Here is a 68,341-nt window from a genome sequence, read left to right on the forward strand (position 1 = left end):
AGGAGTTGACCCATATTAGAAACAGAGCCCGCACACTGAATACTGAGAGCCAAAGAGTCTTGAACAATCAACTCATCAGACCGGTTTGAAAGGATTCTGTTATCCTTGGGAGTGAGAAGATTCCTAGGTACCATTGTAGCGGTTAGGTCATTCTTCATCACAGAGTCCCCAACCGTAAGAGGACCATTAGAAGATAAGAAGGACGGGCGCCATATATTATCCTGACGCGGCTCGTCTATACCACTCTTAAGACTCAAATCTAAGCAAATGTTAGATAGGCAATCCATTTTTCAAAAATGATAAAGGAAAAAGGAGGTCAGATAAAATCTCAAAAGTGCAAGAAAGGGAAAATTCTACATGCAGTAGTTTTTCAAGCATACATTTTGAGCACAATTGATGCCTCTATGAAAGAATGAACAACATGGCCACTTGTTCAAAAATTGAAGAGACACCGCTCTCCGAATTTCAAAAGCCAAATTTTCAGGATAAAGTTCGAGAACATTTCTTAGACGCAATCTCAGCTTTTAGATATCACGTACAATTTTGTGAAAGATCTCTGATAAAGTTGAAAACATGTGAATCTTACTATTCTAATTACACCACAGTTGCTAACAAGAATAAAAGCACATCACCCCTACCTATTATTGGGAAATCCCTATATATGTTGACCTCTATCTTCCATAACAAGACAAACCTACAAAAATATCTAACTCTTATTCCTCTCCGAGAATGCATCTTCAACAAAGCATCTCGAAATACTCAGTTTTCTTCCTCTTCAAGAATACCTATTCAAATAAGTCACACCAGAGCAAGAATATCTCATATCATCAGGGACGAGAGCAAAAGTATCTCATATCATGCAATTTTCCTGTCTTTTTCTTTGTCCTTATTCTCTCCTGGATGACTAAGGAGAAAGAAAGCAATCAATCGGAACTTGAAATCAAATTTCCAATAAGGAACCGACTACCTGGAAACTTTCCTGATTGCTTACCTAGCATTGCTCTCGAGTACTTATTTTCAAACTGCTGATATGATGATTGGAGCTGCCAAGCATGATGAGTCACTGAGAAATGATGTTCTGAAGGACCTTTCAAATGCAAGGTTTGCATTCTACTCCTACATCAGAGGACAAATACTGCAAGAGAAGATGCCAAATCTGCATATGGAAAATATCACTTCTGCAAGGGGAACAAATAAGGCAAGTGAAAATGATACATTGAAGCATGTGAAGACAAGCACAACAAAACATGAACTGATTCATCCCTGACGGAGCCAAAGATCACTTGTCATATGGAGTTGCTAGTGGTTCCATTTCATTCAAGGACTAGTCCCAAGGATCTTGAAGAAATCACAAGTCCGATTCAAGATCAAGTGTCCACCACCCTTAAATCAAAGTCCGCTCTAGATAAAATGAGTAAATTCAAACCTTTGGTGCAAGTCTAGCAGAAAGTCCTATAGCCCAATTCAAGAAAAAGCCTGTGGAAAGTTAACAACAAGTAAAGCACCTCTTTTTGCAACTCTCCCTGCTAAGAGACTAAAGCAGAAGGATCAATGATCAGCCTAAAGAATTTGAAATCAGGGGGAGCATCCAAAACAAATCAAGATTTTAACTAGTCAATTGAAGGCTTGTGGCCATCCAAGAGGGAGTGTTGTAATCTTATAAGTCATTCAATGTGTGGATGGCCAACCCACTACAATTCTACAAGTTTGTCCACTAATCCACTTGTTGTCTCATCCGTCCATATAAAATCACACACAAAAACACAAAAGCCTTACGGCTGAAAAGAGAGAAAAGAAAGAAGGAAGAAGAGAGAAGCCACAAGGCTCACGACAGAGAGAAGAAAAAGAGAGGAGAGAATACAGAGAATTATATTTGTAATCTTATTACTTCAGATTATAAATGAAAGCATCACTGCTGCTCCGAGGACGTACTTTAGTCACACTGATTGTAAAGGAACCTCGTAAATTTTGTGTCTTGTTTATTTATTCCACTGCACACACTGTTGATTTTACAACAAAAAGATCATTTTTGCCACTGCCTTTTGGCTGTCGAAAAGACGAAATGGAATCCTCTCCGAATCTTCTTTGAGAGAATCTTAGAAATTCTTAAATCGTACCCATTTATCGTACTATCAATCTTCGTCGAATGCTGTCCAATTATTCACTTTCTCCGAATTTTAGTTCACTCCCCAAAAGTCAATAGGTTCTTCTTGTCCACAAAAAATCACATTCAAATCATTTCATCAAAACACAAAAAATAAAGAAAGAAAACTACAAGAGGAAGAAGACCAAGACCCAGTTGGATCCACCAACCCATTTTCTCTCAACAACCTTCATTTCTGATTCTCCAATTCTCTCTCTACTTCTTCAAAGAGGAGAGAGAGAGAAAGAGAGAAGAGAGGGAGGGAGGTAGTGAAAGTAAAGCGCCGCAAAACAACCAACAATGGCTACAGTCACCACCATCTCCAACTTCTACACTTCTCACTCTCAATTTCCCCCTTCACCAAACACCCCCCGCCATTTCTCTCTCTCTCCAAAAAGCTTCACTTTCACCAACATCTCGCGCACTAACATCACCGCAACTCCCTCCCTCCAACTCACCACCTCCCGCCTCCACCGATCCCCGCTCGCCGCCGCCGCATACGGCGGTGAGCCCCCATCAGGCGGAGGTGGACACGGCGGAAGTGGAGGTAATAACAATGACGGTGATGGAAGTGGTGAGGACCGAGATCGAAACAAGGCGGAGGCCCTGGCGGCAATGGCCGAGGCTGGGAGGTCGTCGGAGAGTCTGCCGAAGGACTTGGCGGCGGCTATAGAGGCGGGGCGGGTGCCGGGGTTGTTTGTGAAGAGGTTCTTTGAGCTGGAGAAGTCGGCGGTGTTCAGGTGGTTGCTTGGGTTTGATGGGTTCAAGGAGCGGTTGCTTGCGGACGACTTGTTCTTGACTAAAGTTGGCATCGAGTGCGGCGTTGGGATATTCACCAAGGTCCACGCTTTTCATTTACTCTCTTCCTTTTACGAGACAAAATAGTGATTTTCGCCCCCCCATTTTCTCGCCTCCCCATGTTATGTCACTTGATTTAGTATGATTTATTAAGAGTAAAATTCTTCTTAATAGAATTTGATGATCAAATTTGCATTTGGTTATTGTTGTTGATGCCAAAAATATAACAAAGTCATAATTCTTAGAATTTTGAGAGGAAGAGGCATCAACCATTCTTATTTGGGACAATTTACATGTAAGGGGTTTACTGCCATGTGGCGTCTTTTATCCAATAATGCATTGCCATGTGCTGCCAAGGACGGCACGTGACGGTGAACCCGTTCCGTGTAAGTCCTTCTCTCTCCACATAGATGGTGTCCCTATAATGCATTGAATATCCTTGACTTTTGAACATGAAGTACAATTTGGAGTATCTCTTAGTATGGATGTAAGCTCTTTCCATGTTGCTCATTTTTCAGACTGCTGCAGAATTGGAGCGGCGCCGAGAAAATTTTACCAAAGAACTGGATTTTGTTTTTGCGGATGTGGTATGTCTCTTGTATAAATAAGAGCTTTGATTTCATTGTGCTATATAACGGAAAATTATCATCGCAAATCAAAGTAGTTTCCATCTGCTTCGTAGATGAGCAGTTTATACAAGTGGTGTTTGTAAATTTAGCGCAACAATCCTCTGAAACGCTTTGGCAGAATCTGAGATATGCCATATGATATAAAGTTAGAAATAAATAAGTTAAACTAGGAAATTCTGCCTTTCAGCGAAGCATGTTCTTTATTTTGGGTCATGGATTGGAATGGATGCAGAAAACTATCTTTGTTCGTATTGAGCTCAATGCAAACTATTGTTAGCAACCTTATGTGCAATTTGTGCACTTCCAATTACGGAATCATTGAATCATATTCATGTATTTGGTCATTTTTACTCTTCTTTTTTATTTACTTCATGCCCTTTTGTTTTTTCAATCAGTAGATTTAGTTTTCCGTTTGTTGTCATAAGCTTTAATATATGTCAAGCTATGAGTTGCTTTGAGTGCAAAATTCTGCAGTGATCCTTCAACTTTCTAGCAGAAGTCTTTTGGTCCAATTCATGCTATATGTTCTTGCCTTCCTTTTCTGGTAGTGTTTCTGTTTTTGGTTTGTTCCACCTTTTTTCCATTTGACCCAAACGGATATTTTTTCTTTTCTTTTTAAAACTTAGGTGATGGCCATCATAGCTGATTTTATGCTTGTCTGGCTTCCCGCTCCTACTGTTTCACTTCGACCACCTCTTGCTGTCAGCGCAGGCCGTATTGCTAAGTTCTTCTATGGGTGTCCGGATAATGCTTTCCAGGTTATTTCTTTTGTCATTATTTTTGGCTTTACAAGTTACCACTTTATCATATAGTATAACTATAACATCATGTGAGTCATCAATATTGCCTGCAGGTAGCTTTGTCTGGAACATCTTACTCACTCTTACAGAGAATAGGCGCAATAGTGGTATGTGATTTTGTGTTATGTCATCTAAAATTATTTGACGTTATGGCGCATTGGAGTTTATAGTATTTTGATCGTTTTATTCAGAGAAATGGAGCTAAACTATTTGCAGTCGGGACTGGTGCATCTCTGGTAAGTGAAACACCTTACATGTTTCGAAATGCCTTAGCTTTAGCATTTCTTAGAATATTCTGTAACATATACGCAAGTAAAACATTGTGGCTGTCCTCTTTATTTTACCTGTTATCAAGAACTTTTCATGTGACATTAGAACACTGAAGATGGCCAAAGCTTCCCGTACGATACTTGATATTTGTTCTATCTTGGTTGGAAACAATGGAATTTTCAGCAATCATCAAATACTTTCCATACTTTTTAAGTTATGCAGAGAAACTATATCAGCTTTTGTTTGGCATATAAACTAAATCCACTAGCATTTGTACTAAACATGCCAGATACTTATGCAGTATATGTCTATCAAAATTTTCTTTCTTTACTCAAAATTAAAATCCATTATTGATTCTAATTTAATGATCACACCACTGGTTGTTTGAGCTTTGCTTGTCTAAAATTAAATCTAATCAGGACTCGATTTTGGCAAACTTAAATTAAGCCATTGGTAGAACTCCATTAGTTTTAATGCTGTATCAACATTCAAGTACGGTAAAGTTGCAAATTTCCTTTTCTCCAACTAATATACAAAGGCACCAACTTCTCGAACCACTCTGAGAATTTATTCACCATTTTGAGGCTCTGGTGTGCTTTATAGTCATTGAAAGTAATGTAATTCTCAATTACTGTCTGCAATATTATACATTCAGAGAAAGAAATGGGAGTTTTGGTACATTACTAGATTGTTTTTGTCTCGTGTTATCGTTGCAGAATGTACATATGAAGTGTTCTTCCAATTTTGATTCTCTTCTCGTATTCGACTTTGTTATATTGTTGACATGGTTAGTTGCCGTTTGGTGTCATATGATGGATTACAATTTTGATTAAAAATCATTTCAGGTTGGTACGGGTGTAACCAATGCATTGATTAATGCACGAAAAGCTATCGATAAATCTTTTGCTGGTGAAGCAGAGGATGTTCCCATATTGTCAACTAGTGTGGCCTATGGAGTTTATATGGCGGTTTCTAGCAATCTAAGGTACAAGGGCTTTTCCAGATTTAAGTATTCTACTTATTCTTTACTCTAACCTTCACGAACCGTTAGTTTAGGCCATTAACAAACATTTCTGTACTGACTGATGCATAAAGAATTTCAAGGCTTTAAATACTGTCATAATCATGGAGAATCGTATCTTTTCAAAAAAACCATTTGTGGCATTTCTAGATAGAACTGGGGCCTTTCTGGTTATCATGAAGCTTTGGGTCGTAAGCATATGACTAAAGAGAAACAAGCTCTTCTAACTATTTGAATCCATATATTGTCTCCAAGAACGTGGTAACGGAAGAAACCGTTCACAAAATTCTTGCAACAGCAATGTATGTGAAAGGATATCTTAAAATACAATCCGAGTATCTTTAACTCCTCAACTTGTATCGTGAAGATGCACATTCTTGTTTACGTGTCTGAACTATAGTCAGTGATGTGTTTGAAGAATCTGGAAATTCATCATAGCTTAATTAGTCCAACCGTGCATGATGAAATCTCTTTTCATTCAAAGGTACCAAGTTCTTGCCGGAGTAATTGAACAACGCCTTCTAGAACCCTTGCTGCACCAACACAAGCTTATACTGAGTGCAGTGTGCTTTGCTGTTCGAACTGGCAACACGTTCTTGGGTTCCTTGATGTATGATCTGAGTTCTCCTTGAATGCCATTTTATTTGTTTCTTGTGCTCTGAGTCTTCATATTCTCATAAGGTTCTTTGTATTGTGGAACAGGTGGGTCGATTATGCACGTTGGATTGGAATTCAAAAGATCCGAGAGTAGAGCGCACGGCAGATAACCAGTCACATGATTGTTGTAAGTAAATTGGTGTTGGATATTGATTTCATTTTACGGAATTACAGATTGTAAATCAATGGAATTATACGGGTGCTTTTGGTTTGGTTCATCCTACGCAGTGCAAAAGAAAGAAAATGAAATTTTCCTTCATACTTTAGATGTCAGAGTCAACTGCCGGAGAAAACCCTAATTGCAGTAACAGACACCACAGTGGCAGTGTACTCGTCCAATGGAAGTCCTCAAACAAGATAGCTTGTGAGAGTGAAGTAGGATAAGTGCCAACTCAACTCAACACAAACATATATCCTCTTAGAGAACAGAAGTTAAAAATCGCGCACGAATCTAAGCCCCAAAACAATCTGATGACACTCCCAACACCGGAAGAATGCACTAATAATTCATGATTATTCAATCAACAAGCATATAAATTCAGTATTGACTATCGATATATCGTTGATATTATTTGATTCTACCGATGTTTCAAAAGCAACCAACCGTGTCTTGAAAGAGGGACGCTACACGGGGCTTTTCTAACCAACTAGTGTCTTTCCTTCTATCTATTAGGCCAATAATCCACTAGGCAAGTGATACCAAACCAAGTCTCATCTAAAATCACAAATCAGTATAAATTCAACATCGTCGGAACCACTCAAAGGGCACTCAGATCACGCGCAGGTGCTTCGACCACCGCAGCAAGTACAAGGAATCATTTCTCTAACATGTCTGCCAGCATAGCGCATTATATTTCTTCATAAAATATCAGAAATCTGCAATCCAACCAACCATATATCAAACGAGTGCCCATCTATGTGAGACAGTGAGAGAAACAGAAAGGAACAAGGTGGCTAAACAAAATGTGGGAAACGTAAGCATTGACAAACACACATGTATGGGCATCTCAGATATGACCAGGTTGCTACTTTCTTCAAGACTTTTGAGAGTTACGACCTCACCCCCCACGACCATGTTGATTACAATCCCATCTGCATGTATTTATACAAAGTTGTCGCAAGAGAGCAAAACCCCATTAATATGCAACTAACAAAGTAGTACAACTTTGTAGGACAAACCTCCAGCCAAACAAGTTGTCATACGCCTCGTATATGTTTCCTGCACAGAGGATTGTAAGGAAGGAAGCTATATACATGAGAAAATAGAAGGGACGTGGCATGGAATGCATAAAGTAGCAAAACCACATGCGGTCCCAAGTTAACAACTGTTATAACACAGAATTCGGTCATTAACGACCTTGAACATGGCACAACAAGAGTAACTGTCAGCATAAACGGATGCATGAAATTGTGGTACATCTAAGTCCAATTCGCAAAGGAAGAATGACAACTGTACCTTCTTTGTCGGTAACTCGTAATTTATAAGAACACGAGCTGCTATAGGTGACTCCCCAGAAGCAAGCAGCGGAAGGCATGCATCTGTTGCAACTATCATATGAGATTTTTGTTCATCTTTCACAGACTCACTATCAACTGCTGGTTGAGCACTGACTTCTGGGTTCCACCTCATTGTTGCTTGCCGAAATTCTCTAATATTAAAGAACGGTCTGCTTCAGCAAGGTCAGTGTACTGGGATACAAGATATGATGCACGGGCTATATTAGATACACTAACGGTAATTGGAAATTCAAGTTCAACATCTCGAAACATGGGTAATGAAGTTTTAACCATTAAGCATAATAATCAAAGCACACTGCAAAGTTGAGCCAGGTCCGATTACAGCTCCTTTCTGGCAACTACCATACTAGAAGGCAACTCAATTCCAAACTCTTACAGGAGCTTACGTTAAGGGTGGGACACCTTGGTTATAACTGGAATGAAGAAACCTGCTCATAATCGAATCATGCATTCCTAATAAAACTAGAACTCCTCGATTATAAGTGAACATTCCAACTAGCAAAGGTCGATAGAAAACAAGAAGAAACTCTAATGCAGTTCTTCCTCCTCGCAATCTAACTTAACCATTGAATACTCTTTGGTCGAGCACCAAGCCCACACCAAAGCTTCTTCCAATGACCAATCTCTTCCCATTTTTTTTATCAGAATGAAGGGGGACATGGTCCTAATACTTTATTCATTGCACATTGTCAAATTCATACCCTTTTGCCTATCAATCAACATGATTCATAAGTTATGGAACACAACTGAGTTCACAAAAGTCACAAAAAACCCGGGGTTATTCACCTTGGGTCGAAGCATATTGAGGCTTTTCGACACCATTAGCTGCTCATGTACATAAATTTTAAGAACTGAATCAAAAAATAACACTGTATGAGGGAATGGCTAATGAGTGTGGGTGGAAGAAGAAAAGTTGAAAATTTACCAGAGAAGTCAAAGAGATAAAGGGGACATTGGCGACGGCGGAGCAGACGGCGTCGAGCTCGTCTCGGGAGCTGCAGCAGACCACCATGGGCAACCCCGGACGCCTACCCGCCAGGCCCAATAGGTCCATCAACGTCTCCTGCACAATTAAATTTCACAACTCTTAACTCCCAGTGGTCAAAAATCTCAATTGTTACGCAGATGGGCGCGGAGAAATTACCATCTTGAAATGGTGTCTGTCGACGGCGAGGTAGAAGTGGTGCTGCGGGCTGAAGGAGAGTGAAACGGAGGAGACAGGGTTTCAATAGCTGCATCCACCGCCATGGACGAGGATTTTTCGGAGGTGATACAGGGCGGGAGGGTGCCGGGGTTGATTGTGAAGAGGTTCTTTGAGCTGGAAAAATCCGTGGTGTTCAGGTGGTTGTTTGCATTTGATACCGAGTGCGGTGTTGGAATATTCACTAATTTTCTTTTTTGAATAACTTCACTAATATTTATGGAAAATGTTATTGGCACTTCTCATTCTACACTCCTGATAGTATTTTTCTTTCTTAATATAGAAAATTTAGAGTGTAGAATGAGATTTTTACAATGCCAATAACAATTCCCATTTATATATACATATATATCCCAAGAATGGAAGGAGATCCTCTCCGGATCTCTTCCACCAAAGCTATCGGATTAGGTGATATAGATCTTCGAAATTTTATCCAACGGTCGAAAATTATTATAATAGTATTTAAGGGACCAAAACAAAAGGTCGTTGGATGAAATTTCAAAAGTCCGGATCACTTGATCCAGTAAACTTGGTGAAAGATCCAGAGAAGGTGAGATAGGGGGTTCGTTTACTTCTTATGAATAATTGATTTAAATTTCATTTCAGTTTCTATCTTTTAGATCATCTTTGCTAATTTCATCTTCTTGAAAAGAAAAAAAACAGTTAATTTTGAGTGTGTGAAGTATTGGAACCTTTGTGGCTTTGACTAAATTGCTTTTGGAATATGTGAATACAACATCTCTTCCTATGCAATTCACATAGTACAGTTGCCAAATTTTATAAAGTATTGAGAAGCTTAGTTCTGCCAAAGGTTTTATGCTGTGAATGTAGATGCTGTTAGTTTTTTGCCTAAATTGTTTTTGGGATATGTGAATACAGCATCTCTTCCTGTGCAATTCACATATTACAATTGCCAAGTTTTATAAAGTATTGGGAATTGTTAAGCTTGATTGTGCCAAAGGTTTTATGTTGTGAATGTAGACGATGCACGTCTATATTCTCTATCTAGGATTTTATTTAATAACATGATATATGCAATTCTTCTATATGAAATAACATGATATCTGCTTCCCGGGAGTGCTTATTATTCTCAAACATCAATCTATGATGAATTCTTAGAGTGCAAGTATATACAAGTTATTAAAACAATATTCTGTGTTTGTTTTCTTCCTCATTGGTCAGTTTTATTAATGCGTTGATGTGTAAACATCATGTAAATTTATGCTAACCTTTTAGTAGTCGAATAAGGATGCGTCGACACTGAGTCCTGCCACCAAGGTGTTGGTGGTGTTGAGAAATCGAAGCATGGCTTGTTGCCTGTGAGCAAACAAGCACTGATGAATGCGGATTTTTGGTCTATGCTCCTCAAACCATAGAATGTAATGTCAGTATTTTAGTTCTAAACAGTTTGCACAACACAAAGTGTCTAACTTACGAATTGAACAGTTTGAAGAGAGTTTTGTTCTGCCAGTTGAAGATTGCATCATCCTAGAATAATGGAGTTGAAGAATTTGAACTTGTCCTCGTATAGTTGTGACTATAAGGATGTCAAATGGGTGCAAGTGAGTTCGGGACTACAATTGAGGCTTAGATTATTTCACGAGTCTTAAGAGATATTAGTATTTGTGATCAGTCTAGTGTGCTTAGTTAGTTAGCATTGTATTCATGTTAATCAAGTAATGAAATACAGTTTTGTCAACTCAAAACCTTCTCTATTTCAAAAGTATTATAATACAAGTACTGGATTGCTAGCTAGCTTACATTGATTAGAGGTTTATTGTATGGCTAATCGTGCTCCAATGCAACACCGTGCTCCATAATAAAATCGAAAGCATCGTATACATAGCCGCCCTCCTTCTCAAACGAAAGCTCCACTTTGGGCTTCGGCCTCCACAATTTTCTTGGAGCCTTGTCAACGACATGTTGGACAGATAGCTCAATTCGGACTCTCTTTTCTTTAAAGTAAAGTGCTTCAACTCATTTCACAACCGTTGTTTCCCAACAGTCAGCTGCAAGTGAACATTAAAGAAAAGGGAGTCCGAATTGAGCTTTCGTTGAAGCACTCTACTTTAAAGAAAAGGGAGTCCGAGTTGAGCTATCTGTCCAACACGTCGTCGACAGGGCTCCAAGAAAACTGTGGAGGCCAAAGCCCCAAGTGGAGCTTTCATTTGAGAAGGAAGGCGGCTACATATAAGATGCTTTCGATTTTATCATGGACCACGGTGTTGCACTAGAGCGCGATTGACCATACAATAAACCTCAAATCAATGTAAGCTAGCTAGCAATCCAATACTTGTATTATAATACTTTTGAAAACAAAGAAGATTTTGAGTTGAAAAAGTTGTATTTCATTACTTAATTAACATGAATACAATGCTAACTAACTCAGCACACTAGACTGATCACAAATACTAATATCTCTTAAGACTCATGAAATAATCTAAGCTAGTACTGAACTCACTTGCACCCGTTGACATCCTTATAGTCACAACTGTACGAGGACAAGTTCAAATTTTCTTCAACTCCACTATTCTAGGATGATGCAATCTTCAACTAGCAGAACAAAACTCTCTGCAAACTGTTCAGTTTGTAAATTAGACCCTTTGTGTTGTGCAAACTGTTCAGAACTAAAATACTGACATTATGTTCTATGATTTGAGGAGCACAAACCAAAAATTTGCATTCATCACTACTTGTTTGCTCACAGGCGGCAAGCCATGCTCCAATTTCTCAACACCACCAACACCCCGTTGATGGCAGGACTCAGTGTCGACGCATCCTTATTCGACTACGAAAAGGTTAGCATAAACTCATAAATATACACAATGTTTACACATCAATGCTTAACAAAACTGACCAATGAGGAAGAACACAAACACATAATATTGTTTTAATGACTTGTATATACTTGCACTCTGAGAATTCATCATAGATTGATGTTTGAGAATAATAAGCACTCCTAAGAACCATATATCTTCAGATAGAAGAATTGCATATATCATGTTATTAAATAAAACCCTAGCATACTAAAAATCTAATCCTAGATAGAGAAAGACTAACAGAAACATATAGCCGTGCACCGTCTACATTCACAATAAAACCTTTGTCAGAACCAAGCTTATCCATAAAATTAATTCCAAATACTTTATAAAACTTGTCAACTGTAATATGTGAATTGCACAAGAAGAGATGCTGTATTCACATATACCAAAAGCAATTTACGCAAAAAACTAACCGCATCTACATTCACAGCATGAAACATTTGGCAGAACTAAGCTTATCAATAAAAGCAATTCCCAATACTTTGTAAAATTTTATAACTGTAATATGTGAATCGCACAGGAAGAGATGTATTCACATATCCAAAAGCAATTTAAGCAATGCCACAAAGGTTCTAGTACTTCACAGACTCAAAATACCTTTTTTTCTTCAAGACAGTAAAACATATATCTGCATATGAAGCACCAAATCTAATAAGACAGTAAAACAGTAAAACAGCGTCTGTTCATCCTCCGTCATGCTAATCATGAAAATAAACAAAGAAAAAGTAACGATTTTGAATCAAACCCAATAAACAAAACGCAGAAGTGATCAAAACACAGAAGTCCAAATACCAGTAACTATCAAACGCAGAAGTGCTTCCATTCTCAAAAGTGCTTTTTCAAGAGTGTAGGATTTCAAGGTACGAATTGGGATTTTCTAGGGTTCTAGGGAGGAAGTTTTCAGATCGGATTCCATTTGATGATACGGGTAAATTGTCTCCCAAAAGCTCTAAAGCAATATCACCCGATCCGAAGGAAAAGATTGGGGCTTTAAGAATTGGGATTTTCTAGGGTTGTAGGGGGAGGAGGAAGTTTTCAGATCGGATTCCATTCGATGAAACAAGGGTAAATTGTCTCCCAAAAGCTCTAAAGCAATATCACCCGATTCGAAGGAAAAGATTGGGGCTTTAAGAATTGGGATTTTCTAGGGTTCTTCTGGAGAGAGAAAGGAAGAAAAAGATTGTGGCTTTCTATTTCCTTGCTAGATAAATTGGGATTTTTCAGGGTTGTGGGGCAGAGAAGATTGGGGCTGTTTATCTTCTTGCGATCCGGGATAGGTTGAAGAACTCGGATTGAACAGAGAGAGATAGGGAAGAGAGAGAGGAGGAGCAGGAGAGAGAATTGTACACGGAGTCCGACCAGAACACCAAACTGAACTGACTATTGGGCATTAGGTTGTAGTTATTGTGCTCTTTTTTCATCTACAGCCGTTGAAAACGTATACAAGGCACCAGATTGTGCCACGTAATAAAAAGAAAATGCCTACTGGGCTTCCGTACTAAACTTTAAGTCCTAGCTAGGGCTTGTCGTCCTAAAAGAATAGAAGGGTTTTTTTTTTTTTTTTTTTTTTAAAGGTTTGGTTCTGTGCGAAATCTGTTTTGCTTGCTGCTCCTAGCCGCCGCCTCCGCCTCCGCCTCCGCCCCCACGTAAATTATATTTAAGGTAAATCAATTCTTTGTGATTGCCTTATTGGGATCCCGAATGATTGATTTCTGATCGTTCTATTTGAATTTCAATTTCTGATAAATTAGAATTATGTTGTTGTTCTTGTTGGGACGACTGATTCGGCTACGATAATTCAGTTGTTTTGCTGTAAAAAAACTCCTAAGAGATTTTTGGTGTTGCTTTAACAAAGCTATTTTGTCTAGACTTGTGTAGATTTTTGCTCACAAACCAATTAAACTTAACATTTAGCGGTCTTACTAGCAGTGTCAGTGTCTGAGTAGACTAGTTCTCGGAAAACATGGCATTGGCATTGGCTCTCCGCTTTCGCTCTGTGGTCGGAAAGTTGGGGGCGTGCACTGGTGCTCCTGCTGCCACTAGTACTAGTGCTAGGCCATCTCCAGCGTCGGCAATACTCAACAACTTGTCCCACTACAACATTAATCAACTCCAGCAGCTGGACGACCTGTTTTCACGTCCGTCTACTTATATTCCTAAGACTAAGAAACAGAAAAAACAATACCACGAAATAAGTGACTGGCGCTCATCATCATGTCCCATTGTTGACAGAGGTAGATCGCATACTAAGCGCCGTCTTAAAACTCCGCCTGCTCTTTTCGCTGTGAAAGAGTTCAACAAGCAAAAGATTTGAACTAACTCGATCATGCTCTTTTATTTTCAGTAGCTCACGCTCACCCTCTATAAGAAAATAACTTTTGTACATTGTTCTCTCTGTGTCTCTCTTAGGGTGCCCGACTGCAATTTGCAAGGGGGATAAGGGAAAGTGTGCAGTTTCTTGCCGGCTGTCTCAACCATTTTATAATATTGGAGGCCGTTGATGCTGGTACGCCCAAGGTTTATCAAGCAATCGTTGCGGAGGCAGGCACAATGGAGCTTAGATTCTTTGGTCTTCTTCTTGCTGATGGGAGGTTTTTAAAACTAATTGATAACAGACATACAATCCCAAAGAACCCACGTACAAGAACTCCAATTGATACCAGAGGTACCGACTTAAACAACAGCATGTTACGTTGATGATCATTTCAAGTATAATTTCTTAATCTCCACTGATGCTTGTCATCTCTAATGTCGTAGCTAGTAGGTACACCTGGGCAAAAGTTCCGCTAAAGACAAGCAGATGCTTGTTGGAGGATGAAATGTTGAACACCTTGCGCGCGTTGCCTCTCCAAAAGTATTAAGTTCCGGAATTTGTTATTTTGTTGCCTTCGTATTTATTCTTTTCTTGAAAACAATAAAAGTCAAAACTTGTTTGGATTTAATATGTCTTCCTCCTTGATGTATACTGCTTACCAAACCAAGTCTCATCTAAAATCACAAATCAGTACATATTAAACATCGTCGGAACCACTCAAAGGGCACTCAGATCATGCACAATTGCTTCGACCACCACAGCAAAGTACAAGGAATGATTTCTCTGACATGTCAGCATAGCACATTATATTTCTTCATAAGATCTCAGAAATCTGCAATCCAATCAACCATATATCAAACGAGTGCCCATCTACGCGAGAGAAACAGAAAGGAACAGGGTGGCTAAATGAAATGTGGGAAACGTAATCATTGACAAACTCACATGTATGGGCATCTCAGCTATGACCAGGTTGCTACTTTCTTCAAGACTTTTGAGAGTTACTACCTCACCCCCGACGACCATGTTGATTACAATCCCATCTGCACGTATTTGTACAAAGTTATCGCAAGAGAGCATACCCCATTAATATGCAACTAACAAAGTAGTACAACTTGGTAGGACGAACCTGCAGCCAAACAAGTTGTCATACGCCTTATATATGTTTCCTGCACAGAGGATTGTAAGGAAGGAAGCATATACATGAGAAAACAGAATGTAATGCATAAGGTAGCGAAACCACATGCAGCCCCATGTTAACAACTGTTATAACACAGAATTCAATCATTAACGACCTTGAAATGGCACAACAAGAGTAACTGTCAGCATAAATGGATGCATGAAATTGCGGTACATCTAAGTCCCAATTCCCAAAGGAAGAATGAGAACTGTACCTTCTTTGTCGGTAACTCATAATTTATAAGAACACGGGCAGCTATAGGTGACTCCCCAGAAGCAAGCAGCGGAAGGCATGCATCTGTTGCAACTATCATATGAGATTTTTGTTCATCTTTCACAGACTCATTATCAACTGCTGATTGAGCACTCAATTCTGGGTTCCACCTCATTGTTGCTTGCCGAAAATGCTCTAATATTAAAGAACGGTCTGCTTCAGCAAGGTCAGTGTACTGCGATACAAGATATGATGCACGGGCTACATTAGAAACACTAACAGTAATTGGAGATCCAAGTTGTGACGTCTCTAAACATGGTTAATTGTGTTTGGCACGTTTACAACATAACCATAATAACTAACTCAAATGCAACCAAATATCACCTATTTCGATTGTTATCATTTGACCATCACTAAAAGCTTCAAATTCGATAACAGCAAATAATTATCAGTAATGGCTTGAAGTTTGACTATGAAGCACAATAATCAAAGCACACTGCAAAGTCGAGCCAGGCACGATTATCTGTCCCTTTCTGGCATTTTCTGGCAACTACCATCCTAGAAGGCAACTAAATTTCGAACTCCTACAGGACGTTATGTTAAGGGTGAGACCCCTTGGTTAAAACTGGAACGAAGATACCTGCTCATAATCCAATCACGCATTCCCAATAAAACAAGAACTCCTCTACAATAAGTGCATTCCTACTACCAAAGGTCGACAGAAAACAGGAAGAAACTCTAATGCGGTTCTTCCTCCCCACAATATAACTTAACCATTGAAGACTCTTTTGGCCGAACACCAAGCCCACACGAAAGCTTCTTCCAGTGATCAATCTTCCATTTTTTTATCTGCATTAACGGGGACACGGTCCTAATAACTTATTCATCACACATTGTCAAAATTATATACCCTTTTGCATACTAATCAACATGCTTCATAAGTTGTGGAACACAACTGAGTTCATAAAAGTTACGAAAAACCTGGGTTTATTAGCCTTGGGTCGATGCATATTGAGGCTTTTAAACACCATTAGCATTTCATGCACATAGATTTTATGTAGTGAATCAATCAAACAATAACACCGTATGAGGGAATGGCTAATGAGTGTGGGTGGAAGAAGAAAAATTGAAAATTTACCAGAGAAGCCAAAGAGATATAGGGGACGTTGCCGACGGCGGAGCTAACGGCGTCGAGCTCGTCACGTGAGCTGCAGCAGACCACCATGGGCAACCCAGGACGCCGACCCGCCACGCCCAATAAGTCCATCAACGTCTCCTGCCCGATTAAATTTCACAACTTTTGACTTCAATTAGTAAAAAAAACTCAACTTTTACGCAGATGGGTGCGGAGAAATTACCATCTTGAACTGGTGTCTGTCGACGGCGAGGTAGAAGTGGCGCTGCGGGCTGAAATGGGAAGAAGGGGAGTAAAACGGAGGAGACGGGGTTTCAAAAGCTGCATCCACCGCCATGGCCGAGGCGTCGGAGAGTCTGCCGAAGGACTTGGCGGCGGTGATATCGGCCGAGCGGGTGCCGGGGTTGATGTTGAAGAGGTTCTTCGAGCAGGAAGAGTTGGTGGTGTTGAGGTGGTTGCTTGAGTTTGATATGGACTCGATGACCCTTGTTTGGACTGAAAATGTCGCAGGCCTAGATCAAAGGCCCAAATGTTATTGCCGGCAGCCCCAATACGAAACCCGACCTCACTTCCCCATTCTCTCTCTCTCTCTCGTACTTTCATTTCCTTTCGCCGACTGTTCACCAACTGAAGTCTAGTCAAATCCACAGAAATCATCAGAGCAGCAGCAGGAAAAGGAGATGTTGAGGGACGAGTCGAGCTGCAACACCTACAACTATAGCGACGCCCTCTACTGGGACGCCCGCTACGTCCAAGAAGGTGGCTCCTTCGACTGGTACCAGCGCTACTCTTCCCTCCGCCCTTTCGTCCGCCACTTCATCCCCATCTCCTCTTCTGTTCTCATGGTCGGCTGCGGCAATGCCGGTACTCTTTCTCCACCCACCCATTTCCCGTATTCTCTTTTTCTTCCTTTCCCCTTTTGTTTTCTATATACATATATATATATATATATATATATATATATACTGACTCTCTGCTTTAACTGCTCTGTTTGGTTGCTGAGAAACTCAGAGGAAAGTACAGAAAGAAATTTGTTTGACGTGGGAATTTGACTCATTGATTGATCGTTGTGCTTGTATTCATTTATTGGGACTTTTGTTAAGAGTATTGGTTCCCGAAATCCAGTTGTTCTGATCATTCCCGTTGCACTTCAGATAATTTTTTGGTAATTTTGAGCTGGGTTTTTTTACTTATTGAGAAGTTATGGTAAAAATCAGAGAAATTGGGGTTTAGGGTTACTGCTAGTGGTTGGTTGAACATTGTCTACTCAAATTTGACCCCTTTTATTTTGGGGATTTCGGCATGAGTATGAATTCCCCAAATTAAAGTTCTGTTGTGTGTTTTCCCTCTGTTTTGTCTGATAGATATATGATTTCCATGCATTCTGTGTAGGTCATAGAATGAAAAAAGTTGCAAAGAATCATTTTCTTTCCCACTATTTAGCAAATTTGATGTTGAAAGTAATGGTGCACCGGATGCAGTTAGGGTCCCTATGCGTGGCATTGTCCCTGCCATCCGTAGGAGAAAGATTTTGATGCAACAGATATGCGGTGTCTAGCCAGAAGGCACCCTGACATCTGTAATTTCGTCATATTAAGATACTTCCTATGGTTTTGTGTACTTGTTGACTAAGGTAATGATGGAAAAATGTTCTCTTTCCCAGTTATGTCCGAGGACATGGTCAAGGATGGATATGAAGACATAATGAACATTGACGTTTCATCAGTGGCTATCAACATGATGAGAAGCAAATATGAGCACATACCTCAGCTGAAATGTATCCTTTTGGAAATCTACTTCATCAAAATCTCTAGAACTACTTTTAATTGCTTTTTTATTAGTAACTATTGGAGACTCTAGGTATGTTTCCTATATGGATTGTATAGACATGCAAATGGATGTTAGAGATATGAGTTTCTTCCCAGATGATTCGTTTGACGGTGTAATTGATAAAGGTATGAATCTATTTCTTTGTGTACTCATTTTAGAAATATACAATGTTGTGTACTAATTTTCTTTTTAACATCTTGGTAAACCTTTGTTGCTGCCATCACCTGTTGCACCTGTGGTTTGTGGTCTGTCAAAGGAACTCTTGATTCACTGATGGTATGAATCGTATGATGCATGTTGTGATGTTCTTATGACTCCTCATAGTCATTACTGGGCACACTCTGATTCTCTCGTTTGTGCTTATGTTTCTAGTGTGGCAACAATGCTCCAATTAGTGCTGTTCAAATGTTAGGGGAAGTGAGCAGGTTGTGGACTTTAAGACTCAATATACAGATGCAATTTCTTATATTACTTGACCATTTCCCAATTTCTTTTTCCATTTAAACTTTGCTAATTATAGTTTGCTTTTATATTCCTTCACCAATCCTAGTTGTTATTTTTTTCTTGTAGGCTTCTTAAACCTGGAGGGATCTATATGTTGGTAACTGTGCACCCTTAAATGAAGCTTTATATTTCTCAATGTTCTTTCTTTTATTGAAAGCTAAAAATATATGATCTGTTCTTAAACTTCTACATAGCAGATAACGTACGGTGATCCTAAAGTAAGAATGCCTCATTTGAGACGGCCAGTGTACAACTGGAAAATTTGTTTGTACATTATACGTAAGTTTATTTTCCTTTCATAATAGTCGCCTTTTTCTTGCTGTTCAAATATCTACAGTTCCCCTCATTCAGTTAGTTCTCCAAAAGTGATCTTGCTTCCACGTTATTTGAATATGTTTGATAATTGCTTGTGATTTTTAGTTAAATTTTGTTTTACGTCTCTTTCAATGACAAATGGTCATATTTTGTTAGTGAGTTTGAGGCAATTATAACACATGGTGAACATCCGTTCAAGTATAATGGTACAAGATTTTTCTTGTCCCACATCTATCTACAAATATAATGGTACAAGATTTTGGTTTATTCAGTTAGGAATTTCAGTCCAGATTGTCAGAGCTTCATATATATGTTGCTTGTGCATAGCATACATGCAAGCTGAGTATTTTTCGAGTAGTAAACTAGGATGTACCCACCTTTTCCTGGGATCTTTCTTGGATAGTCAACAAACAGTCAAACAGAGATGATAATTCTATGAATTTGCTTGTTACTTCAGTGTTTACGATTCCTTATAGAGGTGCCTTATCTAGTTTTTGTGTCCTTGTGACTATTATTTCACAGCCAGACCAGGATTCCAAACGCCTGAAGGCTGTGGTTTGTCATCAAAATCAGATCTGGAACCCGTTCCTATCACCGAGAAGGGCTTACTTCCAGCAGATTTTGTTTTGGAAGATCCAGATTGTCACTTCATATATGTGTGTAAAAAGGACGATGCGGAGCTAGTAATCCACCAACATCAGTTGACAGTTGATGACTTATAGTATCCACTTGCAGCGAAGATGGCTCGTGCCCTGTATACTAGCATTCAAGCGCGTATCATAGTCATTTGTATGGTAAGTATTGTTGTACCACCTGCTAATCGTGTTCGTCCTTGGGGTGTCTGTAAGCGAGGATTTTGTTCAGTGCATCTGCCTAGATCTTAGGCATGAAATTCTAAAACAAATGACTCAATAAAATAAAAGCCCCCATGGAAACATTGTCCTCATCTTTTGGTTTCATGTATTGTATCAGTTAGCACTAAGTGGCTACCGAGAACACTTGCAAAATAAAATTGTGATATTAGTTTTTTTTTTAAACATTTTTACTCGGTTTTTCTCAATTATGTGATGGTTGTTTATGAGGGCGAGCATTGGCGCAATGGAAATGTTGTTTCCTTGTGACCGAAAGGTCATAGGTTCGAGTCAAGGAAACCCTGTTGACTTGGAGTCGTCCTTTTACGTGATGATTATTTATCACGTATTGCATATTTTTATTTATTACAACGATACATGTACATCGAGCAGCAAGGAATGTATTTTTATTGATGTATTTTATTTTGAGTTAAGTGGAATTGGTTGGAAGTGAAGTTACGTAAAGAGGAAGGTGCAATTGGCAATTCTTGTTTATGGGTAAATGCTCTTAATAACTGTAACTCTAAACTTTTACTTAGTTAATTTGATTACTTTTAAAGGAAAACTAATAAAAAGAGTTTGAAAACTTTAAGTTTTAACGATAAGGGAAAAATAAAGGGTAAATTGAATGGTACCATGTTTGATTTTTAGTGTAAAATTATGGTTTTTCGTTAAAGTGAACAGTATCGCGGGATTTTCATTAAAACTCCCTTCCTTTTAATTTTCAGATCTATTACAAAAAAATAGTAGGTGATGAGCGTATGATTAATGTTTTTATTCTATGAAAGGATGATTAATGTTAGTTTGATGATGATTGACAACAAATGTTCACATAAACTACTTAATAAAAGTTAAACTAAATAGAACATAAAGGGGAATTTATTGGGTAGATTTACGACTAAATTAAGCTTGTTGTAAAATAAATTCTGATTATTAGGAATAGTTATTACTTATCAGTAGCAAGGATGCCCAAATGAAACTGCGGCTGTATAAATATAAAATACGTAAAAAGTTCTATATATATATAGACGCAGGCACATATATACACACACGTGTGTGTGGAAATTTATATACATGGAAATCTATAAATGTGAAAATCTAATAGGTGTTCAAAGGTGGAGTTCTGCACTGTCAAAATACTTTTCGTAGAACTAAAATTTTTCTTCTCACATGGAGGTGTTTTCTTTCGTCTGTTACAGATTGAAAAAATGAAGGTTGGTAATGTAAATAAATGACAGTTCTAGCGAAAATGAGTGAGCAAAATATAAATGTAGTTTGAACTTTAGATGATAACAATGCAGATAAGTTGAAGAGTGTTAAGACATCTTTGTCTTCTACCACAACAAAAAATTTAAAAATAGTAACGTAATTTCATAAAACAAAATTTTGCTCTTTCTTGTTTAAGCCTTGATTTTATTATCCCTAATTTTATTTTAAAAAAATCCTCTCCCTCTCTCCCCACTCTCACATGTTCTCTCTCACTTTCTTTCTCTATCCTTCAATTTTAAAAACAAAAGTAAAAAATTTCACAAACACAAAGTGTGTGGGTTTATATTAGTAACACTAATTAAAAGTGGTGAGCCACTAACTTAAGTACAATGACAAAGTAATGAACAACAACAACAATCAAATCTTATTTCACTAAGTCGGATCACCTGTATGAACTCTAAAGTAACGAAACTTTAACAAAAGAAATCGTATATGTTGTGAAGAGGCTGATAAAACTTCAAATAGTCAATCGATGACAATAACTATTGCAATTCCTTGAAAGTTAATTCCTCATGACAAATTTAACCTGTTTCGTCATCTAAAAGATTTACTGCTAAATACATAGTTTACTATATAATAGGCACTTGGACAAATTTTTTTTTAAAAAAAAAAAAAAAAAAAAAAAAAAGTAAAGAAAAGGCACTTGGACAAATTTAAAAGAAAATTCCAAGAAGAAGAATGGTTAAAACCTAAAAATTTGCATGTATGCATGATATATTTATACACATTTATTTATGAATGTTATACACTTATAAGTTATAACCCTTCTCTACCCCAAAACTATATGCAGCAAAAAAATCACTTAACCCAGAGAAGATCATCTGCAAGCCAAAAGAGTTATGAGACCTTTCCCACTTTAACCATTACTTCAAAGAAAAGAAGTGCTTTAAAAAAAAAGGGCGAAAGTGCTTCTACAAACAAACTAGGCAATGACCAATTCTCGAAAATTAGAAGTAATGCAAAAGTGCTTTTCCAAACCAACTAGCCAATTCTTATCTAGTCTAAAATTGGAAATGGCTTTACTAAATGAAACACTTAAATAGTTGAATGTAACAAAAAACTTCTAAATGTGGCAAATAGGGAAAACAAAGATAAAAATTGAGATGCCGAAAGTGGGCTCCACAACATAGGCCCAAACATAAATGTGGCAAAGGCATTAGTTATGCACTCTCTCCCTCCCAAAATAGAAAAACCACACAAAATTTCCCTCTCAAATTTTGGCAGTGGATTTACTATACCTAGGCCTAGCACCTTTTTTTTTCCTTCTAAAAGCAATATTATTTATGTTAAGAGACGGGATCGGCTAGTTATAGTAATGTGATTTAAATTTAATTATAGCGAGAATTAAATTTAAAATTTCTCATTTACAAGTAAAAAAAATATTTTCTAAATTGTAGTACCAAGTGACGTCTAGCACCAAATATAAAATTATCATAGATTATATCGAAGACGTACGAAGGTGAAGAAGAAAAAGACCACATGCAATTCACGATTTAAGTTTTGAAACGTCCAAGTGGGACCCACAAGCAAGACCGACTAAGCAGAGTTTCCATCTCAAAATAATAACGCAATAATAATAAATAAATAAATGGTAAAGAAATAAAAGTGGGACCCGTAATGCCAAATGTGGGAAAACAGAGTCATGCAACCACTCTCTAAATAGTAAACAGAGCCATGCAAACTTGCCGTTTCCAAGCTTTCGCCATTTGGGGTAAAATCGCTTTCTCTCTCCTTCTCTCTCTCTCTCTCACACCAACACCAACACACATACACGCACGCCCCTTTATCTTCTCCCCAATCTAATTTTGGCAACCCCCCTCTTTCCCAAGGAGCCAAACCCTCCGAACAACGCCTCCTAGATAGATAGAGAGAGAGAGAGAGAAAGAGAGAGAGAGAGAGAGAGAGAGAGATGGTGGGGAGAGAGAAACAGCACACACCTCTTTTGGACTTTTAGTTTTAGAGAGATAGAAAGAGAAAACCCAGAAAGATTTTGAATTGGTATTCAAGTTTTTCTGCTAAAGTTGGCTCCTTTTCTGGGTTTTTGAGCTTTTTTTTTTTTTTTTTAATTTATTTATTGTTGGAGGGGTTATTGAGAACTTGAGAGAAATAATGGGAAGGGGGAAGATTGAGATCAGAAGGATTGAGAATGCAAATAGCAGACAAGTCACATTCTCAAAGAGACGTTCTGGGCTGCTCAAAAAAGCTCAGGAATTGGCTATTCTCTGTGATGCTGAGGTTGCTGTTATTATCTTCTCCAATACTGGAAGGCTTTTTGAATTTTCCAGTGCTGGGTACGTTTCTGAATTTTTACTTTTTACTTTTTAAATTGTGGGTAAAAATTTTCCTCTTTTTTTCTTCTTCTGAATTTTTTAGGTTCATGCATGTGTTTCTGATCATGTTTCTCTGATCATTCTACTCTTTTTTTGGGAAGAGCTTTTGTCTTTGAATATGAATTTATCTGGGGGTTTTGGTTTTTCCATTTTTTACTGTTGATTTTTTTCTTTGTCTTCAGTATTTATTGTTTTTATTTTATTTTAGGGACTAGTGGATGCTACTGTTCCCCTTTTCCCTTTTTCTTATTTGGGTTTGTGTGAATGTCTAGGATGGTCATTTTATTTGTGAACTTGGGTTTTCTTTTCTTATAAATTCTTCCCTACCCTGCTGCCTATAATCTTATAATTGTTGATTTGGGGGCGATTTCTCCCATGATGTGATCTTCTTATGAACAAATTTTGAAGTGGTAGTGCAAATATTTGAGTGTATTGGTTAACATTGTCATGTTTGCAAGGTTTTTTCTGAGACTTTGAGTGGATTCTGTTCCACTTTTATGATGTTTGATCAATTGAATCAGCAATGGACCTTGGTAAGCTTACTAGTATTGTTGATGTTTCTCAACTATCAGAAAGGCCAATTTCAGCTGATAGCTCTGGTGAATTTAGTGCTTAATCTGATAGCAGAATTGAAAGAACTTCCACTTTTTCTTGAACTCCTTCAAAGTAGAAACTCCGTTGCTGTTTCGTTGTTGCTCCTTTGCGCATCTTATAAAGTGGGCAGTGGTTGATTGTAGGGATCGGAATGTCCAGATGTGTTTTTTTCTTGTCCAAGTCGAGCTACATTGTATTAAAATGGGGTATTAAATTTGAATTTAAATTTTATTGTCCTTGTTGAAATACCTGATGCAATGCTGCTGTGAGAAAGCCTTTAATTTTCCTCTAAAGATGCACTACACTCTATGTTGAGGGTGCTTCCTTCCTCGATCAGATCGATCCATCTGAAACGCTTCACTGGCAATAAGCCAGCATTTAGTAGCTCTTTAGATTAAATATGAATGAAGCAATGTTTTGGCTGATTAGCTTGTAATATGGATATTGGTTCGGATTTCCATGGAACCATGTTTGTCTTTCTGCTATATTTTAGTTTTCTGGAAATTTACCTTGTGAAGCAACTTAGAAATGTTGGGGCAAATGAAACGATGAAGTTGAAATTAACTGGCCCTGCATGTATAAAAAGAACACTAGTGTTGATGTTTATTTGTTCTTTTTGTAGTATGAAACAAACTCTTTCAAGATACAACAAGTGTTTAGATTCTTCAGAAGATGCACCAGAAGAAGGCAAGGCAGAGGTATCCATCTTAACAAGTTTATGTACTTGACACTAGTTGATCTTTTATACTGTAGCACTTAAAAATTTTAGATGCACAAATTTTTTGAATTGTTGTCTTATTTTGGTTTTTCCTGCTTTATTTTGCTTGTCCTCCTGTTGCATGTCAGTCATTTTTATGGAACTTTGACAAAGTGCAACAGATGATTGTGCAAATGTTTCATATGTTCAAAATTGTTCTTTTGTCCTAGGTAAATTATGCTAATCTCCCTTGGAGCAAGGAACTCCTACAACATTTCCAAAAATTATTCTGATCTTTGTGGATAGAGTTGGTAACACGATGAACTTTAGTAGAGTTTTGGGTTTAAGATTATGAAAGGCTCCAAGTATTGTTCTGCTTCTGGCAACAATGTTAAATTTTGCAGTAGGTTTAAAACAAAATAGTGAATATATAAAGAGTGAAGCCACATAGCTACTGTAATTTCATAAAAGGACAGAAGGCCATAGTAAACAGTACCCTGTTTTTGCACAAGTTGTTTCAACAATGCACTACATACGAAAAAGAGTACTGAAACACGATGTTCTTTTTATAAAGCTTTGGCCTGCATGGGATGATTGTTGTTGAGACATATATCCGAGCAGTACCTTCCTTGAGAATTTTGTTTGTTCGTCGTATTATATGTTTTTTCTTCCAACAACTTTGTTTTTCTCCTATTTGTAGATTCAGAAGCAAGACTCCAAGGAGCTGGATAATCTAAAGGATGAATATGCAAATCTACAAAAGAAACAGTTGTATGTATTTACTCAATTATTAGATCTAATATTTTTCGAGTTTTGGAGTCATGCATATAAGATTATTATTTTCTGATTGTGTAGAAGGCTATTGGGTAAGGAATTGACTGGTTTGAGCCTAAAAGAATTGCAGCAACTAGAACAGCAATTGAATGAAGGATTACTTGCAGTGAAGGAGAGGAAGGTACAAATTATAATTTCCACTTTTTCGTTATTTTCTTTTAAGTTATTCAGTAGGGATGTCAGATTGTATTGCAGATTAACATCTAATCATTTCTGTAATCTGTAAGGCCTAAGTAGATGTTCTAATATTTCAGGAGCAATTACTGATGGAGCAACTAGAGCAATCAAGAATACAGGTATGTGGAAGTACCAAAGCAGCACCGAGTCTTAGTTGAATCTTGAGATGTAAGTAGTGGCATTGAGCAGCAAGTTGAAGTATCAGTGTTCTAAAAAACTAATGAATAATATTCAATCCCGCAAAACATATGAGACATAGAATTTCAGTTTCGGTTTACTTAATATATTACTGTTCTAAATGAGCTACTTTTTCTTTGAATTTGAACTAAGGATACAAACAGTGATTTAAAGCAAAAGACGGATAGAAAGAGGGATAAAAATGAATAAAAACACAACATTCTGCAAATTGAAAAGGTGAAAAGAGAAGGAAGAAAGTAACTAATCTAGACCGGGAAGTTTAACATTTATAATTACTTCTGTTGTGGTTTAAAAGGTTTGGCTTCATGGTAAAAGTTGCCCCATGACCTTGCATCTTTGGCAGTGGTGTCATAAAAAGGGACAATTCAGGTTTTAATTTGTCATCTGTTTTGTTTCCCCCAGGAACAGCGTGCGGTACTTGAGAATGAAACGTTGCGCAGACAGGCAAATAACATTCTTCTTGCTATATGCAAATTTTATCAGTTTCACTTTACCTGGCCTTCGAGTGATTTTCTCTTACGCAATGTCTACTCTGGCATATTCTTACCATGTAGGTTGAGGAGCTTCGGTGTTTGTTTCCACAAACTGACCGAGCAGTCCGATCTTTTATTGAATATTATCCAGTGGAGAAAAGGAAATGCCTTGTAAACCGTGGCGTCACAAGTAGTCCTGATTTGGTCAGCAATTTTGCATTTGAGAATGGCGATTCTGACACCACCTTACAGCTGGGGTACCATTCTTTCCTTAATAACAAACTTAATTTTTCATTCTAATATCGAACTCATCCGTAATAAGTAGTCGTATGCTCAAGTGTACCATTTTTATTGCAAGGCGATGAGTAAACCGAAATATGCCCTGGTCCTGTTAAGAAAACTTCAACTTTAATTCCTTATACAATTTTTCGATTTACAAATGATTTGAAAGAAGTTTCTCAAGTGAAAATGAACTTTGCTCTCTTACTCTGTCTGTTTTACATTTACTTTATCGTTTTGCTAGGCTGCCAAGTGATGCTTATGGGAAGAGGAAAGCTCCAGAAAGAGAAGCACAATCCAACGACTCAGGGAGCCAATTAGGTCTGTAATTGTTTATGAGGTTCTCTTTTCTGTAGAATCAACAGATGCTACAGATGAAGGTGATACAATCGAGAGTGTAGTTTGTTGAAAGGTCAGTACCTTGTAAAAGAGAGTGTAGAATCGTTAGACGATGCCAAAATCATCGATGTGGTGACATAGAAGTTCCTTTCCTGGGAAGGTTTGGCGGATGAAGAGGAAAATGTCCTAGTTAGTTTTTACTATTTGGTTTGTATTTTCCTTCAGGTCAGAGAAAAGAAACAAAGGAAAATGCTTATCTGTTTTCAAAATTGCAATTTTTAGTTCCCCTTTTGTAGTTGGATCAAGATCTTTTGAGCAGCTAGAGTACTTTCTGAAGTTTCTTAATCTCAGCCATTATTTGAAATTGAAAGGTTCAAATTATGCACCAATGTTATAGAGAATACCAAACCCTTTATGGTTGCATAAAATGGCCTGCGTTTATGTGAAGTCTAAACCAACTGACGTTGAAGAATTCGCGGATGAGTTGTGCATGGTTAAGGGTGAAATGCCGCTCGAACTCAGAGCGAGCTGGTTCTCCCCGAAATGTACCAAAAACAAAGTGTCCTGTAGTTTTATTGTCTATCCGGCTTCTACATTTTCGAAAGCAAAATAAACATTGGTTCGATCATTTGAAATGCGAGTTTTAACTTTATTTTTGCAATATACAAACTCTAATTTACAAACTAAAATCAATCAAAATACAACAATGTTCTGTACACAGTAAATTATACAATTGATCTCTATTTCTTCTGCTGTTGAAGGCCATTGAGCAATTGATTTCTCCCAGCCAAAGCCTTGTCGAAGACGGAATCCACCTCCTTTCCCAAACCATCCACGAACTTCTCAAACACCTCTAATCTTCTTCTCAATTCCTCAGCTTCTGCTCCACTGTTTTTTCCAGTTCTGATTGCCGCAGCAAGACCCGCCACTGCATCATTAAGCTCCTTCACCTCCTTCAATCCACCATTTCTCTCCATTACTTCATCCGGTCTCGAATTTAACCCCGAAAGCAACGGGTCAACAATCCTTCTACTTGAATTCCTCACCTCCAAGTAAGGTTTGGGATTCCCAGCTAATCCAGACATCAAAATCCCGCCCACCCAAAATACCATTCCCTGCATAATATCCAAAGCTTGATGAATCACTGTTTCCTTGCTAGTCAAGCAACTTCCTTTCCCAACCTCTTCACTTTCTTGGAATCTGATTCCCTTGCTCAAACCCTTTGGTTGGAATTGGATTGCCTTCAGATGCTCCAAAGCCGAAGAAGGCGACGAATTCTCCACCAGGCTCAAGCCATGAGCTAGGGAAACCCTAGCCTTCCCGAGATTAGACAGAGAAGAACTGACAGAATTGCAAAGCTCCAACAAACTCAAAGAGTATTTGAGATACCTATCCACAGAAGCAGCTTCCCATCTGCTCATGGGAAAGTCTACTTCCACAACCAGCTTTGCAAAAGCACTTTGGATGATCGGCACCAGCTCATAACACTGCTGAATCCATGGAAATGATGGAATCTCTGATCCTGCAGATTTTGATGAACTCAGAGGCAACAATTTTTTTAGGGAATTTGATACATGGGTTTGGAAGGCCTCCATAGATGCCGATAAGGCAGGTTGCGACGGGTGGTGGTTGTGGTGGTGGTGATTCTCCAGCTTGGAGCAGATTTGGTTAAACTTTTGCAACAAGAAAACCATTACAATTTGCAAACTATGGTTTTGGTTTTGGAAAGTTTATGTGGCCAGTTTTTGGAAAACGAGGGCTTGTAAGATTATATGTTGTGGCGTTTGGGTTGGAAAATTCCACGTGGGGTGTTTTTGTTGGCTGAACATATAGACACAGAAATAGTGGAAAACCAGGTGTGCGTGCGCAACATAAAGGAAAGCCGAAAGTACACGGGCCATTCCGAACTGAGAAGTATAATATATTGGCGGCGGTCAAATATTCTTATCTTGTTTTGTTTGGACGTATCCTTGAAAGACACGATATGGGGCAACTGGATCCACTTGGTGTTGCCTTCAGATGCAAGCTACGTATAGGAAGGATGCAGAAATGGAGATTGACAGATTGTTCATTTTGTATTTGCCAACTGGAGCATCGGATTCAAAACCAATTGAAAATCAAGTGAAATGGTTCAACAACTTAAAACGTTAATAATGAGTTTTGTTCTCCAACGATAGATGTATTCTATACATGTTTATGTGCAAGTGATTTTATTTGTGACATGACATATGAATAACACATATTAAATGACATAAGAGCACATGTTGCTCGAGTTCTTCTTTTCTCCACCCGCACTTCTTTTATTTCATCTATTGTCTTGAATTTGAGTATTCAAAATAACAACAAAATCTTTTCCCACTAAGTGGGGTCAGCTATATGAATCTTAGAACGTCATTGCGCTCGGTTCTGTGTCATATCCTCCGTTAGATCCAAGTACTCTAAGTCTTTTCTTAGAGTCTCTTCCAAAGTCTTCCTAGGTATTCCTCTACCCCTTCAGCCCTAGACCTCTGTCCCGCAATCGCATCTTCTAACTAGAGCGTCAGTAAGCCTTCGTTGCACATGCCTAAACCACCGTAACCGATTTTCTCTCATATTTCCTTCAATTTTGGCTACTCCTACTTTATCTTGAATATCCTCATTCCTAATCTTATTCTTTCTCGTGTGCCCACACATTCAAAAAAAAAGAAAAAGAAATTAAAGGGATAGAAACAAGAGAGTGAGTGATATCGCTTTAGGAGTTGGTGTCCAGCTCATAACCAATTTGCCTTTTTTTTCTTCATGATTGCATCACTTTATAGTTCTATCTAGTATCAATTTTTTTAGGGTAAAGTACAAAAAACTACGTCAACTATGGGTCTAATGACACTTTCATACCTCATCTTTTTAAAATGACAATGTCATACCTCAACTTACGAATTTGTGACAATGTTAGAGCTCTGTCATTTTTTCTGTTAATTTATCTGTTAAGTGCTGACGTGGCTAGAAACGAGGCCCACTCACTAATCCAACTAAAAAATAATTAAATATATTTTTAAAATTAAATATTATAAAATTAAAAAATTAAGAATAAAAAAAAATTAAAATGGCCTAGGGGTGCGAGCCTCCTCTTTCCTCTACTCGCACCAACCTTCTTCTTCTGTTCGACAAACCCCAAACTCTTCCCCGTCCCCCCAACCTTCCCCAACCCACCCCCATCCCCCACCTCTTCCCTTCCCCAACCTCTTCCCGTCCCTTTCGAACCCAAACCCTAACCCTAATTCCCCATTTTCAAACAGAAAACTCTAACCTTCCCCACACATCCCCCCAACCTTCCTCCACCACCCTTACTCTCTCTCTCTCTCTCTCTCTCTCTCTCCTCTCTCTCCCTGGGCTACCTACAACTCTTCCCCCATCCACCAACACCTCAACAACAACGCCACCCAGAACGACGTCGTCCGAAGCCAAACCACCCCAAAGCAGAAACCCAAATCCAAGCCCGCCGAAGTTGAGAAGAAGATAATAATGGAGTACACGCCATCACCCAGAGTCTCTTCTCTCTCCAACGTCTCGAATCATCCCCTTCCCGGAAGCCGATGACGAGGATGACGAAGACGACGCCATCGCATACCTCGAGATCGACGACGTCCAAGAGTTCCAAGCTTTTTCGTCAATCCCAACTCTTCATATTCTGATATCAACGGCAGAGATTTTAAAGCCAATAATAATGTACAGGTGCAGATTTTGCCCGAATCTGCTTTGCTCTCTTCGGGTCAGGGCTCCAGCACTTATGCCGTGGTGTTTCAAGGAAGGGGTCGGGGAATCCGACGACGGGTTTTTGGTGGTGGAGAATCCGAGCTTCGGAATTCCCGACGACATGAGGCACAGTAGCTTCATGAGGGGGGATAGGGAGTTTGTGTCATTGGGGAGAAAAAGTGTCGACCTTTCGTCAATTTCTGGGCCACCGAAGAGAGAGAGATGAGAGAGATGATGGTGGATAAAGGTTGGGGGGGACAGGTGGGAAAGGTAGGAAGGGTTTCTGGGTTTTGGGGATACTGCTGTCCAGAGAGAGAGAAGAGAGAAAGGTGAGAGAGGAGAAAGGCGTGAGAAAGAGGAGAGAGAGATGGTGGATCCCACAAATTTATATAAAAAAATAATTTTATTTTTAATTTCATAATATTTAATTATTAAAAATATATCTAATTATTTTTTAATCTAGTTGGACTAAGGAGTGGAGCTCATCTTAAGCCACGTCAACACTTAACAAAAAAATTAACAGAAAAACTGACGGATGTCTGATATTGACACAAATTCGTAAATTGAGGTATGACATTGTCATTTTAAAAAAATAAGGTATGAAAGTGTTATGACACCAATAATTGAGGTAATTTTTTGTACTTTACCCATTTTTTTACGATTGATTTTTCTAGTGTAAAGTCTAAACCCAAGTTACAACTCAAATATCTAAAAAAAAAAGACATGGTTTTTGACCAAATAAAAGCTCAAAACACATGGAATAGGATCCTCTCCGTTCTTTTACATCTGAACCCTTTAATGATGTCCGTTCAGCTGAAAATCGAACGAATTATTTCATGTTCACCTTCACCTTATTTAGTTCATCTTCTTTCATCTGCACTTGTTCTGATCATTGTCTTTTATTTTCTTCCCTGTTCACCTTCTCCTTCTCCTGTCCATCTTCTTCCCTCTTTTCCATCTCTCTCTCTCTAGCTTCAGAGTTAAAGAATTCGGAGGATTCAGATAAGAGGATTCCGGAGAGAATCCTATTTCAAAAGACAGTAGAATAGTAGAATAGAATCCTATTCTTGTTTTCCACTCTCTCGTAAGAAAAAGCAAATTTTCAGCCCTTTACAGATTCGACAGAAATAGTAGTTTTGGATAAAGCCATGGGTGAATAATATCCATTGAGTCCTTGTCCTGAAAAGCAAAAGAAATTGGGAGGTGGACCGTGGAGCACATTGGTTCCTATGCTTTTATTGGTCCAAGTTGCAGCAGCAGCACATTGGATTATTAGCCAGTAACTTAAACAATAATATGTTAACTATAATGTTAAACATTTCTTTATCAACGTTATTGCTTTGTCTCAACAGGTCCTCTCCAATTTTTTATTGCCAATATCTATCTGGTAAGGTATAAATATTCATATGATGTTGACACTTTACACGAAACAGTTGCCGACTTTCCTTTAGTTAGCTGTTTTTTAAAATATGACGTCTTGAGTTGAACTTCATTCGCTGTCCGTGTTACCCCGTAGTATGGTAGAATTTTTGTACTGGTGTTTGTAGAAATTCACGTTTCGCTCATTTGTTTTTAATGGTAAGGGACTTTCTTGGGTACTCGGAAGTAATGGGTACTTCAAGTGTTTTAACTATTAGATTTTTGTTTAAAATTTTAAATTTCAAACTCTAACGGTTAAACATTCGAAATACCGGTACTTCGAAATAGAGCTGATAAGATGAATTCAACTCGTCAACACGACCTAATTCGCTCACAAAATTTTAACTAACGGGTTTGGATTGTTCATGCTTTGGTTTGTGGGGGTTCTGTTGGTGAGGCCATGATCCAAATGGCTGACACGTTAACAGGACAAGTCATTTCGAGTTCAAATATTTCCACCCATAAGCTTAATGTGTTGAGTTTGGTGATCCATTAAAAAAACTAGTTCGTGATTAGTCCAATCATTTATCATATCTACTCTGAAACATCCTAAAATTTTTGCTAATGTTTAATAGAAAAACTCTAAGGAGACTCTCATGATGATGAATTCCTTGACAACGAGGAATAGAAATTAGTCGTTCCATGCCTGCTGGCCAGATCCGACCCAAGAAATGCACATCAAAAGTGAACGTTTAAGTTGCACACTATAACAAGAGCCGTTATATTGTTTGTTGTAACCGGATCTAACAACTCTTGTTTCATGTGCACTTTAGATGTGCATTGGAGAAAACACACAAATGCTAAAGCTAAAACTTCTTCTCTTCCTGTAAAATGTTTATGAACAAAATTCAAATATGGAAGCGCCGACTGAAATTACAAACAAATGAAGGAATTTACTACAGCCCAGGTACGCCCGAGACTGCCCCAGTACACCCCTGTTCAATAAATTGGAAGCACTACCCCATTACCTAAGAGTCAACTTCTCAGTGGCTTGGCCTTGCGTATGTGACCCATACTATTAACAAGATCTTTCCGGGTACATACAGGGAACACGTTGATGTTCTTGAGCACTTTCAGCCGCCATAATACATATGGGAAACTAAGCTGGTCACGAGAAGTGAATCGAACCACCTCGTTGAACCAGAGGCACATAAACATATTAGTCAAGAGTGTATGCTCCCTCACAATAACAGATGCTTCAGATAAAGCTGCACAGGTTAACGATGCAATGGTTCAGTATAGGAACAAAATTCAAGACAATGAGATCACCGGCTTCTAGATCCTGTAGTTTTAAGGATGGTTATTTCTTAATTCAAGACAATAAGCTTGGTGGCAGCAGACTGCAAGGAAGGGGATCATAACACACTTTAAACACTAATTGTGAAAATATGAATCTGACGTAGACTGATGTGGAGCGGACTGGCTGCTGGCATCCGTGTATGAGTATGATGCGCAGAGGAGCAAGTCAAAATATGCAGAATTAAAGCAATCGACAGACTGGTTTTAAATTCCAAACAGATTGACAAGAAAACATGAATAAACAGATTGATTTTAAATTTCGACTTTTCTTCTCAAAGTCAAATTTTCAGATATTTACACTCAGTAAAACCCAGGAGTACATCACCTTTCATGAAGAATTAAGGCAAGCAATAATGCATGCAGTAGGCTTAACTACTCCTACTTTGTACTCAACAAAGAAGTAACGGAATTCAAGAATTGCTACTCAAAGAATTAAGAATTGCTACAATCATGACATAAATAGCAATATTTCATAAGAGAGATCAAGCCGGAACATTTCATAAGAGAGATCTAGCCGGAACAAGTGAAAGAAAAAGAAGCATACCCTTCTTTCCGTTGAACCTCTTGTCTTCTGGCAAGCCATCATGTCGGTATTGAGTCAACTGCACCTCAACTTCTTCTGGTTTGGCCTTGTTTTTTTTTACAACAGCCTTCGCCTCATCATAAACGCTACTCCGTGCTCCATGTTCTGAGATCGCAAGTACAGAATTTGAACGCCAAAGCAGGGCTTCGAGCACACCTAAAGGGTCCCTCCTAAATTGGGACTTTGAGTCTACCCAAATGGAATACTTTGCATGAGGAAAAAGACGATGGGGCAACATCTAACACCAGAAAAAAAATATACGAAGTCTCAGAGAAATATCCACTTACACCTATTTGTGGTATGTGCCTAGCACTTGTAACAGAAATTTTGATATTTGACATTCAGCTTAAACCTACTATATCATGAATAACAGATCCAGCACCCCTGTGACTAATATTCTTCTGCTTAAATTATCATATTTTACTTTATTAATGTAATTACAGAAAATAGATTCCATGTTGCAATAGCCTTCATGAATCATGAAAACAAAAATGTTTGGAAAAATAAAAAAGTAAAGAAAATGACAGATGACAAAAGATAGCAACATGATCAGGATAAAATTTTCAAACTGAATTAAACAAACTAAATGAAAATAGAGGAAAAGATAACAATTTAACCAAACTTTGAAAGTTGTTACCTTTGGGATCTTTCCATTTAACCTTTGGTCCGTAAAGGGAAGATCTTTAACAACCACAACACGCCATTTCCCAACAAATCCATCCCCATCAATTCTACGTTCAGCCGCTTCCTGTGTACTTAGAGTAATATCATCCCAAAAAGCAACATAGCAAACCTGCATTCAATCAATACCTCATAAGAGTATAGAACTTCTACCACTAATTAGTAATATTTGACTGAAAGACAAAAACCTTTCGAAGTGAAGCCTCTGACATTCCAATAGGCTGATAAAGATCATCTCCACCACCAAATGCACATGTGGACACTACAACCTTGCAACTATTCATGTACTCCTTGTCTGCATTTGAGATTTTAAACCCTCCATTTTCACTGTAGAAACCACAGTTCATAGTAACAGTTTCATTTACCTGTGAGCAACAAGTTTCTAACTATATGAACACTGCCTCATGGTACACATTATTATTATTATCTTTGTTTAAAATCGGGCACAAAGTAAAAACCTCGATGTGTTTCGCAATGAAAATAGCATCTACATGAAAACCCAAAGAAATTAGATGCCTCTTAAAACTTGTCCTTTAACATGACAAAGACCAAATAAAATACTAAACCTGTTCAAAGGTTAAAACAAAAATGCAGCTTATTACCTTAAACGATTTCTCCCTCTGATCTAGTGTTTGAGTTCCAGTAAATGAATTAAATCTTGTGGCCTCTGGTTGCTCTTGAGAAAGACTGTTGTTCCCTCCTAAAAGCAAAGTGTCATTCTCTGATCTGTATAATACTTTCTTAACAGGACTATCGGACTCTTCACGCACAGGAATTTCGAGTTGCTCAAGTTCTTCAGGAGATAGAATGTCCAAACAACCTACATTATCCACAAACTTTCGGCACACATCAAAATGTTTCAATATTCCAATTCTAACAAGAATAAACTTTTCCACCTACAGTATGCACAACCCAATTATCAGTAACGCTAAAGAAACAACAAAACAATCTCTCCGAATCGTAAACTGATAAGGGTATCAAGCAATGCATGATAAATGATAATCGACTTTTGCGCAGTCACGTTAATCTAACAGGCACAATTCTAGCTCACAGTAATTGAAATTTACAACTTCATTAGAAACTAAGCAACTTGTAACACTATGTAGATTGCAAAATTGTTTCTTTATATTCTTAAAAAAATAAAAAAAAGTAAAGATCTTTAACTCGTTGTTCACAAAATTCCGATTACCCATTTTTCAATTTCATCCAAAACGTATGGAAATTAAGCAAGAATTGAACTTACGTTGTCTAACGCCTCCAACAACCCGAGTCGTACGATCAAGCCGATTCAAATTCGCATCCGAGTTCTTCTCCAAACTCGGGTTCTTCACCGTATTGCGTTCCGACTCAACCAAACTCGGCTTCTTGCCGATCCTGGAAGCCTCGAACAAAAACAACCCGAGGGCTGGAAGAAAAATGAGAAGCGCCCAGTACCTGACGAGCTTTCTAGCGATTCGGTGCTTGAGTCGTTGGCCGAGTTTCTTGCGCTTTCTTCGAACTCGGACTCTCATCCGGCCGAGCTCGTCCGCTTCGTCGTCGGAGACTGAGATTGATATGCTGTTGTTGTTAAACATTGACAATGGCTGCTTCGATCGCGGGAATTGATATCAATGATTATAATTTGGAAGTGGATATGGGGAAATTACGGGTTTATTAGATCAGATTTTTCAAAGTGTGACCTTTTTCCTGCTGTGAAGTTTCTCAACGTTGGACACCATGAACTGACGGAATCGATTTTTCACGTTATTTCTTTGGTAATTTTCTTTTTATTGTTATTATTATTTTTTTAATTACCATTGAGGAGTGTATTTGTACTGAAGGTTCAAAATTATTACAATAATTTAAGGTAAGAGTTTCAATCTCGATGAAGGAAAAATTTGTGAAAACAAGTTTGTTTGAGCAACATCTATGCATGCAATTAACAATTAAAGGCGGAATCATGCTTGTATGCACTCAAAAACAAAATTTTACCCATGAAATTCAAGGCCTAGTAGTTGTGCTGAACCAAGACTCAACTCAAATCTTAAAGAAAAGAGTTGAAAAACTTTTATACCTTTGAAACACCTTTTTGCTTAGCAAAGGATATTCACTCATGCGAGGACCTTCTTTCCTTAATCTCCTTGCTTCATGGCTCCATGGATATGGATGGAGGAACTTTGTTTCTTGACTCCATGACTTCTTGGATACGGATGAAAGAATGGATTCTTCAAGTTCCCAAGAAAAGGAACCTCTAAGTTTCCACACCAAGGAGAGCATTAAAGAAGATATGAGTGACCTAGGAAGAAATGGATGCTAGTATTTGCTTCCTAGGGTGGTCGGCCTCCTAAGAGAAGAGAGAGGTTTTTTTTTTGTGTTTTTCTCTTTTCTCTCTAGAAAACCCTTATGAGGGAAATATTTTATAATTTCCTTTCTATAGCCACTTACATTGAGTGGCATAATTAAAATTAAAACCAACTATTCCTCACACTCTCGCCAACCATGTGGGTTCATTGGGCTTTCATGCCCTTTATGTTTTCAAATTGTCATACAACTTGAGTTATTAGACTTAACATTCGAAACCCGTTGGGCCTTGAGACCCAAAACTAACCCAATGTCTAAAACAAACTTATTTGTTTGATTAATTAACATATTAATTAATCCTAACCATAAATAATTAAACCATTTAATTATCCTTACTTATCTTCGTTGTTTCTTCAATCTCTACCTTACACGGTATACGATCCATTAGGTTCCTTTTAGCAAGACAGTGAGCGATTAGAACTCTTCAAATCGATTGTGAATTGAAACTTACTTTCAATTCTCCCTTTAATGATTATACACCTTTAGGGCTTCCATAAACCATGAGTGACACCTAGCAGTATGTCATGGCTACCCAAGCTAATCAAAAGAGGTGGATAACCTATTCAGTTTGGGACTACAATGCAATACGGTATTTCTCTAATATAATATTATGGACCACATTGTTTGATTTGATAGTTTATTCATGTCTATTATCCAATGTTATTCTCTTACTTATATGATTACCTTGAATATGATTTGGAAAGACTTCCTAAATCTCATTCATACTCTGGTCAGAGATTCTTAATCATATCATAGATTATTCTCCCTCAAACGGTTTGAATGTTAGAGATCCCTTGTTGTGCATTCACTTGTCTCCATGAGTAAGTGGCTTAACCCTAACTATGTCGTGGACACCCTTTGACGGAGTGACTTTGACATAGTCAAAGATCAAGTACCTAACCACAAGGCAACTACGATGCATCAGGTCAAATGACTACTTTGCATTATCTCAACCATAAGTTTTCATGTGATATGAGTATGAGAACTCCTTGTTGATTGTGTTCATTAGATACATTCTCTATTGAGTACCTACATGCTTGTCTTGGTGTCAGTCACACCAATGACTTGAGACCAGTCACTCTCTCTAAGATAAGACATAGCACGTACTGATCTTAACAGACTGCCAATGGCCAATTGGCAATCTTATGATCAGGAACGTTTAGGATATGTATACGAAAGAGAATGGTCTCATGAATCTAACTTCTTTAGATCACATTCTTCCAATTACATATTCCTTGGACTTATCGTTTTAAGTATATAACATTTATATGAGATGACTTTAAACAATAATCTTTGCCTTTTATATTAAACTAGATTAGTTTAACATGTGAAATGTCTGTAAAGTATCATCATATGATTAACTTTAGGGCACATTTCCAACACCCGGAATGAATACTCAAATGATCAAAAGTTTAATTTGTTTTAAAAGTACATAGTTTTTCAATTTGGAATGTATTTACACTATTTTAAGCATTAATGAGATAAAAAGAGCGTGCGTTTGACACGCTTTGGAACTTAAACAAATAAACACATATAATATGCTAATAAGACATTAAGAATGAGTATTCAAAAGATCAAAAGCTTATTTGGTGTCAAAAGTAGACAGTTTTTCTATTTAGAGTGTATTTGCACTGTTTTAAGCATTCATGGAATAAAACAAGCATGCGTTTGACACATTTTGACACTTAAGCAAATAAATTCATATAATACGCTAATAATATATTAAGAATGCATCTATTATGATATTAGACTGCATGCATCTATTTTTTTTTAGTAATCACGTGCCAGAGTAACGATGTCTCGATATAACCAAAATATTGGCAGCCGTTGTAAAAAAATATTAATTGTATTTTAGTTATATTTTTTATTATTTAACAGTTTTTTTTTTTCAAAAATGACAAAATGATTCATGACAGAAAAACTCAAGAACAGTCTATCAATTTTAAATCTTAGGAACCCAAAATAATGAATTACATCAATCTCATAAATTATTTTGATTAAAAAAACCTATTTTTATTTATATCGGCGTGACTTTATACAAAATCTCATTTTAACCTTTCCATTCTATTATGTTGCATATTATTTCTTCGCAATTGTGATATTCTTTTGTTTCGCACTTTACTATATTACGTGAAGTGACTTGAGTAAAACAATAATTTCATTGACGTGGCATGAGCTATTGGGTCGTTTCAATAGTGAATATAGGAATAAGTTAAGAAGTTCTAATATTTAGGTACTCATTAGTAAATATTTTATATATTTACTTTTTATTTTGATTCAATAATATTTTAACATATATTTTATTATTTTTAAAAAATATAATAAACATGTAAATTAATTTTTTTTATCTTTTAAAAAACAAAGAACATAATCACTTAGTACTACAATCTGGTAATATTCTTATTCACTTGTGATTATCTCCAAATACAAATTTAAATCACATTATTAATAGCTCATTAGAAGGCTTAGCCCACCTCCCCATCCGTAAATAATATCGTTAGTTAAAAAAAAGGTAAATTACATTTTACCCCCTCAAGTTTAAGGTCTATTACAATCTCATATAACATTTTCAAAAAATTTCACTATCATACCTCACGTACTATTTTATTTCAATATAATACATTCGTTGCATTTTTCATTCATTGATCTGTTAAGAACTGACGTGAGTGGTGACTGTCACATTTGTATCATGTGGCTGCCAAATTTCTACGTGACTGTCACGTGCATTAAAAATATTATAATATTAACCAAAAAAAAAAAAAAAAAAACAACCGAGAACCCCCCCTCCCCTCCCCGGCGACCCTTCTCCCTCTCCTCCACTCTCTTCACCTCCCCTCCCTTCTCTCTCCCTAGAGACCCACCAACCCATCCATCCTCGTTCGTCGTCTGTCCCCTTTTCCCCCTCCGTTTGTTCCCCTCCCTTCCCAACCAAAACCACAACCCACTCCCCCACCGCCACCCCGATCCGACCCATTTCAACTCATCCCTCACCTCTCCACCTTCACCTCTCTGGTCCTATTTGACCTGCCCACAACGAGGATAATCCTAATCTCACAGTCCGAGCCCATTGTTCTTGAATCTGGTTTATATTTCCAGTTTTTTATTTATTTTTTGGTTGGGTTCCCACCGAATTGGGTTTTTTATTTGGGATTGTTTGAAATGGGGTTTTTGATATGGGTTTGATTTGGACTCTTACCTTCACCGGCCTCCATTTTTTTTTTTTTTTTTTTTTTTTTGGGATTACGGTTGGGTGCAGGTTGATATGGGGAGAGAGAAGGGAGGGGAGGTGAAGAGAGTGGAAGATGACGAGAGTTATTAGTTACCTTTTATGTTGCTTAAAGTCAACTATAGGCTTGTATATATCTTGTATCAATATGCTAAGCATATTAAGATTTTGATCACGGAAATAAACAGTTTCTCCCTACCAAACCCTAAACCCTACTATCTCTTGCGGTGGAGGTGTGGTGGAGTTGGGGAGAGGGGGGGGGGCGTGGTTGCAGGGGAGGTAGGGTGGGATGGGAGGGTTGCGGGGGAGGTGGGAGTGGGGTGTTCATTTGTTTTGGTGGGAGGGTTGCAGGGTAGGTGGGAGTGGGGTGGGATGCGGTGGGTTTCTGTGTTCATTTGTTTCGGTGGGAGGGTTGCAGGGTAGGTGGGAGTGGGGTGGGATGCGGTGGGTTTCTGTGTTCGTTCGTTTGTTTTTATTTTTTTTATTTTTTATTTTTTTTTAAATAGGATAAATTATTATAAAAATTATTTTTTTAATTAGTAACTTTTAATTTTCTCGATAGTTCTGAATGGCACAGCACCGATCTGGCAGCTCCACAACAACTCTGTATAACAGGGGGCTTGCAAGGTCACTAATCTTCACATCGATCTAACTCATATAATATATTTCAAATAGAAAGATGGAGCCTTCCATGCGTTTGTTTTCGACTGCCTTCGTCTTTGTTCTTCTTTTGGTGGCCACAGGTAACCTAAATATATGCATATTCTTCTCCAGCTAAATTGCCTCTTGTTAACATATTAATTTCGGACTGTTTAATAACCATAATTGGCAGGGATGATGGGACCAATGCTTGCGGAGGGTAGGACCTGTGAGGCTCACAGCCGCAAGTTCAAGGGAACCTGCCTGGGTAAAAGCAACTGTGCATCTGTTTGCCAGACTGAGGGCTTCCATGGAGGCCATTGTCGTGGCTTTCGCCGCAGATGCTTCTGCACTAAACATTGTTAATTAGCTATTAATTAATGATGAGATGATCATCATTAATCATACATGTATGATATATATGTGTGACATGATGAAATAATCGCTTAATTATCATTCCGTGCATGGATACCTACGTACGTGCATGCTTGTGTGCTACTAGAATAAATTAATAACCCAATCTTTCACAGTTGGGTTATCATTAATTGTTCTTTTGTTCTTGTTTATTAAGAAAAACTATCACCGCGTGAGTTACTCTGTAATCTCTTATGGATATGTTCATTTTATGTAACTTCCATATTTCAGAACAACGTCTTTGTAATACCCTACCGTTTGCAACTGTACCAGGATCACGGTTTATCACACTAAGTGAAATAATACAATTGGTTGATCTCAAAAAAAAAAAAAAAATTCAATCAATTGTATTATGAAACTTAGTGTACCGAATCTTGTTCTTCACACACTGAAAATTTTCTCCCATGTAGATGCAAAATGAGGACATTATTTTGACCTTATTTTATAAGAATGAGGCAAAGGTCATTGGCCTGCCACGTCTCTAAGAGATGAGGTTAGAAAAGAGGTAAATTTTACATGTTCCCACAAAGCTTCAGTACTAATTCTACATGTTTGTTTTACCATTGAAATAATTTAGGGTTTGCATAACTTTATGACAATGGTTGCTGGTTTGGCTCATTTTTTTTATTTTGCACACCTATTTTAATTATGGCCTTTGGTCAGAAATTATTTTCTAGACAATTTTTTTTAATGACCTAGCCAACCTTAATAAGAGTGTAACATCAAGATTGGTGTCACGTTAGTTGGTATGTAACAAGATTGGCGGATCTAAACTTCTGGCCCTTGTGCTACTACCGGTAGTGCTTGTGGTAATCAATTTAGAGAGTACTTGTCTCCTTCTCTCTCGTACTAAATAATGAATTAAATTTTCTCCAACAATCTTACTGGTTATGATTTTGGAGATGGCTAAACCCTAAACTATAAAGCCTAACTAGCTGTAACATGTTCATGATCAAGTTAAATGATGAGTCTGATGACTACCATTGGAGCAGCGAAGAAAAGAAGCATTTTTCACAGCACTGTAAAACTTGGATTAATTGCCGTCATGTGGGGAAAAAGGACAGAGAGACATGCCACTGCAGCAAGTACTGACTATTCATTCATTTGAGCACAGAAAAATGCATGGCTCCTATTGCTTCCCTCTTTCTTTGTCGTCGTTTTACTTGTGAACGGCATGGCCCAATCACATCAGTAATAATGCTTAGCACATGCACATATCTTATCTTCTCAATCTCCAGTCTATATAAGGGCTATTATGTTACGACTATAGATACATATAAATTATATAAAATGGAGCGTACCATGCGTTTATTTCCAACCGCCTTCGTCTTCCTGCTGCTTTTGGTGGCCACCGGTAATATTTCTTTTCCCTCGATCTTGTTAACAACTTCGTCGCTAATATATATTATTACGATTTTAAGCATGCATGTTAACCGTTTATTGTTTGGAATAATTGTTTAAAGGGACGATGGTTGCTGAGGGTAGGACCTGCGAGTCTCAGAGTAACCGCTTCAAAGGAACCTGCGCGAGTAAAAGTAACTGTGCTGCTGTTTGCCAAACTGAGGGCTTCCCCGGAGGCAATTGTCGTGGCTTACGCCGTAGATGCTTTTGCACTAAACATTGTTAATTAGCTAATTAATTAAGCTAGTGATGAGCTGATCACTTATCACTTAATTATCAGTGGATGCATGGACGTAGGTACTTTGATACGAGTGTGGAACTAGCTAGAATAAGTTAATGGCCTTCACAGTTGGGTTGTTAACATCGTATCCCTATTATGGTTCTTAGTGTTCTTGTTTGTTAAGTACCACCGTCGTGAGTTATTTCGTAATGCCGTACTATGTACGAATTTCAGTATTTTTAATGCCCTTCCTTTGAAATGCAATTAATCATCAGTTCCTCAAGAGTTCTGCTTTAACTTCATTTTATTAGGCTTAGCCAAATTAACTAAAGCAACATAATCTTCCTCTACACCTAATGTTCAAATCATGATCTATAATTTAGGTTAATTTGGTATAGACATAGTAAAACTTGTGTAAAAACAATCATTTTGTTTAAAGGATATGGTCATTTTAAGTGAGATATATGTCGCTTCATTTACGTATAAAAATGTGAATAATAAGTCAAATGTGCCTAAAATTCAAATATTCGTTTAAGAGTAAAAGTTAAAATTCAAATATTCCTTTTTTTATTTTTTGAGATTAAGTTTGGGTGCAGGTTGAAATGGGGAGAGAGAAGGGAGGGGAGGTGTGGGAGATGGGATTTGCAGGGCAGGTGGGGGTGGGGTGGGTTTCTGGGCTGGTATTTTTTTTTTTTTAAGGGTAAATTATTTTTTTGTCATGTAGCATAAATTTGATCGCCACGTCAACATAAATGTGGATCCCATATTTACCATGTCATCACTTAACAGATTTTCTAAATGATGTATGAAATTGAAATAAAATGATAAGTAAATATAGGAAATTTAAATGTTTAAAAAATGTTGTAAGAAATTGAAATCGACCCTAAACCTGATGGGGTAAAATGTAATTTACCTAAAAAAAAAAAAGGAACGTGACATTTTTTCGTTTGGCCAAATCATAAAGAAAATGTATAAGTTGATCACCAGTGAATACTAAGTATTACTGTTTCTATAAAAACGATAGTTGATTCACGAGACCAAGTCAATCACAGGCCAAAGCCATGAAAGCAAGATTACAGAGAAATGCAATCCTCGAGACAAGAAGGTCTACAATGAAATTGGGAGGACTTCCAATCCATTCACAACGGCTGCCAATATTTGGGCTATAACGACACATTATTGGCTTGGCGGCAAATATGGGCACACAAATCCTTAGTGATTGCAGGAAACAAAGTCATTCAAAGCTTCAACGATCTGAAGCGAATCTCTTTCAATCAAAACATCTCGAAAATCCCTCACCGCGGCCCAAACCTCACCTTCTTTCGCAGCCAAAGCATCTGCTTGCAAAGGATAAAATACATCATGGAAATTCCTGCATTATGGCGCCACAAAACTTCCAGCTTTTTTCCCTCACAATTAAACCCACTCCTCCGACTTTTCTTTCATTGATCCATGCTCCATTAAAATATAGCAGTCTAAAGAGATTCTAAGAAAAGATTTGGACTACTTGGATCTCACAGAAAATATGACATAAAACCGAGCGCAATAACGTTCTAAAATTTATATAGCCGACCCCACTTAGTAGGATAATATTTTATTGTTGTTGTTGTAGATTCTTACTCTTCTTTGTTGACGCTATATTAAAATTTCCAATTTTAAGGATAATTATACTTTTTCTGAACAGTCTGTTGTTTTCAATTTTTCTTGCACAGTGAATTTGGTATCTATAATTTTATTGTTTGTAAATTGTAGTCAATCCCTTTACTTGTAAACCTTATTCATATAAGATTGTTTCGTTGTACGTGCGAAAGGGATTATAAGAAGAAAAGCAAGGGAAAATGAAAGGAATGGGACAAATTTACATGCATTTTACTATCTTATTGTCAGACTTAGTGGAACTTCAAATTTCTTCACATAAAGAGGAACACAAGAAGACTTCAAAATCCTAAACGACGACTAAGGGAGAAAAAAACTCACGCCCTCATGAGAAGGGAATTTCAGAAATAATAGTGGGTAGGAAAATAGCGTCTTAATTATATAACTTTTTATTGTGGGTGGAATTACAAGAGGAGGATAATTAAGCTCAATTAGGCTAGTAGAAATGGGTTAGGCTGTGATGTGCGTCAAATTAACTGAAGCCGTCTACTATTGACTTTTTCTTTAAACAAACGATATTATCTACACTAAGGGGAAGGGGGTGGGCTAAGCCTCACAATGGGCTAGCAATAATGTGGTTCAAATTCGCCTTTGGCGAGAATCAAACCTAATCTCTCACTTACAAGTGAAGATGAATACCATTATATTGTAGTACTAAATGACATATGTCTACTGTTAACTTAAAAGATGCATTAGCTATATGGAGCCATAGGTTTGGCCTCATGTCCCTCCTGACATATTGTATTTTTTTTGTTTATCAATAAATTCTCCTCAAAGTCTCTTCCCATGATAGCAATGCTGGAGTGGAACAGACTTTACGGCCAAATTAAAAAAAAAACAAAAAAAAAATATGGAGCCATATATATTAGTACTCCCACCAAATTGCAAGTTAGGCTAAGATCCATAAAAAACAAGACACATTACATAATTTAAAACGTATTACTATAATGGAAAATAAATTGCGAATACGATATCTTATTGTTAGACTGTTTTTTCTATCGACCTCAATCACAGTTGAACGGTTAAAGAAGTACTTTAATTTCATAATAGTTCTGAAATTTTGCTTTGTCGGTTTAGAATTTGTCAGTACAATGATATTTTCTTAGTAGTGAGTTGACAACGATGTTAAGATGTCTGGTGTGTTCTTTCTTATCTTTCTTAGTGTTGTTTTCCAGATAATTATATCACATCAAAGCGTTATGGACCAACGTATGTAAACTTATCTATTCGAGTTTTAGTCAAGTTCCTTGTATAAGGACAAGGGCTAGAGAATCTCTTCAATTATTGAGTATTGCCTTAAGTACCCAACTCTAATTTTATAAAAGTAAATTAGCTACAGTTGATTGAACAAACTCTTGGACAAATGCTCCTTGTGCCTGAATCGATAACCATCCAAGAAACATGCCAAAAGATGTTTCTTTTGAAGAAGGAATCCCTAACCACCCATCATGTACATTGTAATCCATATTATATGAGTTATTCACTATGATTGAGGAGGAGATGTTAACTACATTTTCATTCAGACCTTCTCATTTTACTTTTTCATTTTTTTTTTATCCTACAGTGTTGCTTAGTGATAGAATCATCTGCTTTATAGATCACCATATGAAGATTAACTTTGCAAAAAGACAACTAAAATTTGTAAAGGTGAGCTAGAAAATAGAGTAGACGATTTATTAGATGAGGATTGACAAGACAATTTTAGATATAATTAATTTTTTCTTAAAATATTCTAAAAATAACGGTTTCAAAACATAATAAAACATTACATAATAAGAATAAGCATTGAAAAAATACAATGAGAAACTCTAAATGAGCACGTTGCTAAGAAAGAAAAAGAGGTTCGACTTTTGTTTCAAAGATTGCATCACAGTCCAAACCCACTTATCCTCTGACCTTTTGTTCTTTCAATCTTTTTTTTATAGATTGTACCATTAAAAAATGAAACAGGAAAAACTGAAGAAAGTAACAAACACCCACGTACACATTTTCTTCATCATTTTCAGGTAACTGTTTTCAAGGGATAAGACTGATAACAGGTATATTTATTGGAATTTGGAGTAGGGGCTAATATTCTGTTATATTTATAGGACTGATGGCGTAGTGATTACTCATATACTTTGAATGAAAGAGCTAGTTGGCTGAAATTGCAGTGGCTGCTGAACAATTATTGTGCGATCTGATCGCTGTAGCTATCTGACATGATCTCTCCGAGTACCATATTCAAGGGAATTGGCGGAAGTGTACGATTGCATCTCTGGTCAATTGAGAAAAAATTACACAATGGTAGCTCAATCAAGTCATGCGCTGGCCTATATCCCACTTATAAAGTTGAATGATTATACGTACTTCACATTATTTTGTTATATGCGCACGTTATTCTATTTGTATTATCTACATGCTTTATGTCATTACGTTTGTGATGATCAAGTTTCAGACTTGAAAATTTTTATTTGTGTTGTTCACGTGTTAAACTTGAAAATTCGTTACACATGGGTATGTTCAGAATAAATCCTATATTAATGAAAGGAAATATTTTGCATTATCTTATAATTGAGTTAAATTATTTCTGACAATTAATTTTGTAAGCAAATCTCAAATTTTTTCGTGATGATTGCACATTCATACAATTCCCTGCAAATGTGGACACAATCCCTGCAAATGTAGATAGGATAAACTTGTCATCAACTTTTTCATAAAAATGCGTGAAAAAATTAAGACAAGTGAGCTAAATGTGGAACATGATCCCTTCAGATCCAAATAAACTCAGTCTTCTGGACAAATGATCCGGGTTGTTGAAATTTGATACAACGGTTGTAAACAAGTGACCCTTATAAAAGTTATAATAATTGTAGTCATTTGATCAAATTTCAACGGTCCGGATCATTTGATCCTTAAGCTCAATTTATTTGAGTGCAAAGAGAATCCGGTACGGCTAAATGTAGATAGGATAAACTTATTATGAACCCTAAATTTTGTACATATATAAGTAGTATCAAATTAGGACAACAGGAGATCGTCTCATTCGGGTCCTCATCATGAAAAGTAGGTGACATAAAAAAATACGAAGAAAATATAAAAATAGTTACATAATTGAATTTTGAAAACCGGAGGTCATTATTAACGCTTTTAAAAAAGGAGTATGTACAACTCCGAATGCAAGAATGCATGATATATTTTAGAGTGCTTTTCTAAAAGCATAGCCATTATTCCTAGTTCCTTTTTATTATCGTCCCTAGTTTAGAGATCTATCTCCTACATGTTACATATATACGGTACAATGTTGGTATTGTAGGTAAAATAGTTTCTGAGATTGATAATTCATCAATTTCATCATTAAGATTTGAAATCGATAAAAGTGGTTCCTGAATTTACTCACCGTTAATCATTTTGGTTATTCCGTAAAAAATCTCTGTTAAATAAAGATCAAAATGACAAAAATACCCTTAATTTAATAAACAATGGGCCAGAATGATTTGATAAAATGAGAATATTTTTGTCATTTTGATCTTTATTTAACAGAGATTTTTCACGGAATACTAAATTGATTAATAGTGGACAAACTTAAGATCAATTTTATTGATTTTAAATCTTTAAAATTAAAGTTAGGAGTTATACACCATTTTAGTTGAAAAAACCTCCATCATCCTTTGACCTTACCCCTTTTGCGAGGATTCATTCACGCGAGGCAATTATAGGACAGAAGAATGCGTTGACTCCGGAACTTTCCTTCTACAATAGGATTAGGTGGGACACTCTGCATGTTCTCTGATTTTCTTTTATAAACTGAGTGATGTATATACTTTTTCTTTCATAGAACATTGTCCTTTACCATATATAAAGGATAAGTCAGGGAAAATTCTTATGGATAGCAAAAATATAACATACTTGACGTACCATTTTAGGTGTTATAATAAGAATGAATGATGTGATTAATATATTCCGGTTTTATAATTATATTAATAAGAAACAAGCTTTTGTGTTTTATTTGAGTGAAATAGTAACATAACATTGATCGTATTCTGAGTAGACCGAAAATTATTCACAAGAAAAAAATGAACTATATTGGTCCTTTTATTGCTGCATTTATTATTTTTAGTCATCTCACCACTAAAATAAAAACTAGTTACAGGTGTGTTGGTTATATCAATTGACTAGGATGATGAGTCAAGCTATTTGCACTCAACTTCAAATCCCTTTCACCGTAAGTTAGAATATTTAAAAATAGAATATGCCATTGTCAAAAAGAAAGAAAAAAAAATAAAAAAGAAAAATAAAAAAGAAAAATAAAAAAGACTAACTCTTAATTTAGCTCAACTAGCAAAAGTGCTTCATAACAAAAATGTAAGTGCTTCATACAAAAAGAGTCTCAATCGAACCCTCGCAGCGCTTTATGTAATGTAGGTTGTAGATGTTTTTTAAGACCCAGAAGCATTTTGAACTACGTTTCAAAAAGAAAACTTAAAAGCGCGAATATGCGTCCTATAAGCGCTTTTTAAGCAAGTGCTTCAAGAAATGCTTGGACTTTTAATAAATCTTTTGACTCGCAGCCCCAACTGCGGAGTTGAGGTCGGCGTGGCCTCCATATGAAAGCAATCCTAAACAAGCTCTTAATGTCATTCTTAAGACTGCCAACAACTATAGCAAGTATGTGTGTTACATCATATATAGGTCTTTGGCCAAAAAAATTGACATATCATAGATCGTAGTATAAAGGTTAACTAGCATACGTATTCATCGCAATTATTTAATTAAATAAACACATGTAATACGCAAAAATAAAAATCAGTGAAATGATAATGATGTGTCTAGTTAAAGGTTGTGTGCAAAAACTGAATTCTTCCTACTAATTGAGTGCAAGTTATCAAATATATATCTTTTTCATTATCTTAGACGTACGTACCATCTCTCTCGGTGGAAATGGAAATGGGTGAAAGATAAAAAGATGGAAGAGCAAGTGGTCCATTTCAAGTCCCACGCAAATTATTGGAATTAACTTCTTGTGATCATCATCTTGAAATGGGAAATTTATTAGGAGGGAAGCTAATCATCACCAAGAATACTAAAATTATAAATTTTTTAACGAAATGATGAGTAGTTTGTGAGGGTAATTTAAATGGTATGGTTATATAATAAATAATAAAAACGTTAATAGTATGCACATATCATTCTCAATTTATTGACACGATTACACCACGATCAAAACGTTATAGTAACGGTATACTCAGTAATATGTAAATTGTTCTCACTTTGTTGAGGCAAGTTTGGAAATGAGTGACAATTAATACACAAAATCTTGACGAAGGGGGATTTTCCTTAGAGCCCGGCCCTGCACTAGCTAAGGTTGTCATACTTTCTCTTTGTTGGAATTTTTCATTTATTTAATTAATTGCATGTGTTATTAAATGATGAGTAATGCTATTCATACCATGTTTTTGTATCATATTTTTATATCACCTTAGGTGACATCTGATGTAGATAGCCACATCATTTGAAAAATTTGCAAAACCCAAGGAGAGGAATAAGAAAGACTCCTTGTATACCACAATCATCATTTAATTAATTAGTTTTTCTTAATTATTAGTTTATTAAATAATGAATTAAATTTAAAAATCTGATTAATTCAAATGATGTAGCTGTCCACATCAAATGCTACCTAAGATGGTATGAAAATGTGGTACAAAAACATGGTAAGAATATCATTACTCTTAAATGACCCCAAGCACTTCCCAAACACTACTCACATGGCGTAACATGATTGGTGACTAACACATTTGGTCCCACTTTCGTCTATAAAAATGCGAGCTCTCCTACCCTTTCATGGGAATTTCAGTGAAACCTAAACATTTAAAACAATCATTCACTCTTTGGATCCAAAACCCACAAGCCTTTTTATTCTTTCTTTCTCTCTAAAAAGACAGCGAAAATATACTAATACCATGAATACAATCAAAATGAAAACAATTAGGCCTTGTTTGGCACTTTTCTCTCTTCTCATTCTTTCTTGCTTTGTAGCTCAAATCCATGGAAGCAAGCAATCAGAAGCTCTTTCACGGCTCTACAAGTCCAAATTGAAGAACGCCGCCCCCATCGACAAGAGCCCTTTCGTGGCGATTCTTCACGCAAACACAACAAAAACTCATACTCAAGAGGGATTGAAGGAGAAGGATAGGATCGATAAGTTGCCTGGACAACCCAACGTGAAGTTCTCTCAGTATGGCGGGTACGTTACGGTGGATAAAAAAGCCGGTCGTGCATTATTTTACTACTTAGTTGAAGCTGAGAAAGCTAAGGATTCTTCACCTCTTCTTCTATGGCTCAATGGAGGTAAGTTACTATCCTACTTGCAAATTGTAATGTCAAAGTCACCAGCTCAACTGATGGTGTTATAATTTGTCATTTGCTGCAAGTAGTAGGCGTGGTTGCGTGGTTGATTGTGATCTCTTTGTCAAAGTATACATTTTTTTACTTTATTGTAATTATTGGTAATTGATAGGAGTGAAAATATATGAAACGGTTCTACCAATATCCCAACAAAGTAGCACGTTTGAGTTTGGCTAAAATGGCTAGATCAATATGCTCATTTTTCTGAAGTCAAATTTTAATCTATTTTCTTATAATTTAAACAAATTTATGTAATATATCGCTTTTATAAAAATATAAAAACCGTATTGTGTATGGTACTAGCTACTCCAAGCTATCTTATCTTTCTGTGTTTTTCCACTCTATGAGTCTTTGTAGTTTACGACTCCTTTGGATGATGGTGGTTCCTAGTTTTCTTTGGCTGGATATGATTATTAAAAGAATAATATTTTATAGCCAATATTATACCCGTCAATTATATATTGATGATGCCCTAAACAATAATTTTCATCACCCAAAAGGTTAATTGTTAATCAGTTGCTTGTCCTGTAAATTTGCATTAATTGTCTTTAGGTTGACAACCACATATTGTATTGTGATAGTCTCACCAAAAACACATGGCTCACTGTTAATCGTTGATGTGTGTGAAATTTAATATAAAAATCACGTATGTCAACTAATGACAGTGATTCATGTACTTAATATTGTATCGGCCGTCCTTGATATTATTTTGACCATAATTTATTATCAACGATCAATTATGATCACCTTTTTATTTTCATTACAATTTATTTGTTCGAAACATTTCAACTTTCATTCACATTCCCCAGATGGCTAATCCTGCCACCCCTCTTTAATTTTCGGAAGGGGGCTGGGATTTAAATCCCAGACTTCACTCTTGTGGAGGATATCTCGGCGCTCATTCTGTTGATGAAGCTAATATGTCTCAGTTGGAAAATATACATAATTTAAATATGACGTTGAAAAAGTTTGTGATTGATAAGTTGATAACATGCAGCTCAATTATTTATCAGATAAATACAAATAGTTTTATTGTCCACATGCCAAATAATCATTTATTTACACAATTGGGTTAACCTATCCTTTCGACCATTAGTTTTTAATGATTTGGTATAAGACTGTTATGACTCACTCTTGCAATACACCAGTGTATGGAATGTCCTAGTATTTGAACTATTATATTGAGATTGTCACAGTTGAGTCATGCAAATTTAGCAGTTCAATGCACCGACTCATCTCATAGATCTGTGTAATATTGTAGAAGTTTCTTAGAAAACCATTGTAATTTAGTCTACAAACTTCCACTTGAATTCTGTGTTAATTGGATCCAGTGACATAAGTAATAGTTACTTTGATGACCTTTTTTAAAATTTATTGCCCACCAAATGGTACAAATTAAGTGATAATGTAATAAGGTTGCCATTGCTTAATATTTTCACAGGACCTGGTTGTTCTTCTCTTGCCTATGGAGCAATGCTCGAGCTTGGACCGTTCCGAATCCACAGCGATGGAAAAACACTTTACAGAAACAGATTTTCATGGAATCATGGTATTATAAATATGAAATAATTAACAGATATTAGCCTATCATTTTCAAAGTTTACAGAAATTACCTAATCTTTTTAATATGTTTTACTTTCCTTCAGCTGCCAATGTGTTGTTCCTTGAGTCTCCTGCTGGGGTGGGTTTTTCTTACTCAAATAGAACATCTGATTACGATGCAAGCGGGGATAGAAACACAGCTGCAGATAATTATGTATTTTTGGTGAATTGGTTGGAGAGGTTTCCTGAATACAAGGGCAGGAAGTTTTATATTTCTGGGGAAAGCTATGCAGGGCATTATGTACCTCAACTTGCACATACCATTCTCAACCATAATAAGAGGGCAAACAAGACCATTATCAACCTCAAGGGCATTATAGTATGTGCCTCTCTCTCTCTCTCTCTCTCTCTCTCTCTCTCTCTCTCTCTCTCTAAAATTGGGAAGTACAAATATATGGCAAATAGTAATTTTGCTTTACAAATAAGCAACATTGGGGGATGGGGCATCAATGCGGAACTGTGATTGAATCTCTTAATCAACTGATTGAGTTGCTTACAAATCACTGGAAAATAATTAAGTTTTAGATTAATTGGCAAGCACAATCTATAGCAAACAATTAGAACCTAGACTCCATGTGGTTCTATGTTCTTGGATTCTTGGTAGTTAGTGAAAGTTGTTAAAAGGCCATAGGAAAATGCTTGTATTGGAGTGATTGGTAGGTCCTAGCAAGTGTTGGCCAACTGGTGGTGCAAAATGGTAGGCTATTTGTCATCATATAATCCCTTTTATTATTGGTTTTCCATAATTCTTGGTCTGGTCATCATTTTTGTTTTTGATGGCTAGTGTGACACATGTTGTGGGCCCGTTGCCTAATTTTGGTGGGTGGGTGGAAAATCAGTTATTATATGATGCGAAAGTATTTTTGCACTCCTTTTTCACTACAAGTTCATGGTTATTTTATATATTTGTATTGAACAAATTAAAAAAGAATTAAGGATAAATAAATTTAATAGATGCATGCAACATGAGAAGGGGGTTGCGAAAATTATTTTCTTTTTTTTATATATGTGGAGCAATATGTTGGCTTCTCACTGTAATAGATGCGATTCATTATTGTATATACCATTCACATCAAGTTAATTTACTACCAATCTATTATTGTTATGATACCACACTTTTTATGTGAGACAATTAACTGTCACATAACGTTATTGATTCATTTATGTTATAGCACATGTATTAATTAGTGCTATATTCTAGGTCCATCAAATATATATTTACCTATTACAATATGTATATAGTAGCACCATTTGACGGTGTGATGGTCAATATCCAAAAACTTTGTCACCATGACATGTTAAAAGCACTGATGACAATGAAGCAGAACGTTTCACTAAAATTTTAGCAACATTGCAAATACCCTATCTCACTTATTTACTCAAAGCTTTCTTTGTTACATCTTGCAGATTGGGAATGCAGTTATCAATGATGAAACTGATTCAAAAGGAACGTACGACTACCTTGCGACCCATGCTATGATTTCAGATAAAACTGCAAACAATATAAACAAGTACTGTAACTTTGCAGCTAATGTCACCACTCAACCTAAGGAGTGCAATGATGCCACTGATGCTGCTGATAAAGATACCTACTACGTTGATATTTTTAACATCTATGCCCCTTTATGCTTGTCTACGAACCTCACTGCAAAACCCAAAAGGACTTCAGTAAGTTAAAACAAAACCCTAAATTTTACTGCATGTAGATATACGCAACACCTGCTAATTACCAAACGTAATCTTGCGGTAACATGTCGTGCAGATTTTCGAATTTGATCCGTGTAGTGAGTACTATGCATATGGTTATTTGAATCGGCCTGATGTTCAACAAGCTCTCCATGCCAATGTCACCAAACTGTCACACGACTGGGAACCATGTAGTGATATAATCACAAACTGGGGCGATAGCGCATCAACCGTACTACCTCTTTTACATGAGTTCCTGGATAATGGACTTCGAGTGTGGATTTTCAGGTGAAGTTTCGGCGTTTTCTTCTTCAATATATACTTGAGAAAAAGAAGGCCTTGCAGTTTTAGTGTTGGGGGGGGGTACAAACGATCTTATTTTTATGAAAATATTGAGTGCAGTGGCGACATTGATGGGAGGGTACCAGTGACTTCAACAAAGTATTCTATTGACAAGATGAATCTTGCAGTAAAGACTGAGTGGCATGCTTGGTTCCTTAGTGGAGAGGTAATTTCCGACGACATTTGGATTTTATTTTATTTTTTTCTACTCTTTCTTTGTTTCAGTAATTGAATTTTCAGAAGTCCTTCAAAGTCTTAATATTTATTTTGGATGTTCTATTTGTGTTGTTGAACAGGTTGGTGGGTACACACAAGTGTACGAGGGAGGCCTAACTTTTGCTACAGTGAGAGAGGCAGGGCATCAAGTTCCAAGTTATCAGCCTGCAAGAGGACTTTCTCTCATCAAGCACTTCCTTGATGGCACACCTCTTCCTGATACTACAGGATATTACTAACTAGCTAATTTCTTCAAATCTTTCTACCTATTCGACTGTCACTACCTTGTTATTAATATTTTTGGTCCACACAAGGTTAATTGATTTGTCAATCTCCTATTTGTAATTTATGGTTATTGAAATTAATAAAAGTTCACTGCAATTTTTTATCTCCTCTCGCTACACTAATGCCTCACATAGAAATATGACTTCTTAGATTAATTATTAAACAATACTACATATGATATATATAGGAGTACACCAAATCCCTATGACACCAAAAATTCTACAATAATTACAACTCCTCCCAGTCCCCACCACCAACCCTCACCACCATTGTTACCACAACCACCCTCTGCCACCATCATTGCCAACACCAATCACTCTCCACCACCACCACCACCACCACTCCAACTACTGTTACCCCCTCCTTACTCAGCTATTGTCACCACTCACATCCAACTACCACTATCATTGTCACCTACTATGATTTAGTGGTATTTCTCTTTACTTATAAGTGAGAGGTCTTATATTCAATTTATAATCATATTCCTTAATGTAAATATATTGCTGAAGATAGTTTAACCATAGACGGGAGATAAGTAGTTTCCTCTAAGGGAGAGATACATTGTCCTTGACTAAAATACATTACCAAGAACGTAGGCAATTAGCCAAATTAAATATCAGTCACATATTTATTATGTAGAAGAATGTAAAAACCAAATCATTTCAGCATCCAAATATCAAAATATGCATATTTTTGCCAATTTCCCCAAAAACATTCTCAAATCCTTTAAAATTCCAGAATTAAAAAAGCAAAAATCCCTTTGAATGTTTATATTTTTGTATAACGTTACTAAAATCAATTTACCGACGGATTACCAGCAAAGATGGATATCTCTCTCCCTGGCGACAAGAAGAGGTCGGGCAGAAGCTCAAGAACAAAAGCTCCGACTACACCACTCTCTCCAACACGAAATCCTTTGCACCATCTTCCCTTTCCTCGACTTCTTCAACCTCTCAAGTTCTGCCTTGTGCAAAATCTGGTACTCACTTTTTTCTTCGCCTTCTTACGGAATTTTGTAGGTAAACTTGAACTGGGGTTTTGTTGTTTTTAATGTAGGAGCACGATAATCAACAAGTCTAAGTTGCTCTAGGTATTTTACTGCAAGCATGGCAGATGGATCTTGCAGGTTCTAGCAATGGGTCTGGTGACTGTCAATGAGAAATCTTGGGAGGTTTTCCCGGAACTTTTGCCCTCAAGATAATTCCATCAGGAAGTACGAGCGTCATTGTCAATACATGCTACATAAATAAATAAGCATGTTTCATTGGAAAAACTTTGTCATGGTTGAATATTATCATATCAGAAACTGACATGTAGTCATAAGTTCATAACCAAAGACCATACCTCACGCAAATTGCACATCCCCCAGCTGCGCGAGCTGCTCCATGATATTCGGCCATTGGGTGCAGGCTTTACCATTCACAACAAATCCAAAATAAAAATCATCTGACGCCCTTTTAACGGCCGTCCCTTCACGCTGTCAACATTTGGGAAATGTTCTGATGGTAAGCTACTTTTAAGTCATTGATCCAAAGAATAAACTAGCTATCCTCCATAACCTACACACGCTACATGCTCCATGTCAGTGTCAAAGTCACAAGGTAATCCAAAAAAAATGGGGTAAGGTTCCCTCAATCTCTCTGCATGGATTGGGATATTAGTTAGAGTCCCACTCGAGTGTAAATCATCCTGGGAAAGCAGGAACAGAAACAGATCCTGGGAAAGCCGTAAACCCAACCAAAAAAAAAAAAAACCTACAGGAAGAGCAAGTCTCTATGCTTTTGCTGCCCAGTGAACCTAAGCTACGATTCAGCTGGTGGTTCGGGTACAACAGCAGAAAGATCAGCCCACAGAAGGCCACAGTATGGAACAAAAGCTGAGGTAAGATGAGCTGCAAGACGGTGACAACATTACTACAGAGTACAGACTACAAAGCTGAATTAAAGACCAGGTTGTGTTACCGTGTAACACCACCACCAAGTATATCATACTAAACACCCAAAATTTAACTTATAACAATCTAAACTTTCAATTACTTTCATGCAATGATCAAAACCCTAGATCAATAAGAAAATATCCTTAACCAAACTCAGAAACATAGACAACTACACCCTTATATGTTACTGATTTTAAGATTTTATAACTTCCTCATTGATTATGTTGGAAAATTTAAATTATTATTACTGAAAATATGACTTTAGCCGGTGGAACTTAATTTTCTCTACATAAAATCCGAAGTAAATTTTTTGCTCAAATAAAACTCATTGACTAGACTCCACATAAGCAAATTCATTAATTATGTTTGACTTTATCCATTTAAAAATTTTCGGATGCCTAAAACACTCTTGTTGAATGTTTAATGTACACAATTAATTCTATGCAAATTGAAAGGGAGAATTAATGATTTTACAAAAATAATATTTTGCATATAAATGTAGGGATTTGTTGGTTAGTTTGGCTCTCGAATTCTAATTTACCATTACAATGTGTCCATATTATATATAGGTAAATTATTGTACTTCAAAATATATAAAAGAAATTGTTGTCAAAGTAAAAATATATAAATTAAAGGAGATAAAAAAATTAATTTTAGGACAAAGAAAAAGAAAAGAACCAACTATAGGTAAATTATTTACATATACAGTCTAGATATCTGATTCACATAAAAAATGTAGGTAAATCACGTGTGCATAATTTACCTACTATTATTGAAATTTACCTACTTGCATAATTTACCTACTATTATATTAATTTACCTACTTGCTTAATTTAGGGAAAATGCCAACAAAACATGAGAATATTATTTGCATATATCACAAGTAAATTGCCAAAAGAAATATGATAATATTTTGTTTATATAATGTAGGTAAATTACAGACAATAGGGCGATATTATTTATATAGGTAAAGTAGAGACGCTTAACTATTATATATAAGGAGAATAATTACACCGAATAATAATGTAGTCATTATTTAAAGTAATGCACTAGATTCTTGTAGAAATTAAAAATAAATAAATAGAAAAAACGTCAGGATGATTAATTAGATTTTAAGGCCCTTGATTGAAGCTAATTTTCAAGTGTGGGTTGTGGCAAAAATTGTAAATAATTTGTATTAGTAGGTTACTTATATTCTTATGTGGCAATTTATTTGACTTTTGGGTTTTTGTTGGATGTTTAATTATATGTGGGTTTATGTTTAAAAATCATGATTTTTCAAGACCAATGTCTAATGAACCCTTATTATTATAATATTAAATTTATTAATTGAATGGAAATTAGAAGTGGAGCATTTTGGTAGAAAGGTGTCTATTCAAAAAGAGTTGCAACTTTTGACCCTTTATGAGTAGTCATATGTTTTCCAAAAAGGTATCCCAAATTTTATAAATAGGGAAGCTCCTATAATCATTTTATAACTTTTAATCATACATATAGTGCACTAAATATTAGAGTGTCACATTGAGTCCATATGAGAGAGTTTTCAACACATCGTGGTTGATGGAGCCTTGTGATTTGAAGTGCTACTATTACAAGAACGTGGTCATAGTATCTTGGGAGACAAGTGCTGACCAACCATGAGCACCATAGAGAGGCGTAAACTTGTCTTAAGAACAAAGTGTCTAACAATTGCCTCGACCATATTTCCAGGTTTTTCTAACCGTTATATTATGTTCATCTAACATTGGTTACTAATATACATGCATTACTTTGATATATAATTGCATGAATTATTTCTTAATTTTCTATGTGATTTTATATAGCAATTTAGACCGTACGTATTTTTTCAACATATTACAAATAACAAAAGATCTTCCAAATCCATCCATTCTCAGGCACTCTCACGTTCTCTCTCTCTCTCCCCTTCAATTTTAAAAACAAAAATAAAACATTCCACATACAATTTGTGTGCGGGCATATACTAGTTTAATTTAAGAGGATGAGGAGGCTAGGAGCAGCAAGCAAGCAAGTAGATTTCGCACTTTCTTTTCTTTCTTGTCGAACCAACCTTTTTTTTCTTATCTAAACTACGTATTAAAATAATTCACTTCGTCAACAAAAAGTTAATAAAATTACAATTATAACCTTTAATGCATAACCGAAAAGAAAAAAAATGAGAAAAGGAAAAGAATAGCTGCATTAAAGTAATTTTAAACAAATAATTTTTTTCTTTTTTTTCGTAAACCTCACAGCAATGTCACTCTCTCTCTCCATAACTGCCAAAAGAAATTTTCTACAAAACTCCTACTAAAAATAAAAAAAATAATAAATAAATTATATTTCCCACGCATAGAGTGTGTGACTTGCTAGTTTTCATCGGCGGTGGATGAAAAGAGAGCACAATGGTACAACCAAACTTAGTTAGTTCTCCTTCTTTTCTTTTCTTTTTTTTTTTTTTTTTTTTTTTGAAGGAAAACTAACGAAAATAATTTGAAAACTTTCAGTTTTAATGGCAAAATAAAAGGTGAATAGTACCATGATTGATTTTTTAGTGTAAAATGTGATTTTTCGTTAAAATAAACAATACTGTTAACTTTTCGTTAAAACTTCTTCTTTTTTTTTTTTTTTTTTTTTTTTTTTATCAATAAACCTAGTCAGTTCAGGCTCAGCTCAGTTGTGTGTATTTTATGAAAGAAGCTCGGTTGTGTTGTTCAATTATCTTTTGGTCGGACTCTCTCTCCCCTCTCTCTCATGTTATCTTTTGGGGGACTATCTCTCCCCTCTCTCTAATGTCGACGGTGCCGTACAATTCTCTCTCTCCCATCTCTCTGTGTGGTGTGCAGATCCTCTCGCCTCTCTCTCCCAAATTGCAGAATGGAAAAATAGCCCCAATCTTCTCTGCCCCAGAACCCTAGAAAATCCCTAATTCATCTGGGAAATAGAAAGGCCCAACCTTTTTCTCTTTTCTCTCTCCAGAATAACCTAGCAAAATCCCAATTCTAGAGCCAGAATCTTTTCCATCAAATCAAGTGATATTGCTTAGAATTTTGGGAGACAATTTCCCCTCCTCTCGTTGACATAGAATCCGAATCTGAAAAAAAATTTATTCGATTTTGCGAGGGAAAGAACAGTCATTTTTCCCTTCTTTTCTACGGGTGCTGCGTGCATTCCCTCCGCAACACCCAACAGCCAAAGCTGAATCGATTTTGCAGGCAAAGAATAGGCGCAGATGCAGGCAGCTATGGTTAGGGAACGACACTGTCGAAGGTTGTTCCACGGAGCAGAGAAAATAGAAAATAGGTAATATGCGCCTGTTTACAACACTTAGATATCATGGATTGGGGTTATTCCAGTTTAGGCAAGGTTCAAGGTTTAGTCAACGAGATATCGATGGACTGGGTTATGCCAGTTTAGGCAAGGTAAGGTATAAAGTTTAGTCAACGAGATATCATGGACTGGGTTATGCCAGTTTAGGGAAGGTAAGGTTTAAAGTTTTAGTCAAGGAGGGTATCTCACCAAATGAGTATTGACAATATGAAGAAGCGATATGTTAATGTCACACGCAGTTGATTTAATGTGAGGTTGAGTATTGACAATATGAAGAAGCGATTTAATGTGAGGTGAAGGGAAATCCGAAATTAAGGGCAGATGCGAGAACAACATTGATGTGATCAACTTGAATAAATTTAAGTAGTCATTTCGACAGTTAATAAGATTAACTTATTTGTTACAAGTGAAAAATGAGTTAGAATTCGATTTTGGACCTAACTTATGAAAGTGAAAGAAAAGGAATAAAAAAAAAATAGACAAGTACGTTTGACTTAATTCAAACCCTCGTCTCCCAATAGTTTAGAATAGATGGGAATATCGAAATCAAACTCAATAAAAACGCTATCATGGAATTTTATTTGTCGCTTGCGAGGAGCTCAATTGCCAGCAAGGCTCTTTCAGTAGTAGTTGAGTGTGTGCTTCTCTTTATACATCATACGATATGTTGAGACGTATAGTGGATTGAATAAGAAAAATGCGCCATCTACCAAGCAAATACAACATTTACTTGTTTTGGGTGATATTTTTTTTTTTTTGTGTTACCCCAAGTCTTGTTTTTTATTTTTTTTTTTATTTTAATTTTTTTTATTACATAAACGTAGAGAAAATAACATTACTAAATAATGCACATGAATTTTTAAATTGAATTAAATTTCGGCTGCTCATTACAAACTACACTGTAGCTTTTCACCTTGGATTTCAATCTATCTCCTTCATTCAATCAGCGCCCACATTTGCAAACCATCTTACTCAGTGGCTCTTCGGAAGACATGTGCAATCTTTGCTGGGTATGCCAAAAAACTGGTAATATCTTTCGCTCTTGATCTCTTATTTGGAATTATTTGCATGGGTGTTGTTGGTATTGAGTTACTGAAGCATGTCTTTCTGTTCATGAGCAAACAAATAATCTTTGATACGGATTTTGGGTCATTTCTCTTAAAATAATAGAAATTAAAATTAAAGTATTTAGTTAGTTTGACTTAGTTCATTAATATTAGTAGGATTTCAAATATGTCTTTTTGTTAGTGTTTGGAATATAAATATGAATGGCTTAAATTATGCTTGAAGAAATTAGAGTGTTTGTTATCAGTGTGTGACCAGAATAGCAGTGGTCTTAGAGGTGGTAAAACCAAGAATCATGACAATAAGTGTACCGGTAGTGGCTTTAGAGATTATAATCAAGGTTTCAGATATTATCCCTCCAAATCATGCTGCACCAGCTATTCTTGGATCACCACCACTGCAATGTCAAAATCATTCTCTTCCAACCATTTTTTGTCCAAGACAGGACATTACGCTGTTAATTGCTTTTATAAACATGGTCCTTAGTCTTTAGAACCATGAATCCTCCAAAAACTTTGTCAACATTGTGGGAGGTAACTGTCCACTACTGTCACAATGAACAGCAATATGGCCAAACCTCTCACAATGTTGACAAGGTTTTTGGAGGATTCATGGTTCTAAGAGACTCAAGACTTAGCAACATAATGTCCTATCTTGGGACACATTCAGCAGTCAAGAAATGGTTGTAAGGGAATGATTTTGATATTCCACCATTGGTGAAGCAAAAATAGCAGGTGCATGACTTTATTTGAAAGGATTTGGAGGGATAATATCTTAAACATTGATCATAATCTCTCAAGCCACCACTGTTACACCTATTGCCGCAATTCTTGGTTTACAACCTGTAAGACCACCAGTACTATTACATAACAAACACTCTAATCTCTTCACACATGGAATAATCTAAGCCATTCATATTTATATTCCCAACACTAACAGAAACACGCATTTGAAATCCTACTAATATTAATGAACTAAGTCAACTAACTAAATACTTTAAGTTTAATTTCTATTATTTCAAGAGAAATAACCCAAAATTTGCATCAAAGATTATTTGTTTGCTCCTGGGCAGAAAACGATGCTCCACATCAACAACACCCATGCAAATACCAAATGAGTGATCGAGAGCGAAAGAGATTACTTGTTTCTTGGCATGCCCAGCAAAGATTGCACATGTCTTCCGAAGAGCCATTGAGTAAGATGGATTGCAGATGTGGGTGCTGATTGGATGAAGGAAATAGATTGAAATCCAAGGATGAAAAGCTACAGTGTAGTTTGTAATGAGCAACCAAAATTGAATTCAATTTAAAAATTCATGTTCATTATTTAGTAATGCTATTTTCTCTACGTTTATGTAATAAAAAAAAGATTTGGGGGTAACACACAAAAAATATCATCCAAAACAAGTAAATGTTGTATTCGCTTGGTAGATGGCGCATTTTTCTTATTCAGTCCACTGTGTCTCGTAATATTGCATGGTGTATAAATAGAAACACATACTAAACCACTAGTGAAAGAGCCTTGTTGGCAATTGAGCTCCTCGCAAGCGACAAATAAAATTCCACGATAATGTTTTCATTGAGTTCAATCTTGATATTCCCATCTATTCTAAACAATTGTGAGACGAGGGTTTGAATTAGGATGTACAACATTATTCTAACCACCTCAATTACGTACTTGTCTATTTTTTTTTTTGCCCCCTTTTCTTCTTTCATTTTCATAATCTAGGTCTAAATTCGGATTCTAACTCATTATTCACTTGTAACAAACAAGTTAATCTTATTGATTGTCGAAGTGACTACTTAAATTTGTTCAAGTTGATCAGATCAGTATTTTTCTCGCATCTGCACTCAATTTCGGATATCCCTTCACCTCACATTAAATCAATTGTGTGTGACATTGACATATCGCTTCTTCTTATTGTCAATAATCATTTGGTGAAATACCCACGTTGATTAAACTTTGAACCTTACCTTGCCTAAACTGGCAGAACCCAGTCCATGATATCAAGTGTTGTAAACAGACGCATATACCCTCATCATTTTCTCGAAAATTACAACATTCCACTAGCATTTCCTCGCTCGCTCGCTCTCCCTCCTCTGTCTCTCCCTGTCTCTTTCTGAACCTTTGGGAGAATCGCATCGGAAAAGTTGCAGTGCTTGCCGATTCGGAGAGTTGCATCGGCGAAATTGCAGTGACTGCTTTTCAGGGCCTCCGGCGAGGTATTATTTTCGTGAAATCTTCCTTTGTGGTTGCATTTGTGAGTGCTGTGTTGTTTCCGGTGCTTTTTGAGATTGAAATATGACAAGCATTTAGGGATTTTTCCTGTGAGAGAAGGCATTTAGTGAAGAAATCGGTTATCTCGTTAACTGAGTAGGCTCATAGCTTGATGAGGAAAGGGATGTGTGTTAGTTCTTATCTTATGCCTAGGCCTACTCCTCTCTGCGGGGATGTTATCATTTTTCTAACCTTGCTTTGTATTAGGGTTGGACAGTGTCGAAAGAAGATGGGTTACTTCTTTTTGTATATTACATATTTGAGTTCCATAAATGTTAATTATCCAAAAGCACAAATATTCCCGAGAGTCCTGAATCTCTTGATGTACTTCCGAACCGAGGGGGGAGCTTGAATACTGTCCTTGATTCATATGTTCCTAGATCGTGATTCCTCCCTATAGTTTGGCCATGGTGATATTTCAACTCTATACTGTAATGTGACGACTTATTGCGGCAACAAGTTAGTACCACTACCATACATCTTATTATTAGACGGTGTGCTACGACTTGTGAACCAAAACACAGGTGAAGTAATTTCAAGATGCGTCTTGAATGGATGTTTATCATCAGGTTCACGAAACACGATTGGGGCTACCCAAAGAATGAGAGGATCAAGGCTTTCGGAAGATACCCCGTTGAGAGCATTCTTAGCACCAGACGACCTCCCAATACGATAAGTACATCAGAATTTGGAAATTCGACTAACACGGCTACTCTCTTTTTTTTGGCTAGGATATGCATGATATTCATGATAATGTTCATGTACAGAGTTTATTTTTGGTTCTTGTACAAACTACAACAAATTCTTGCTAATGTTTAGTTAAATTGGTTGTCAGAAAAATCGACATAAGTCTAGACAAGTTGGATGCTTTGTGAAAGCAACTCAAAAAATCACTTCCTCACTAAGTCCTTTTACAGCAAAAGAACAATTGATATCGGAACGAATCACTCACAATTCATCTAAAAAAGAAATAGAAAGCCACAACCTCCCTTCTTTCCCCAAAAGAACCCTAGAAAAACTCAATTCCGAAGCCCAATCTTTTCCATCGAATCGAATGAGATTGCTTAGAGTTTTGATACGACTTTAATCTATTGGGCTTGTATTAGGACTAATTAGACAACCTATTATTGTTGGCTATCCATAAGGTCCATTATATATGTAATACCATAAGGTTCATCTACATCTCAAACTCTAGTTATCCTTGGATGTATTTAAACCCCTTTTATGATGTAGAGAGGTTATGAATGAAAATATGAATTTCCTTTGATTTCTTTTCAACTTTCTACATTTACTTTCTTACATTTTCCCTTTTATCATGTCTGGTCCTGTCAGAGCTTTGGGGAGACAATTTCCCCTCCTCTCATCGGATGGAATCCGGATCTCTCTTCATTTTGATTCTGATTTTGCGGGGCAAGAACAATATCAAGAGGTTCGCTTCTCTCCCTTTTCCCTTCTTTTCTACAAGGACGGCTTAAGTAGCAGAGAACCGACTGGGTGCGTGCATTCCGTCCCCAACATCCAACACACCTATAGCTAAGGATCATGTGTTCAACCGCTTTAACGAAGTACCTTTAGCCCTAGTTTAGTACTGAGGTGATTCTGAAAAAAATGGCTATAAAAAAAAAAACTGGGAGCTTTTTTATGTTTGATAAACATTCAGCTTCAGCTTTTTTTTCACAGTTTTGGGTAAAAAAAAGCCAAAAACACAAAGCTGCAAAACCCAGCTTTGAAAAACAGTTTTTTTTTCACATCTGTTTTACATAAAATTTATCAAACACTATAATACTGCTTTTTTTTTCAAAAGCACTTTTTCAAAAAAGTTTACCAAACACTCTGCTGCTTTATTTCACAGCTGCTTATTCTCACATCACAGCAAAAACAATTTTTTTTCAAAACACAGCAATACCAAACCAGCCCTTACTAGTTTCGAAATCAATGATGGAATGGCTAAGCTGGGCAAGTGCTTAGGGCTTTTTATTTTTATTTTTTGTGGCTTCAATTCTTTGATTTTGTTAACGTTGATTTCTTTTGGGGAGCTTAGATCTTTCCATCTCCGTTTTCAATCTATTTTCTATAGATTCTGGTTATATGCAGATTGCAGTTTTAAAAGTTGTCGTCTTTCGTTTTAATTTCTTAATTTTTCATGTATAAATTTGGTTTTTTTCATGTATAAATTTGTTGCTTTTCCATGCAGGCTTCTCCAATCACGATGCTGTTAGAAGTCGTCTCATAATAGTAGAAGAGCTCAAATGTGCAGGCTTCTCCATCAACCTAAGTTATCGATTCAGGTGTTAGTTCGGGCACAATGGCAAAGTTCCACAACATGGAACAAACTGAGGTATTCTAAAAGAGTCAATTAGAGTGTAAATGAAGCTTACATAATCTCTCAAATAGGGTCAAATAGCTTTAAAGGTACATAAACCTCTCAAATAGAGTGAATTGTTACAAGAAGATCTCAAGATTCACATCTTGTTCGTACTGCATACGTCTCGATATTTAAGAGTGGCGGATGATAAGGGAAATTGAGATATTTTCTCCACCAAAGTCCTTGTGGAGCATTCTCATTTCCTACAAGCTTCTTAGAATTTTGAAGTAGACTTCCATTCCCCACTTAGGTCCCCAGCTATTTCTTGCTTGCCAAAACCTAGGCCCATTGCTCCCGTTGCTATCATGTGGCATAATGAAATGTATGTGGATGTGTTAGTAGATGTGAATCTTGAGATTTTCTTCTAACTTTTAACTCTAGTTGAGAGCTTTATGTACCTTTAACTCTAATTGACTCTTTTAGATTACTTCAATTTTTGTTCCATGTTGTGGCCTTTTGTGGACTGTTCTTTCTACTGTTGTGCAGGATCCACCAGCTGAATCAATAACTTAGGTTCATGGGGAGCAAAAGTATAGAGTTTTGCTCTTGCTGTAAGCTTTTTTTCTTTTTTTTGTTGGGTTTACTACTTTCCCAGGAGCATTTGCTGTTCTTACTTTGAAAGAATGAATGATCCTATGTACAACAAACTAAAAAATGCAGAAGCTCAACAATAAATATTACCATTCGAATGACATGGTCTTATACGTCCGTATGTGTGTTTGTGTGTCTGTGTTCTTAGCTAAAGCAGCCACACTAGTGCACCAACTTGGATGATTACATTAGAGTGAGACTAACTAATATCCTAATCCATGCAGAGAGATTGAGGGAACGTTACCCAAAAAATTTTGGATTACCTTGTGAGTTTGACACAGGCATGCAGAGTGTTTAGTTTATGGAGGATAGCTAGTTTATTCTTTGGATCAATCATATAAAATGTAGCTAATCATCAGAATATATCTATTCAAGATGCGTCTTGAACGGATATTTATCATCAAGTTCTCGAAACGCTACCCAAATAATGAGAGGAGCAAAGCTTTCGGAAGATACCCCATTGAGGGCATTCTTAGTACCAGAGACCTCCCATTACTGTGTTTGACTGTTGGGGATGAGGAAGGTTGTCACCACGCACTACGATAAGTATATCAGAATCTGGAAATTCGACTAAGACGGCCACTCTATTTTTTGCTAGGATATGCATGATAGTCATGATAATGTTCATGTACAGAGTTTATTTATGGTTCTTGTACGAACTACAACAAATTCTTGATGTCGAAATACAAACCTTTTTTACCATCCATTCCTCGAGAAAAATAGTCGGTCGAGTTTATTGACGATTCCAAAACTGAACTGGGACGAGAAACAATCAAAACTACAAATTGCAGATGACGAATTGAAAATGAATGTCAGATTTAAGAATTTGATCTTGGAGAGTTGGTATTCATATATCTATGTTTTTGAGTATTTCGCCGATTTCCCTATTGAGGCTTTTTTTTTTTTTTTTGGTCAAAAGTACTTCCTATTACAAAAAAAACTTTACCTAACAAGGCCCAAAGCTAACATATTAACATCCAAAAAACGGGCCACAACAGAGCAACACATCACAGAAACTAAGATACAATTCGGCTCAAAACGCAAAACATGAACACCGAACCTAGAAACTTCTACTGTCTCCTTCGCCGCCAGACGTTGTCCCAAGCCGTCTAATTCCTCTTTCACAGTCAAGCAATACCTCATCAAATGCCACATCAAACTCCAATTTGCTACCTGAGCACAGCCATACAGTAAGGATAGCCAGTAACCAAACAATTGAAGCCAACTAACGAGAAGAAGTCCGTGGAGATCCACGAACAACACTGCC

At 36.7% G+C, this 68,341-nt stretch overlaps 10 protein-coding genes and 1 pseudogene across 17 annotated transcripts; 7 read left to right on the forward strand and 4 right to left on the reverse strand.

Moving 5' to 3' along the window:
- The first annotated feature begins 2,207 nt into the window (after positions 1–2,207).
- Positions 2,208–6,536, forward strand: LOC137747223 (protein RETICULATA-RELATED 4, chloroplastic). The gene is made up of 8 exons (XM_068487293.2): positions 2,208–2,983; positions 3,460–3,528; positions 4,197–4,328; positions 4,424–4,477; positions 4,562–4,606; positions 5,486–5,625; positions 6,146–6,271; positions 6,364–6,536. Exons 1-8 carry the CDS (start codon positions 2,444–2,446, stop codon positions 6,410–6,412), a joined length of 1,155 nt encoding a protein of 384 aa, XP_068343394.2. The 5' UTR covers positions 2,208–2,443; the 3' UTR covers positions 6,413–6,536.
- A 326-nt stretch (positions 6,537–6,862) lies between these two features.
- Positions 6,863–9,272, reverse strand: LOC137747227 (uncharacterized; annotated as a pseudogene). Its single transcript, XR_015953635.1, has 6 exons — positions 8,981–9,272; positions 8,762–8,899; positions 7,775–8,007; positions 7,498–7,537; positions 7,313–7,410; positions 6,863–7,194 (listed from the first exon to the last, which is right to left on the reverse strand). The product of XR_015953635.1 is annotated as an uncharacterized LOC137747227 (transcript).
- A 3,603-nt stretch (positions 9,273–12,875) lies between these two features.
- Positions 12,876–17,057, reverse strand: LOC137747225 (uncharacterized). Of its 3 annotated transcripts, XR_015953629.1 has the most exons (7): positions 16,922–17,057; positions 16,702–16,839; positions 15,565–15,798; positions 15,300–15,339; positions 15,116–15,213; positions 14,921–15,005; positions 12,876–13,137 (listed from the first exon to the last, which is right to left on the reverse strand). XR_015953629.1 is itself a non-coding variant. In XM_068487296.2 (6 exons), exons 1-6 carry the CDS (start codon positions 17,033–17,035, stop codon positions 14,988–14,990), a joined length of 642 nt encoding a protein of 213 aa, XP_068343397.1. In that variant the 5' UTR covers positions 17,036–17,057; the 3' UTR covers positions 14,717–14,987. The 3 variants fall into 3 exon arrangements, 1 of the variants encoding a protein (XP_068343397.1); XR_011069928.2 differs by lacking the exon at positions 12,876–13,137 and having other exon boundaries at positions 14,717–15,005; positions 15,300–15,433; XM_068487296.2 differs by lacking the exon at positions 12,876–13,137 and having other exon boundaries at positions 14,717–15,005.
- Positions 13,390–14,801, forward strand: LOC137747228 (uncharacterized). Of its 2 annotated transcripts, none has more exons than XM_088680364.1 (4): positions 13,390–13,521; positions 13,789–14,165; positions 14,267–14,524; positions 14,617–14,801. In XM_088680364.1, exons 2-4 carry the CDS (start codon positions 13,823–13,825, stop codon positions 14,718–14,720), a joined length of 705 nt encoding a protein of 234 aa, XP_088536490.1. In that variant the 5' UTR covers positions 13,390–13,521; positions 13,789–13,822; the 3' UTR covers positions 14,721–14,801. The 2 variants fall into 2 exon arrangements, with proteins under 2 accessions (XP_088536490.1, XP_088536493.1); XM_088680367.1 differs by having other exon boundaries at positions 13,399–13,521; positions 13,774–14,165.
- Positions 17,058–17,378: 321 nt separating the features above from the next.
- On the forward strand, positions 17,379–20,374 carry LOC137747224 (uncharacterized). 2 transcript variants are annotated; one of them, XM_068487294.2, is made up of 8 exons: positions 17,379–17,562; positions 18,362–18,475; positions 18,585–18,653; positions 18,785–18,804; positions 18,901–18,953; positions 19,099–19,129; positions 19,227–19,311; positions 19,870–20,374. In XM_068487294.2, the coding sequence occupies exons 1-8, from the start codon at positions 17,379–17,381 to the stop codon at positions 20,067–20,069; spliced, it is 756 nt and encodes a 251-aa protein (XP_068343395.1). In that variant the 3' UTR covers positions 20,070–20,374. The 2 variants fall into 2 exon arrangements, with proteins under 2 accessions (XP_068343395.1, XP_068343396.1); XM_068487295.2 differs by having other exon boundaries at positions 19,230–19,311.
- Positions 20,375–23,180: 2,806 nt separating this feature from the next.
- Positions 23,181–27,752, forward strand: LOC137748938 (agamous-like MADS-box protein AGL15). 2 transcript variants are annotated; one of them, XM_068489129.2, is made up of 8 exons: positions 23,181–23,758; positions 25,014–25,089; positions 25,789–25,859; positions 25,944–26,043; positions 26,177–26,218; positions 26,700–26,741; positions 26,852–27,027; positions 27,294–27,752. In XM_068489129.2, the coding sequence occupies exons 1-8, from the start codon at positions 23,577–23,579 to the stop codon at positions 27,376–27,378; spliced, it is 774 nt and encodes a 257-aa protein (XP_068345230.1). In that variant the 5' UTR covers positions 23,181–23,576; the 3' UTR covers positions 27,379–27,752. The 2 variants fall into 2 exon arrangements, with proteins under 2 accessions (XP_068345230.1, XP_088536488.1); XM_088680362.1 differs by lacking the exon at positions 23,181–23,758 and adding an exon at positions 24,135–24,597.
- A 261-nt stretch (positions 27,753–28,013) lies between these two features.
- Positions 28,014–29,196, reverse strand: LOC137748082 (protein BPS1, chloroplastic-like). Its single transcript, XM_068488174.2, has one exon. The coding sequence runs from the start codon at positions 29,080–29,082 to the stop codon at positions 28,129–28,131; it is 954 nt and encodes a 317-aa protein (XP_068344275.1). The 5' UTR covers positions 29,083–29,196; the 3' UTR covers positions 28,014–28,128.
- A 4,144-nt stretch (positions 29,197–33,340) lies between these two features.
- LOC137748577 (putative hexosyltransferase MUCI70) lies at positions 33,341–36,825 on the reverse strand. 2 transcript variants are annotated; one of them, XM_088680386.1, is made up of 7 exons: positions 36,346–36,825; positions 35,705–35,922; positions 35,561–35,589; positions 35,291–35,429; positions 35,059–35,214; positions 34,383–34,659; positions 33,341–33,747 (listed from the first exon to the last, which is right to left on the reverse strand). In XM_088680386.1, exons 1-7 carry the CDS (start codon positions 36,674–36,676, stop codon positions 33,515–33,517), a joined length of 1,383 nt encoding a protein of 460 aa, XP_088536512.1. In that variant the 5' UTR covers positions 36,677–36,825; the 3' UTR covers positions 33,341–33,514. The 2 variants fall into 2 exon arrangements, with proteins under 2 accessions (XP_088536512.1, XP_068344847.1); XM_068488746.2 differs by lacking the exon at positions 35,561–35,589 and having other exon boundaries at positions 35,291–35,467.
- A 4,441-nt stretch (positions 36,826–41,266) lies between these two features.
- On the forward strand, positions 41,267–41,909 carry LOC137746447 (defensin Ec-AMP-D2). The gene is made up of 2 exons (XM_068486462.2): positions 41,267–41,411; positions 41,501–41,909. The coding sequence occupies exons 1-2, from the start codon at positions 41,348–41,350 to the stop codon at positions 41,671–41,673; spliced, it is 237 nt and encodes a 78-aa protein (XP_068342563.1). The 5' UTR covers positions 41,267–41,347; the 3' UTR covers positions 41,674–41,909.
- Positions 41,910–42,917: 1,008 nt separating this feature from the next.
- LOC148698335 (defensin-like protein) lies at positions 42,918–43,625 on the forward strand. Its single transcript, XM_088680394.1, has 2 exons — positions 42,918–43,075; positions 43,185–43,625. The coding sequence occupies exons 1-2, from the start codon at positions 42,919–42,921 to the stop codon at positions 43,346–43,348; spliced, it is 321 nt and encodes a 106-aa protein (XP_088536520.1). The 5' UTR covers position 42,918; the 3' UTR covers positions 43,349–43,625.
- A 7,136-nt stretch (positions 43,626–50,761) lies between these two features.
- On the forward strand, positions 50,762–55,616 carry LOC137747533 (serine carboxypeptidase-like 40). The gene is made up of 7 exons (XM_068487663.2): positions 50,762–51,325; positions 52,824–52,931; positions 53,029–53,303; positions 54,392–54,652; positions 54,747–54,958; positions 55,073–55,178; positions 55,309–55,616. Exons 1-7 carry the CDS (start codon positions 50,938–50,940, stop codon positions 55,465–55,467), a joined length of 1,509 nt encoding a protein of 502 aa, XP_068343764.1. The 5' UTR covers positions 50,762–50,937; the 3' UTR covers positions 55,468–55,616.
- Positions 55,617–68,341: the final 12,725 nt, after the last annotated feature.

Source organism: Pyrus communis, chromosome 2 (genome assembly GCF_041283825.1).
Source record: "Pyrus communis isolate YQ-2024b chromosome 2, ASM4128382v1, whole genome shotgun sequence".
NCBI classification, from domain to species: Eukaryota; Viridiplantae; Streptophyta; class Magnoliopsida; order Rosales; family Rosaceae; genus Pyrus; species Pyrus communis.

Coding starts and splice junctions, on each gene's coding strand:
- LOC137747223 (XM_068487293.2), top strand. CDS start 2,444: ATGGCTACAGTCACCACCATCTCCAACTTCTACACTTCTCACTCTCAA. Junction 5,626..6,145: donor GCGGTTTCTAGCAATCTAAG/GTACAAGGGCTT, acceptor TTTCATTCAAAG/GTACCAAGTTCTTGCCGGAG. Junction 6,272..6,363: donor ACGTTCTTGGGTTCCTTGAT/GTATGATCTGAG, acceptor ATTGTGGAACAG/GTGGGTCGATTATGCACGTT.
- LOC137747228 (XM_088680364.1), top strand. CDS start 13,823: ATGGCATTGGCATTGGCTCTCCGCTTTCGCTCTGTGGTCGGAAAGTTG. Junction 14,166..14,266: donor GAAAGAGTTCAACAAGCAAA/AGATTTGAACTA, acceptor TGTGTCTCTCTT/AGGGTGCCCGACTGCAATTT. Junction 14,525..14,616: donor AACTCCAATTGATACCAGAG/GTACCGACTTAA, acceptor CTAATGTCGTAG/CTAGTAGGTACACCTGGGCA.
- LOC137747225 (XM_068487296.2), bottom strand. CDS start 17,035: ATGGCGGTGGATGCAGCTTTTGAAACCCCGTCTCCTCCGTTTTACTCC. Junction 16,840..16,921: donor ACAGACACCAGTTCAAGATG/GTAATTTCTCCG, acceptor TTAATCGGGCAG/GAGACGTTGATGGACTTATT. Junction 15,340..15,564: donor ATGAGTTACCGACAAAGAAG/GTACAGTTCTCA, acceptor TCCTCTGTGCAG/GAAACATATATAAGGCGTAT.
- LOC137747224 (XM_068487294.2), top strand. CDS start 17,379: ATGTTGAGGGACGAGTCGAGCTGCAACACCTACAACTATAGCGACGCC. Junction 18,654..18,784: donor TGACGGTGTAATTGATAAAG/GTATGAATCTAT, acceptor GGTCTGTCAAAG/GAACTCTTGATTCACTGATG. Junction 18,805..18,900: donor GAACTCTTGATTCACTGATG/GTATGAATCGTA, acceptor TTATGTTTCTAG/TGTGGCAACAATGCTCCAAT.
- LOC137748938 (XM_068489129.2), top strand. CDS start 23,577: ATGGGAAGGGGGAAGATTGAGATCAGAAGGATTGAGAATGCAAATAGC. Junction 25,090..25,788: donor CAGAAGAAGGCAAGGCAGAG/GTATCCATCTTA, acceptor TCCTATTTGTAG/ATTCAGAAGCAAGACTCCAA. Junction 26,044..26,176: donor TTGCAGTGAAGGAGAGGAAG/GTACAAATTATA, acceptor CTAATATTTCAG/GAGCAATTACTGATGGAGCA.
- LOC137748082 (XM_068488174.2), bottom strand. CDS start 29,082: ATGGTTTTCTTGTTGCAAAAGTTTAACCAAATCTGCTCCAAGCTGGAG.
- LOC137748577 (XM_068488746.2), bottom strand. CDS start 36,676: ATGTTTAACAACAACAGCATATCAATCTCAGTCTCCGACGACGAAGCG. Junction 35,923..36,345: donor TGTTGGAGGCGTTAGACAAC/GTAAGTTCAATT, acceptor TGGATAATGTAG/GTTGTTTGGACATTCTATCT. Junction 34,660..35,058: donor TAAATGGAAAGATCCCAAAG/GTAACAACTTTC, acceptor TTCTGGTGTTAG/ATGTTGCCCCATCGTCTTTT.
- LOC137746447 (XM_068486462.2), top strand. CDS start 41,348: ATGGAGCCTTCCATGCGTTTGTTTTCGACTGCCTTCGTCTTTGTTCTT. Junction 41,412..41,500: donor TCTTCTTTTGGTGGCCACAG/GTAACCTAAATA, acceptor CATAATTGGCAG/GGATGATGGGACCAATGCTT.
- LOC148698335 (XM_088680394.1), top strand. CDS start 42,919: ATGCTTAGCACATGCACATATCTTATCTTCTCAATCTCCAGTCTATAT. Junction 43,076..43,184: donor GCTGCTTTTGGTGGCCACCG/GTAATATTTCTT, acceptor AATTGTTTAAAG/GGACGATGGTTGCTGAGGGT.
- LOC137747533 (XM_068487663.2), top strand. CDS start 50,938: ATGAATACAATCAAAATGAAAACAATTAGGCCTTGTTTGGCACTTTTC. Junction 54,959..55,072: donor CTTCGAGTGTGGATTTTCAG/GTGAAGTTTCGG, acceptor TATTGAGTGCAG/TGGCGACATTGATGGGAGGG. Junction 55,179..55,308: donor CTTGGTTCCTTAGTGGAGAG/GTAATTTCCGAC, acceptor GTTGTTGAACAG/GTTGGTGGGTACACACAAGT.